Genomic DNA, 72,089 nt, shown 5'->3' with positions numbered 1-72,089 from the left:
ATGCCACACTGCGCTGTTTGGAAGTGTCACAACTCCTCGGATCTTCACGGGAAGAAAGATGGCAAATCTTTTCACACGTAATGTGTTTCATTATACCTAACATGATCTCGTCAGTACAATCTGATATATAATTAACATCATATCATATATATTCATAAGTCTTTGTATTTGGCATTAAGAATTGCACAAACGAATAAGAACTCACCATTAGGCTATACAATATTTACCCACCAAGCTATATAGCTCTTTATACATACCATGACATGCCTTGAAGCTTAATTTAATTATGCCATATTACTTATGCTACAAACCATACAAGGTGAAACTGGCTGCACAAACACTACGTTCTAGTGTAGCTGATGCATTGCTTTTTTGCAGGGATTCATTACATCTCCCACAGTTCAATGATTGTCAGGGTACAATTAATTTTTTGAAAACTTCTGATAAACTTTTCGATAATTCAGGAAACAAATCTGCAAGAGGGATGAAAGCAGCACTCAAGCCTCATACAGCAGCTGAGTCTATGGCCTTCTTGTCTGACGCTTATGAATATTTCAAGTCTATTAAGAACTCTGAGGAGAAACCAATTATCACAACCTCCAGAAAGACGCCCTTCATAGGATTCCTGGCTGCAATTAAGAGCACTATGGCACTTTATAAATAGTATGTTGGTCAAGACAAACCACTACAGTACTTACAAGACCACCTAGAACTGTTTTTCAGTGCCATTCGTGCATATGGAGGTTATGGCAACAACCCTACAAGCCTTACAGTTCATGTCAGCCTACAAGAGACTCCTTTTGCGACATGTCTCTGCGCAAGATATCACGAAAGTCCTCACATCAGCTACAACAGGCAGCATTTTGAAGAGGGCCGTAGAGGATAAAACAGAAGATATTATGGTTGCAAGGCGATATGAACTGATTCCTTGTAGTCCTGCACAAGATCATGATTATGCAGACTGCCCAAGTACTGTATTTCAGCTCTATCTTCTTACAAAGAGGCTGCAGTTGGCTATACTGCCAGGTACGTGGTGGGGATGGTAAAAAGAAACATTGCATGTCCAGAGTGTGTGTCTGCGTTAACAACCAATCTTGCAGAAACAAAGGACGTTGATGAAAGTTCTGCATTAAAAATGATTAAGAATGAAGGTAGTTTGATAAAGCCATCCAGAGATGTGAAAATCTGTAGAACAAGTGAGAAAATCATCCAGAAAATGCTGAAAACTAATGAGAAACTGTTGTATCACATACCAAGATTTCCATCTGCAGTTGCATACTCTGTTTTAAAAGAATTTGGTACCAATGCTTTCCAACACATGATTCACATCTGTTTGATTGCGAACCTGATAACAACCACATTATTTCTTTGATTAAAGCAGTGGTATTTACATATCGTAAAAGACGTATATCACATGGCTAAGAAAAAAGTTCTGAAATAAAAGGTCATTATGTTAGGAAAACACTGTCCAAGTTGGTATTCTTTAAGAACCAGTAAATCTTTTTCATACATGATTTATGAATACAATGCTAAGGTTTTTTAGTAATTGTATTGTGTGTGTGTGTGTGTGTGTGTGTGTGTGTGTGTGTGTGTGTGTGTGTGTGTGTGTGTGAGAGAGAGAGAGAGAGAGAGAGAGAGAGAGAGAGAGAGAGGGAGGTTAATTGGCTTATACTCTGGCTCAATAAACCTGTTTAAATGGAATAATTTTGTATCACTATCCAACCGTATTTCACAGGCTACAGTGGCAACCATATTCCACAGGCTACATTGCTAAACTACAAGAAACGCCGGTAAATGTGGATAGAAATCACCGTAAACGTATGTAACGGGAGTTCAAGGTGCGCACCAGTGGTCACACTAAGATGGCTGCCGGGCAAGGCTCGCTAGCGACATCCCTCATCCGCCTCACAACACAGGAACGAGCACTCAGTATGTATAACTCTGTGATGGCCATCTATGTCTGGAAGGTAGAGGAGGGACTAGTTTCAAATCCATCAGGAATAGTTCTATATCCAAGTGACCGTGCTGGACGGCAGTGTGCAAGAAGAGCACCACCCAGCCAGGCACCACACAAGATTAAAACCCTCTTAGGATACAGTTTCAACATAAATGGACTAAAAATCTTTAACTGCCTCCCCAAAGAACTGAGAGACAAATAGGGCTGCTCGGTAGAGGTCTTCAAGAGAGCTCTAGACAGATTCCTGGCAGAGATACCAGACGAACCTCCTGTCCCGGGCTACACCCAACTCTGCAGGGCAGCCTCAAACTCTATCTCGGACCAGCTGGACCTCAAACAATGGGACACAGGACTGGGGCGCAGCGGTGGACCACCACGACTGTGAGGCCTTGGCCTCTAGACTTCTTCAAGTAATTTAAGTAATATATATATACAGTACCGGTATATATATATATATATATAGAGAGAGAGAGAGAGATAGATAGATAGATAGATATAGATAGATATAGATATATATATATATAGATAGATAGATAGATATAGATAGATAGATAGATAGATATAGATATAGATAGATAGATATAGATATAGATAGATAGATAGAGATAGATATAGATATAGATATATATATAGTTTGATAGATACAGTAGATAGATAGATAGATATACTTATATATATATATACTTATATATATATATATATATATATATATATATATATATATATATATAATATATACATATATTTATATACAGTATAGCCCGTTTTCTCTACCCTGACAAAGATCTGTAGACCCTTTCAGATAAGTTAATGCCACTGGTAGTCAGTTTTGAGTGCAGATTTATGTAGTAACCAAGGAGACTCATTCTTACCTCATATCTACAGCTGATCGAATTTCATATATTCAAGATGCAGTATACAAGGTTTGGGAGCTGCCTAGTTTTGCCAGACAAATAAATAAATAAATAAATAAGTTGGTAGATGGAGGCGCTCCCCTTCCTCTTTCTTGATGTAGTACTGCATTGGGTGTCTGCCCTTTCCTCTCTTCCCTCCTTCCTCTTCTGTCTTTCTTTCCTTCATTCTTTGCTTTTCTTTCTGCCTACGGGTGACTTTACACTCCCTCTTCATTCTTTCTTTCCTTCCCTCTTTCCCCTTCCTTCTGCCTGTGAGTGACTCTACACTGAGTGACAAGCCAAATGGTTTCCTGTACACCAGGAAAACATTTACTAAGATGGGTGGTAACCATATAACCAAATAATGGCGCCTGGTGGTTTAGTGAGTAATTAAGGGGCACCAATTGGATTGAGCCGGTGTAGATTCATATCCAAGCAGTGGTTTGGGTTTATTGCTCACGTAATGCCACTCAGGGATAAGTGAGGCTGGTCAGCCTCATCTTAAATGTTAGGACCAACTTGCCTAGCCCAGGACTGCTACGCTCCTCCTCATGGGGCGGGATAAGATTGGATGATGGGTGGATGGATGAATAAATAAACGGAAGCTTGGCATAGACAGAAAAGTAATGTTTGCCCGGTCATAAAAAAAAAAAAAAAAAAAAAATGATAATAGAACTGCACGCATAACACGGGCACAATGCTAGTCACGTAGAAGTGCCGTGGAAAAGATCAAGAGTTACAATAATTATTCAGCCATTTAGTTACGGGAAATAGGATACGGAATTGTGATGTTCAAGTCGCTGAGACAGCATCACGAAATTTCAACAGCAAAATCGAATAGGACCCTAAAATTGAAGATCGGTGAGAAAGAAAAATCAATGAGTGAGCTAAATTAGATGACTTTTACTTTCACCTCAAAGTAACTGATCTGAGAGAGAGAGAGAGAGAGAGAGAGAGAGAAATCAGCTAATCCAGAGTTAATTATATAATGAGGGCATATAATAACCTGAAAAATAAATCGCACTTGCAAAATTATTCAGGTCTCTAAAATAGCCATATACGCGTTTAGTCATCTGATTATCTATCTACCTCCCTCTCCATCTATTTACCTATGTATGTAAATATCTATCTGTCCATCAATCTATTTATCTACTTATCTACCAACCTACCTAAACTTCTATCTACCCTCTGATTACAGACCAATAGCTGTCACATCTTCTCTTGGTAAGGTATTTGAAACTTTAATTAATAAGCACATTGCTAAAAATCTTGAATCCAACAACTTAATTAGTGATAGACAATATGGTTTTCGCCACGAAAGATTCACCACCGACATATTCAATCTCCTAACTCATACCATCCATCAGTCAATTGACCTACATGAAGAAACTCACGCAGTAGCCCATGATATTTCTAAAGCTTTCGACAGTATGGCACAGTTCCCTGCTGTCCAAGCTCCCTTGCTATGGTCTAACGTCTTTTGTTCCATTGATTTCCTCATATCTTAGTGACAGGAAAATAGGAGTAAAAGTAGATGATGTATATTCCAATTTCCACTCAATTAACGCCGGTGTGCCGCAGGGATAAGGTCTGGCGCCAACCCTATTCCTAGTTCATATTAATGATCTCTTATCTGTCACCCACAATCCCATCCACTCATACGCACATGACTCGACACTACATAGTTCATTCACCCTCAGACACCCATTTACAGTACAAAGTCTAGTATCTCTACCTCTCAACTCAGTACAGCCATCTCCATAAATCAAGACCTATCTACGATCATTGAATGGGGACAAAACAACTTTGTCTCATTTAATGCTAGTAAAACTAAATATATACAATTTACTAATAGACAGGTATTGCCAGATTCGTACATTACCTTCAATGCTACTAATATTCCCATCTCCAAAAGTATTGAAATTATCGGCATCTCACTTACCAACGTCCTCAGCTGGACCTCTCATGTTAGATCACTTGCTAAAGCCGCCTCAAAGAAACTTGGATTATTGCACAGAGTCCGTAACTTCTTCACTGACGAGTAGTTAGCTATAATTTATAAGAGTCATGTGCACTCTCAGCTTGAATATTGCTCACCCTTGTGGAATGGATGTGGAAAGGTTGCATTAAAACAACTAGACAAAATTTTGAACAAAGCTGTTAGAATTATTAACAACCCTGCCATTACAAATAAACTAACTCCCCTACAATGAAATGAAATTAAATTAAATGAAAAGGTAGCACCAGATAACAAAGACCATATGGCACTAAGTCGCATCACAGAGTGATAATATGGTAAAGGAGGAAATTAAGGGAAAAAAGGAAGATAAAATTAAATATACAAAATCCCTAAATGAGTTAAAAAGGACATTAAACGGATAATAGAAAAATACTGAGACTCACTTTAAACATTGCTTAAATCTGAAGGTCGGCAAAGTGAGAATAAAACGGGAATAGTAGAAGGCGAACTCCTGTATGTCAAGGCCAAGCAATGAATATGTGGTGTACTGGCAGGGGAACATTGCAAGCAGGGCGGAAAGGCGGCGAATCCCCACACATTATATACCCATGAGTAAGATGAGTATGGCCAATCCGTAAGCGAGCGAGGGCAGTCTCCCAACGGTGGTTACGATGACAAGGATTGGACCACGGAGAAACAGAAGATTTAACAGTCTAGAGTTTATTACCAGTCAACAAGGACCAGCATGACTGCCACCGCTGTTGGAAGAATGCTCGGAGGACAGGAAAAAAATCAGAAACTGGAACAGACTGAAAGGGCACACAAGGGGACTAGAGGGCTTCGCCAGCCAAGGCATCCATAGTTTCGTTACCAGGAATGCCAACATGACCTGGCACCCAGCAGAATGACACTGATTTTTTCTTGACAGACAGACGAAACAGCCACTCTTGAATCTCTAAGATGAGAAGATGGAAGCGCAAAGTTGACTGCAACAAAAGGAGTGCACTAAGGGAGTCAGAGAATAGAATGAAGGACGATGAAGGATGGCTGTAACATTTACGGGCCGCAAGTAATAAAGCATGATGTTCAGCCATCATAACTGAAGCTACAGAAGGAAGGCTATATTGATATGAATGATCAGGGAACTGAACTGCAAACCCAGTACCGTGTGCCATTTTTGATCCATCTGTATAGACATGGACTACAGAAGCATGTTCGACAAGATGTGCATGAAAGGAAGATCTAAGAACTATGGAAGAGGTAAACGACTTTGAGGAAGGCAATATGGAAGAACAAACAGAGAGACGTGGCAGCAGCCAAGGTGGAAACCACCCAGGGCGAAATAACAGAATATTGTCTGTGGAAACTGGGAAGGACAAGAGGAAGGACTGAACATGGAGTATGGAAGGGGGTCGACGACGGGGATGGGTTAAATAATAATCTGAAACAGAGGAATGTATTCTGAGCACTGAAGAAGATGGAAACTGATGTTGTCTCAGGAAATAGAGAAGAGATAGTAATGCACGACGTCTATAAAGTGAAAGATAACCTGACTCTGCATAAAGACTCTCTACTGGAGAGGAGCTGAAAGCACCAAGCACTAAACGAAGACCAAAATATTGTTCCGAACCAAATTTTTGTAACGTACGCGCGGGAGCAGAAGAGTAAAGTTGGCACCCATAGTCTACTTTTGATAAAATAAGGGCTACATGAAAGTTAAGTAGGGATGTATGGTCAGCACCCCAAGATACATGGGATAAAATTTGCAAGAGACGTAGTCATTGTAAGTCGACACCTTCAAAGATAAAATATGAGCATCCCATGTCAACTTAGAATAAAAAATCAGGCCCAAGAATCTACTGTAGTAGATGCCCATTGCTGTAGAGGATGATGATAAAGATAGAGAGGTGGGTGAAGTGACTGACGACTTCGAGTAAAGGTCATTGCACACGACTCAGAAGTGGAGAACCGAAAACCATGAGCAGTAGCCCAAGAAGAAGCATTCGTAATAGCAGACTGAAGAAGACTCTGTAAAACTACAGAATTAGAGCCTTCAGCATAGACAGCGAAGTCATCAACATAAAAAGAAGAATGTACACCTACTGGGAGAGACGCAACAATATCATTAATTGCAATAAGGAAAAGTGTTGTGCTAAGAACCCCGGCCTGAGGAACTCCTTCGTAATGTCGGTAGGAATCAGACAAACTATTGCAGACACGAACAGAAAATGACCTATTTGTCAAATAATTTTGAATAAAAACTCCCATATTGCCAACAATATTAAGTAATTGGACTGTATGGAGAATATACTTCCACGCTGTATCATATGCCTTCTCAAGATCAAAAAATATAGCAAGGACTAATTCACCTTTGGAAAATGCAGCCCTAACATACGTTTCTAACTTATTCAATGGGTCCAAAGTACTTTGCATCTTTCGGTAGCCAAACTGAGCTGGAGATAAAAGACGGTTAGATTCTAACAACCACATTAGCCTAGCATTAACCATACATTCCAGGACTTTGCAAACATAGCTTGTCAGAGTTATTGGACGATAATCTTGAGGAAGATGGCCATCTTCAAAAGGCTTGAGGAAAGGAGTAATAAGCGCAATGTGCCAACTTAGGGGAAAGTCGCCTGTGGTCCAAACACGATTATAAATTGCTAATAAAAACTGAAGCCCCACCGATGAGAGGTGTTTAAGCATACTGTAATGAACGCCATCTAAACCCTCACATGTATTTCTGCAAGAACGAATGGCATGACGCAATTCCGCTGACGTAAAAGGATCATTATAATGTTCTTCATCAGAGAGGTGGAAGTGGAATGGATGATGCTCTGCTGTCGAACAAAGTTTATGAAAGTCACTCGTCAGATGAGAGCCTTTACTAACCTCACTAAAATGTTTGCCTAGTTCACTGACAACTAAGTAGGGATCTGCAATGGAAGTACCATGCAGATGGAGGACCGGAGCTATTTCTTCTACTGATAAAGCAGATCTCTTCGCACAGACTTTCTCCTCCAATTCCACCTTAGACGATTCCGGTGCTGTTCCTCCATCACTTCCCCCCTCTGACTTCCTCATGGCTGACATTAAAATTTCTTCAGTTGATGTATTTTCTGCCATTACTGGCCTCAGTACTAACAAGGCATATGGGCCTGATGGGGTCCTTCCTGTTGTTCTCAAAAACTGTGCTTCTGTGCTTACACCCTGCCTAGGCAAACTATTTCGCCTTTGTCTGTCAACTTGTACCTTTCCTTCTTGCTGGAAGTTTGCTCTCATTCAGCCAGTCCCAAAGAAGGGTGACCACTCCCAACCCTCCAACTATCGTCCAATTGCTTTAACGTCCTGTATTTCAAAAGTTTTCGAGTCAATTCTTAATAAAAAAATTTTAAGGCATCTTTCCTATCACAACCTTCTTTCCGATCGTCAGTATGGGTTCCGTCAGGGACGCTCCACTGGCGATCTTCTCACCTACCTTTCAGACTCCTGGTCATCCTCCTTTCGGGACTTTGGCGAAAGCTTTGCCATTGCACTTGACATCTCAAAGGCTTTCGATCGAGTCTGGCATAAATCTTTAATTTCCAAACTGCCCTCCAACGGTTTCTATCCTTCTATCTGTACCTTCATCGCTAGCTTCCTTTCTGGTCGTTCTATAGCTGCTGTCGTAGACGGCCATCGTTCTTCTCCTAGATCTATCAACAGTGGTGTTCCTCAGGGCTCTGTCCTATCACCAACTCTCTTCCTTTTATTCATCAATGATCTTCTAAGCTGTACATCTAACCCTATCCACTCATACGCTGATGACTCCACCCTTCACCTTTCCATTCGGTTCCCCGCAACGCCCATCTCAACAGTTACTTCAAGAAACAAGGGATGAGGCTATGGCACACCTAATGTCTGACTTGGCTCATATCTCTGACTGGGGTAAAAATAATATGGTTGTCTTTAATGCTTCTAAGACTCAGTTCTTACACCTATCAACCCGACAAAATCTTCCACAGGTATACCCACTAATGTTTAATAATATTCAGATTAATCCTGCATCATCCTTGAACATGCTTGGGGTTTCATTTACTCGGGACTTATCTTGGAAAGATCATATTACATCTCTTGTAAAATCTGCTTCCAAGAGATTGGGTGTGCTAAGCCGACTCCGCTCTTTCTTTACCCCTGCACAATTGTTGACTCTATACAGGGGTTTTATCCGCCCCTGTGTGGAGTACAACTCTCATGTGTGGGGAGGCTCCCCACATACAGCTCTTCTCAATAGGGTGGAGTCAAAGGCTTTTCGTCTCATTAACTCTCCTCCTCTTACTGACTCCCTTCAACCTCTGTCTCTTCGCCGCACTGTTGCATCTTTATCTCTTTTCTATCGCTACTTTAATGGTCACTGCTCCTCTGAACTGTCTGCTTGCATTCCTCCACCTCTACGACGGGCGCGTAGCACCCGTCTGGCAGCAAACTCTCATCCCTTTTCTGTCCAACTCTCTAATGCAAGAGTTAACCGTTACTCCCAGTCTTTCATTCATGCAACAGGTCAGCTCTGGAACTGTCTCCCTCTGTCTGTATTTCCTCCTGCCTATGATCTCCAGTCTTTCAAACGCAGTGTGTCCAGGCATCTCAAAATGATCGGATCTTGAATTTGGCTCTCTATTGTATTTTGTTTTTCTCTTGGAGGGAACTGTTACTGCGGGCTCATGGCCTTTGGTTCCTTCTTCCTCGCATAAAAAAAAAAAAAAAAAATTTACCTGCTATCTTACGGATACAGGCCCAAACCGCTGAGGTGGGGGTGTTAGAATTAACTAGACAAACATATAACTTCCATTTGGATTTCTTAGCCTCTTTAACCCGCCCCATCCCGACATTTTCTGGGCAGTGGTATGCCCCAGTCCCGACATTTTTGGACCTTTTTTTTTTTTTTTGGCTCAAACATCCGCTTTTGGTGAGAAACATCGAAAATTCATAGAGAAATTGCTCACCTGAGGTTTAAAATACTCGATCTAGGTACGAGTACCTCCTTACCTGACTGGGTTTTCTAACAGGCTGGCACCAAAGAAAACGAGTTCTATGGGAGGGTAACTATTTTATCCACTCATAAATAGTATTTATTTATTTACGTGGTACGAATTTATATGTAGTACAAGAGTATATTGGTTTTCAAACAGTAATATAGGCATTATAAGCATTGTTTCACATACTAACTCATCACCATTCATGACCTTTTTTCCCAACATTACCTGATCATCATTTCTGACTGTTTCTTCCTCTAATGCTATGTAAACTTTGTCCTCCACATTGTCATCGATTGGGGAATCACTCTGGCCCTGAATGTCTTTATTGGCCAGGTCACTGGTAACAGGTGAATTGCCGGGACAATGGCGTGCAGGGGGGGGAAGAGGTTATGCGGTGTAAGGCATTGTCCCTGCTTGGCATCTTGTAGAGGAATAGAGGAAGGTGTCCCGTGTATACGTGCCAAAAATCACTCACGAAATCACTCGCGAAAATTGAAAATTGTGCAAATTAGGGACCTTGCAATGTTGCCCCGTTAATTCACGTCTCCGGGATATGAGTGCACATAATGTGAGGACGTGAATTCACGTCTCCGGCACTCGGCTGGTTAAATGTTCAACGAATGGCAGTGCTGGCACATTGGAAAAGTATAAGGTGATAAACTTTATCAGTGGTATGATGTATGCAGCAATAGCTCTTCCAAGTAGCCCATTTGACACGGAGGGCTCTTGAGCATTCCAGCATCCACCAAGGAACATACTTAGACGAAAAGGGACGAGTGGTCTTAGGAATTGCCTGATGAGCAGCATTTAGGACCACATCGAGGAATTTAGTGAGCATATCTTGTACACAAGAAGAAGGAACAGAAAGAGGAGTCGTATAGGAAGTAAAAGCTGTCCAATTTGCTCGAGCAAAACACCAACATGGAGGGCGTGGAGTAGGAGAATATGACTTGAGTTGAAGATGTATTGGAAAATGATCACTAAACGGACAATCTTGAAGGACAGACCAAGTGAAGTCAGGAGCAAGAGATGGAGAACACAAAGAAAGGTCAATGCAGGAAAAGGTATGCGTACATGCATTGAAGTGGGTGGGAACACCGGTATTGAGGACTAAAAGCTCATGATGGTAAATAAAAGTTTCCATCAGTCGACCATGAGGATTGAAAACAGAATCATCCCACAGGGGATTTAGACTATTAAAATTGCTGAGTAAAAGGCATGGAGAAGGGAGACTGGAGAGAAGGATGGCTAATGCCGAAAAATCACTGAGGGGGAGAAATAGAGGGAAACAATTGTTAACTAACGTCCAAGAAATATTTGGGCAATGATGCAGGGGAGCTCAGTAGAAATTTGTAATGGTTCAAATGGAACCGTATGGTGGATCAAAATGCAAACATCAGAAATGGAATAAGGAGAGCTAAAAAAGGTATAATTGGGGATAGGAGGCATGGTTTCCTGTAAGCAAAGCACCATAGGTTGGTGAGCAGAAAGCAAATAACGCAAGTCGTTACGTTGTGCGGTAAAACTGTGTAAATTCCACTGTAAAATAGACATCGTAACATAAAACAGAGAATCAGAACAATGATAAAACTGATGGTGCTAAAAAACTATGTTTGTGAAGAAGAGGTTACCTGTGAGTAAGGATAGTAGGTACTGAAGAACCACAGGAGAACTGAGTGGTGGAAGGGCATGACTCGGGCAAGGAAGAACGGCTGTGAGGGAAGGGGGTTTATTCCCCTGGAGGCAAAGGAAGGTTTAAAAGGGATTTGACAATAGGCTTACTTGAAGTTGAAGTGGGGGAATAAGAGAAAGGTGAAGGTAACGGAGAGATTATGGATGAAGTAATGGAAGTAAAGGCTGCAGCCTCAGGGGAAAAAGAAGTGGAAGGAAGAGTGAGAGGAGGGGAGTGAACATCGGCAGAAACAGAAACTGTAGAAGTGGAAATGGGGACGGTTGCAGCAGTGGATAGAACAAACGATGGTGAAGAAGTATCCTGAAGAAACCGTGTAACTTTCTGGATAGTTTCAGGAGAACTGTCACCTGAAGATGCACAACGAGGTGGATGGAAGTCAGATCTGGAGGAGAAAGGAGGCGTGCAGTGCTTTTGGGGAACAAGACGTGACCCACGATGGGCTTCGCGTTTCTTGACCAACTGAAGGGGAGAGGCAAGGTGGGAGGGGCGTGGCCAAGAACGGGAAGGATGTGACAAGGGCATGAAAGTATAAGATGATTTAGGTGGTGTACAGGAAAGAGAGGTGGAAGTAGAGGGACTGAGAAATGAAAAGGAATTTGATAGTGGAATAGGGGTGGACGAAGAAGGGCAAGAGGTGGTTGAGAGAGAAACAGACAAAGGTTGGGCCACAGAAAGAGAACAAGATGACCGTAAAGAAAACGAGGGAGAGGACGAAGAAGTGACAAAGATATCTGAGGTTGCAACAGAACAATAGAGACGATAGGCTGTGGCAGTAGTATCTGTATAGCCTTGACGCCGTGCTTCCCAGCGAGCTTCAGCCCAGCGGAGTCCAGTGGACAATTGGATTCGGAGAACCTCACATTCAAATTTGTATGAAGGGCAACGATGATCAGTGGCGGTATGCCCATCTCTACAATTAGGACAGCAGTTATGCCCACCTCTACAATTAGGACAGCAGTGATGATCCGAGGGGCATTCATCATCCTTATAATCTGAAGGTGAACAAAGGCGGCATGTAGGAGTGGATCTGCAATATTTAAGAGGATGCCCAAACTTCCAGCAAGCACGGCATTGACGAGGGACTGGGGAAGGTTCTTTAACGTTCAGCTTGAGACAACCAAGGATAACAGTGGTAGCTAAGGTACGCCTGTTGAAGCGGATTTTTGCAATATTTATAGAATAGCGGTGGCGATGCGTAGGAGGAAGTGAGTAACATTGTACAGTAACAACTTTATGACCCTGGAGTTCTAAAATCTCCTAGATAAGAGGAGAACACTCTGGCCACTGATGGTCGCCAAGACTGACATAAGTGGGAACCAAGACTGTTCCTACACAAGAATTGTGGGGATCATTTTTTGTTACAATAATCGGTGTACCGGCAGGACTAAGTAAACTGGTCATGGCAGTCGCCTGTTCTTCGAACTGAACTGTTACAACACGAGAGCCATCTGGATGAGATGTAAATTGGACATCTTTGCCCACCTGCTTCAATAGACAACACTGAAAAAGCAGGTCATCGCCTGCTAGAGGGGCAGTTGAGGGAATGTCAAAAAACTTGGTTCAGGTCTGGGGGCCAAACAAAGCTTGGAATTTGTCATGTTCTGTTTGCTTAGGAAATGGGAGCAGAGATGGACAAGGACGAGAGATACGCATGGAAAAGGTAGAAGAGGTAAGAGGAAGATAAGGTTCTAGAGTAATGATAGAGGAGGAGCTAGTAGAGGAGGACCGGGCAGAATTAGAGGAGAAGAAGAAGAAAGAGGTGAGGATGAGGAGGAAAGAGGCAGAAATATGGAGGTAGTTGGTGGGATGTCCCAAAGAGAAGCTGAGGTTGTTACCTGGGTCAGGTCGGCAACAGAACCGGGGAAGGGGGAACTAATATTCAAATCTATAATGGTATATGAAACAGGAAAGGCTCATCATGACGGTTGAAAAAGGAAGGAAATTACTGGTGAAACCCCGAGTCCAGAGGCCCGGCCAACGACCCAAGTGTGGGTCAAACTCCAGTGTGCACCCCTTACCCTACCCTGGAAGGGATAGTAACGCTGTGCCAGAGAACAAAGGTTCCCTACACAGCGAAGGGTCACCAGCCAATGACCGAGAGTCCCGCCACTGAGCCACGGCACCCCTGGAATCGACAGCAGCAGCCCAGCAGTGGTCCCGCCTCCACAGAGGGTCCCTCTGCAGAGGTCCACAAACTGGGGTGGTGCTGAACCACCATGACCCCCACCACTGGCCAAGACAATAGCCCAAGGGCACACCCAGTCCTTCCCGTTAAAACTTATGCATGGTCAATGATGAGAATTTTGATGAATGTGGAAATGTCCACGCCATTTAAAGCCAAATGATAGTATAGAGAGAGAGAGGAGAAAACGAAGGAAGTGATAGAAAAAGAAAAGTGCCTTGCAAAATTAGTTGAGGCAACGACTGGGGCCCAAGGAGGGGGAAGAGGAGAGAGCAGAATGGACTGGAAGGCCATCTTGCAACCAGGCCTCCACGTCTGTGGAGGGAATGAAGGTACCCTGCTAGAGCACCCCACACATCAAGCCCCAGTCGATGCCCCCGAAGCCCCCCACGACAGCAATGAGCAAGGGAACGGGGGGACCTCCCTTACAAGTAAGAAGGAATGTTGCCTCCCTTGCATTATTTTACAGATATTTTTATGGCAAATGCTCAGACGAAGTTGCGCCCATGTGCCACCTCCCCATGCCTTCCCTCGTGCTACACAGGCATCTGGTAGCGCTCATGACTGGAATGTCACTCAGCAATATTGCAGAACTTATGACTATCAGAATTTATTCATTCCCCGAATTGCATCTCTCTGGAACTCGCTTCCTCAGAGTTGTTTCCCTCCAAACTTCAACTCACAGCTGTTCAAGTCCAACTGTTACCGATATCTCTTGAAGAGAGGACACCAGTAATATGGTGTATGGATTATTTTTTTTTATTCATTTGTGTTCCCTTCCTCTGTTCTCTTATTAAAAAAAAAAGTATTTATGAATCTGTCTGTCCATCTATCTATCTATCAGTCTAAGTATCTATACACTTAGCTATCTATATATCTATGAATCGATCTATCAGTACATCTACCTATTTATTCTATTTATGTATCCATCTGTCTGTCTATTAATCTAAGTATCTATCTATCCATTTATCTATGTATCTATTTATGTATCTACAGTATTTATCCATCTGCCTGTCTATGTGTCCATCTATCTATCTATCTATCTATCTATCTATCCACCTATCTATCTGTCTACTTATCTACAAACTATCATTAAACTGAGAATTATTTCTATTACGTTTTTATTATTATCATTAACAGCAATAATCATGCATAAACAATTACTCTTTACAAATTACACGTTGATATATTTAATAGTTCTTTTGTTCTAGTGTTCTTGTCGACCCTGTAATATTGTTCATCCTGTTGTTCTTGCTTATTTTTGTTCCTCCGGTTTGTTCTTGCTTGTGTTGTTGTTCATCCTGTTATGTGTTCTTCCTTGTGTTGTTGTTCATCCTGTTGTTTTCTTGCCTGTGTTGTTGCTCATCCTGTAATTTGTTTTTTCTTGTGCTACTTTTCATCCTGTTATGTGTTCTTGCTTGTGTTGTTGTTCATCCTATTATGTGTTCTTCCTTGTGTTGTTGTTCATCCTGTTTTATGTTCTTGCTTGTGTTATTGTTCATCCTGTTATACGAGTATGTTTTTGTTTGCGTTGTTGTTCATCCTGTTATGTGTTCTTACTTATTGTTGTTGTTCACCGTGTTATTTGTTCTTGCTTGTGTTGTTGTTCATCCTGTTATGTTCTTGCTTGTTGTTGGTGTTCATCCTGTTGTGTTCTTGCTTGTGCTTTTGTTCACTGTGTTAAATTATGTGTGTTTGTTCACACTGTCACACTATTCGTTCATCCTGTTCTATGTTCCTGCTTGTGTAATTTTTCATCCTGTTATGTTGTTTGTACTTGCATGTGCTCTTGTTTATCTTTTGTTCTTGCTTGTGTTTTTCTTCTTGCTGTGTTCACGCTTGTGTTGTTCATCTTGTTTTGTGTTCTTGTTGATCCTGTTACACTATTGATTCATCCTGTTATATGTTCTTTTTTGTGTTATTGTTCACTGAGTTAAATTATGTGTTCTTATTCATCCTGTTATACTACTCGTTCACATTGTTATACGTTCTTGCTTGCGTTGTTCATCTTGTTATGTGTTCTTGTTCATCCTGTTACACTATTCGTTCATCCTGTTATACGTTCTTGCTTATTATTCATCCTGTTATTTGTTCACCATCTGTTCTTATGGCGGAGATGTGGCAGAGGTGATCTGGCCTTTCCATAGCACTCTAGCACCAACATAGCACCAGCAGCACCAGCACCCAGGCCCGGTGCTATAAAGGCGCCCTGTAGATGGTCTAGACTAAGCACCCCGGTACCTCGAGCCTGTAGGAGGAAAAACGAGGCACTGGAGACTCCTTAATATCTCTTCCTTACCGATTTATTCTTCAGATTTGACTGCAGTATCCCCTTGTTTGGCCGGCATATAATAAGCACATTATCACAGTAAATTAATAACTAATATTCGTAACCTCGAGCCTGTAGGAGGTAAAACGAGGCACTGAAGACTTCTTAACATCTCCTCCTTACCGATTTATTCTGCACATTTTATTTTAATATCCATCGATGAAGAGTGCAGAGTATGATATTAAAATGTGGACAGCATACCTGACGCACAATAACCTCCACCACTAAGGAGGACATGTAACATCTGTCTAGCAGCAAAACTCTCATCCATTTTCTGTCTAACTCTCTAATGCAAGAGTTAACCGTTATCCCCAGTCCTTCATGTATGAAACAGGTCAACTCTGGAACTGTCATACTCTGTATTTGCCACTCTCTATGACCTCCAGCCTTTTAAACGCAGTGTGTCCAGGCATCTCGAAATGAACGGACCTTGAATTTGGCTCTCTACAGTCTTGCTTTTGTTTTGTTTTTTCTCGGAAGGACCAATTTGCAGGCTTCTAGTCCTAGGTTCCTCCTCCTTTGCATAAAAAAAAAAATACCACAGTCAATTTTCAGTAAATGGTCATATGCTTCCTTAACTCGCAAAGTGGAATACAAACCAGTAATTACTGAAGGCCATTCTAAATAACGCCCATGGTTATTAGGTAGGGTTAGTCTGCATCCCATATTACAGGACGCTGTCACCAACCATATAGGAAGGCCAGAAACGCTCCATTATCATCACGCATAAAAAACAGGGGGGGGGGGGCTTCACCCTACTTCCCGATTTCAGGTTTAATCATTTGGCCCTAAAATTTATTTTTCCAGAACGAATAAGGACTTGAGGTCTAAGAAACTTTTTCTAGGTGTCGCATAAGATTAAATTTATGACAGTTTTTATCGTAATTTTTTTCATAATGAAAAAAGAAAAAATGAAAGAGTCTTCCCAGGTCTCTCTTCCCTTCTGCAGAAAGTTAATCTTAGTTATAAATTCCGGAATCCGAAGTAAAACAACTACAACACAGACAACACCACGAGAACCGAGGATATGGCCGTCTACGGAGAAATTATCGATAGGGTTCAGGGACGAGCAAAACGAGCCATCAGACAAGCCAAACGAGCCATCAGACAAGCCAAACGAGCCATTAGACAAGCAAAACGAGCCATCAGACAAGCCAAACAAGCCATCAGACAAGCCAAACGAGCCATCAGACAAGCCAAACAAGCCATCAGACAAGCCAAACGAGCCATCAGACAAGCCAAACGAGCTATCAGACCAGACGGCATTGCAGGAAAGTTATATAATGCCAAACTTGCAGTCACGTTAATAAAGGTATGCCTTGGAGAAAATCAACCACCTGTATATATATTCTATAAGTGGAAAGTTATAATTTTGAAGATTAAATCCTGCCAATTTAACTCCTTTATTATGCAGTTTCCAAAAACCTAAATATAATCAGTTGCAAAAAGAATGTGAAAAGGATGTATCGCAATGAATAAAGGCTGATATTACTGACAGCAGGTAGAGTTTGGCTCCATTCTTCTCATAATCCTTTTTTATTTTTTCCTAAATCTTCTCCTCCCCCCCCCTTTTTTAGGTTCGCTGACTACACAACTAACCTGTAATTTCACCAATCACGCAATATATCTTTTAGTACACCACTTGAGCCGTCCCAGGAGCACAAAACTTAGCCAGCACAATATACACACCACCCTACATAAGCGCAGTAAAAACCAACTTACCCTGGTGCTCCTAACGGTGATGATTTCCGAGTGAGTTTTGTATATCTTGCCCAAAATTCTGGTTTCGATGATTCGCTTGAAGCGGGCTGATATGAGACTAGAGTAGGGGGTGTTACGGGGCAGGAACCACGTCATGTAGCCCTTGTAGAGCTGTAGAGAGAGGAAAGTAGTAGGTAGGTAGACAAGTAGGTAGGTAGGTAGGTAGGTAGGTAGGTAAGCAGGTAGGTTGGTAGGTAGGCAGGTAGGTAGGTAAGTAAGTATGTATGTAGGTAGGTAGGAAGGTAGGCTCATGCACTGTTTCAGTAGGTGTGGGTTGGGTTGGATTAGGTTAGGTTAGATTAGGTAGGTAGGTAGGTAAGTAAGAAGGTATGTATGTAGGAAGGTAAGTAGGTAGGTAGGTAGGTATGTAGGAAGATAGGTAGGTAAGTATGCAGGAAGGTAGGTATGTAGGAAGGAAGGTAAGTATGTAAGAAGTAGATAGGTAGGCAGGTAGGTGGGTAGGTAGCTAGGCAGGTATGCAGGTAGGTAGGTTTGTAAGCAGGTAAATATGTAGGTAGGAAGGAAGGTATGTAGGTCGGCAGTTACGTACGTAGGAAGGTAGGTCGGTAGGTATGTGGGCAGGTATGCAGGAAGGTAGGAAGGTAGGTAGGTAGGAATATAAGCTTAGATGGATGGATGGATGGTTGGACGATCGGATGGATGGATGGACGGATAGATGGATGGATGGTTGGATGGATGGATGGTTAGATGGACGGATGGATGGATGGATTTCCTTCTATATTCATAGCTATATTGATTAATATTCATCCCCGCATTCCAACCTCCCGTATATAACAATACGGGTCTGTAAAACACCAACACAAGTCATAATCAAGCTTTATAGAGCTGTGAGAGAACGTAATAAAATTTGGGTCTGTTTACGTGTACAGAACAGTTAATAATGTAATATTCTTGTACATATTGTGAAACAATCTATTTTCAATTTTTTCGTCTTTTAATTTTTATAACAGGATGAAACTTCTAAAAATAATCTCCAGCAATTTCTTACTAAATGTTATGGGAATGTTTGAGGTTATCAAAACCGATCATACTGTTTAAAATCTATCTATATATCTATGTATCTATAGCCAGACGCCACAATCTCCTAAGGGGTGACCGTTTGCCTTTGAGTTAGCTTACAGGATACCATTACGCTTGTCACTCAACGTAAGGCCACCTGAAGAGGGAAAGGGGTAATAAAAAGTGACAGAAAAGATGGGAGAAAAAGGAAGAGAGGAAGGAAGGCAGAAAAAGAATGATAAAGGTGAAGGAAGAAGTAGGCAGCACTACATCAAGTGACTGGATGATGGTCGCCACCACCAACCAGTTTTAAACAACAGTCTTTAATATCACAACAAAATACTGTTAATTCAAATGTGTTTTTTGAATTACACTGTCTTGAGCTGATACACGATATACATCCTCGCTTGAGATGTACACGAGATATACTCAAAATTTTTAATATACGAAATACTCTCTATCCTCTAACCTAATCTATTATACAATCGATAAAGAAGAAAATATATATAGCGCTGGATAAGGCCTATAATATCCAAAATGATTACTATAACTCATGATGTTCCCAAATGATTAATCCGTAATCATCCATTATCATTTGAAAGTGTATTTGTTAACAGTACTTTCTTTCTCTTTTCTTACTAACAGAGCAGAGGAAGGAAAACCAAATTAATATTAAAACAAATAATCCATACACCAGATTATAACTATGTCAAAGAAGTCTTATATATAGTAAATTTAAGACTCGAATTTTATCAACGTGAGAGACAAACATTTGGAATTTTCAGTGGTCATCATCTGTGTTGTCTTTTTTCGTTCGAAGTTTGGAATGGAAATCTCTGATCAACTGCTCTACTTGTTCAATATAATCTTGTATCTCGCTGGTTTAGGTAGCTCCGTAACACCTTTTCCTAAGCTATTTAGTTTGCTTATTACACCTTACTGTCCTATTCGGTGTTATATAAACCCTTCTAACATCGCCATACTCTGCATAAATAAAGCACACAAAAATGCTAACCAGTCATCTAAAAATAAATCGCTATGGAAAAGGTGTTCAAGAGCTTCCCTACCTGACGAGGATACAGGATTTAGTGTTTATTTATCGTCTTATATACTTTTATACTGCACCGACTTCACATTATGTAACGGTTAAGGAAGATCCCGAACACTCTTTCCTTAGCGATACATTTGTGGATACTCGTATGTCTGGTTAAAATCCTTTTGTATGTTTGGTTAATATCCTTTTGTATGTTATTTGTGCAGAGTATGCTGACATCTGAATGATTTAAAATCCACAGAAGAGGATGGTAACTAATCAGCTAAATAAATCGCTTAGGAGTAGGTGTTAGGGAGCTTCATTCCTTTCATACATAATAATTTCTAAGCTGGAAAAGTAAATAAGCCTACCGATTCACCCATAGTGTATAGGTAAGTAGACTGCTTGAGACCTTTTCTGTGTTGCATATAGAAGAGGTAATCAATAGGGATGACGAGGCCGCTGGTGCCCTTCAACACCTTTCTCAAAAGGAAATCATAAGGGTCGCGGAGGTATCTAACAGGACCCAACTCCATCCTGTGGCCCAGAGTGGAATAGACTGGATTTTTGGAGGCTTTAACCCCCACACGCCGGGGATTCTCTGATGTCGCATGCTCTTCCCAGTGAGAGGTATCGTGATCCTGGAAAAAAATACCCTCACTTTAAACCTTAATATCAGCCAAACTGTAACAGCTAAAGAAAAAATTAAAAAATACATAAGACTCATCAACTCATCCTCTTGCAAATAAAAGTATCCCCAAGTCTCCAGGTGGTCCCTTTGATGAGTAAGGGTAAGTTAATGCTCAAAGGGTGGCGGGAAAATGCTTGCGGCTTTTGCACGTCATCTGATGTTGCTCCGCACCCAAAATCATGATGACTATACACGTCAGCCGGCGCTTGGGGGTTAAGGGCTGCTGGAACAAAAGAGACGTAATCCAACATACACGGTCTAACCAGGAAATGGAAAAAATAAATAAATAAATAAATAAACAGACGTAGATAAAAAATCTCTATCTATACAAAATTAGATATCAACAAAGGCTTTCTCTCTTTTTTTTTTTTTTTTTAATAAATCTGATAATATTTTGGCGTGTAATCAACTTTTGTAAAGTTAGATTTTAATATGTAGAAATACAGTAGACCTGAGAGAATGCTTCCTAAACTGGTAATATTTAGCCAAGTTATCCTATTCACTAAAATTTCACACACACACACACACACACACACACACACACACACACACACACACACACACACACACACACACACACACACACACACACACACACACACACACACACACACACACACACACACCTCTTTCCCTCACACATACACTTGCACCTCTCTCTCTCTCTTTCACACACAAACACATACACAAAGAAACACACACACACACACACACACACACACACACACACACACACACACACACCTCACAATCACAACACACACGCACTAACAAACAAACAGAATTAACACACACACACACACACACACACACACACACACACACACATCCTCCTTTCGGGACTTTTGCGAAAACTTTGCCATTGCACTCTACATCTCATAGGCTTTTGATGGAGTCTGGCATAATAAATCTTTAATCTCCAAACTGCCCTCCTACGGTTTCTGTCCTTCTATCTGTGCCTTCATCACTAGCTTCCTTTCTGGTCGTTCTATAGCCGCTGTTGTAGACGGCCATCGTGTTTCTCCTAGATCTATCAACAGTGGTGTTCCTCAGGGCTCTGTCCTATCACTAACTCTCTTCTTTTTTTTTCATCAATGACCTTCTAAGCTGTACATCTAACCCTATCCACTCGTACGCTGATGACTCCACCCTTCACCTTTCCATTCAGTTCCCGCAACATCCATTTCAGCTGTTACTTCAACACAGAGATGAGGCTATGGCACATCTAATGTCTGACTTGGCTCTATCTCTGACTGGGGTAAAAATAATCTTGTTGTTTTTAATGCATCAAAGACTCAGTTCTTACACCTATCAACCCGACAAAATCTTCCACAGATGTACCATCTAATGTTTAATAATACCCAGCTTAATCCTGCATCATCCTTGAGCATGCTTGGGGTTTCAATCTCTCGGGACTTATCTTGGAAAGATCATATTACATCTTTTGTAAAATCTGCTTCCAAGAGATTAGGTGCGCTAAACGACTCCGTTCCTTTTTTACCCCAGCACAATCGTTGAGTCTATTCACGGGTTTTATCCTCCCCCGTGTGGAGTACACCTCTTCTCAATAGGGTGGAGTCAAAGGCTTTTTCGTTCCATTAACTCCCCTTCTCTTACTGGCTGCCTTCAACCTCTGTCTCTTCGCCTCAGTCTTGCATCTTTATCTCTTTTCTATCGCTACTTCAATGGTCGCTGCTGCTCTGAACTGTCTGCATCCTTCCTCCACCTCTACGACGGGCACGTAGCACCCGTCAAGCAGAAAACTCTCATCCCTTTTCAGTCCAACTCTCTAATGCAAGAGTTAACCGTTACTCCCAGTCCTTCATTTATGCAACAGGTCAGCTCTGGAACTGTCTCCTTCTGTCTGTATTTCCTGCGTCCCATGATCTCCAGTCTTTCAAACGCAGTGTGTCCAGACATCTCAAAATGATCGGATCTTGTATTTGGCTCTCACTTGTATTTTGTTCTTCTCTTGAAATGAACATTTTTTGCGGGCTCGTGGACCTTTAATTCCTACTTCCTAGCATAATATATATATATATATATATATATATATATATATATATATATATATATATATATATATATATATATATATATATATATATAAAACACACACACACACACACACACACACACACATATCTTGTAACAATTAATACTCATCTGAAACAACAGACATGACGATGCATAACATGGTGACTGATATCAAGCACGCTCCTGGTGTCACAAGATGTCGGTTGTTGTTACAGGATATCCACTGGTGTCATAAGGTAGTGGTTGGTGTCAGAAGATGACGGCTGGTGTCACAAGACGGCTGCTGGTGTCACTGGGTGGTGGCTAGTGGCAAGTTTTGAAAATGCGGAAGCGAGAAGGTCAATGTCTAATTATGCAGAAGCGTGAATGTGCGTTTTCGTGCGTGCCTGTGTGTGTGTGTGTGTGTGTGTGTGTGTGTGTGTGTGTGTGTGTGTGTGTGTGTGTGTGTGTGTGTAAAATTGCCGATCAGTTTCTATATCGGAATAAAACAGGGATGTGTCATGATGCAGGGAACAAGCTTGCACATCATTATAGGGACCCATTATCACGAGTGAAGGGACTGGAGAACAGAGGATAGCATGTGGAGTTACCTGGAGACAGGCAAATGGGGAAGTGGAGGGGCATTGTGTAGGTGATGTGGATTTCCTGGAATGTGTTAGAAGTACCCTGACATGTTTGGATTATGTGGAGAGAATGGAGAGAGACTATGAGAGTACATGTGGAGGTAGGTGGAGACATGAATTTGGAAGTGGAGGAGCGTTGAGGAACTGATGTGGTTGTGCTGGAGGAATTACTCTGAAATGTTTGGGTTATGTGGAGAGAACTGAGAGAGAGTGACTGGGAGAGTGCATGTGAGTGAAGTGGAAGTGGTAAGAGAAAAAGAGAGGGGTGATGCTGAGGCTAGGGTGGAAGGATGGGACGCTGAGATTAAGTATGTGAATGAGTTTGGTGTTAGGTGGAGGATGGTCTTTTGTCTCCTTAAAGAATATCTTCTTCCGAAGATACAAGAATAATATAAAAAAATACATCAACCAACTGAAGGAGTTTCGGTAGGCATAATAAAGAGCCCAAAAAGTATAATAAAAAATAAACCTCTTTAGACAAATAGCATCCCAGAACAAAACATACTTTACACTATGTAATAGTGCTAAGGAAACCATATATAAGTGAAGATGATCCAATGCAGGCTTGCTGCTACCAAAAGATTGTATTCAGCTTTGGAACGGGAATGAAGACGCTATTAGGTCTCTTATAAACCACTATGGTGAGTTAACTCTATAGTTCAGCGGGTTTAAAATGTTTCGTTCATATACCGTGAAAGAAATAATAACTGACGTCACAGATATCAGTATGGAGTCCCTTTCCAGCACCAGCCGACAATTATCTCACATACACCTTAAGTAAACACGAATCACCTTTAACTATTGTAGATTACATCCTAGCACAAAACATACCATAAATAAGAGTAATACTGTAATAAAGGAAATAACGTAACATCAATATACACAGCAATTACCGCATCCCTGCTTTCCACCAGCGGGTCGTCCCTCTATCACGTCAGTCGAGCAAATAAGGGAATCGAGAGGGTTCAGGAGTTCAGAGGATTCGAGGCAGGAGGATGAACATTACAATGGAGGGTTCGAACATGTAATACTAACTCGTTCGCTGTGACTCTTCCTGTCAGTCTCTTTGTGCTACATTAAGATAGTTTAAATACACAAAGAGGGATATTTCAATCTCGAAGAGTTAGATATAGGGTTCATCAACATTTTAAGATTCTTCTGTACTTAAATAGCATAAAATCCTCTGAAGGTGAACGAGACGAATGAGAAACGTTCGGGGTTCGTGGGATTTGGATGTAGGAAGGAGTGGATTCGTACAGCTGATATTTCCTCCTTTTCCTTATGTTTGCTGTTTCCAGACGGTTTTTATACAAATTATGAGATATATTTCGAGCCAGAGGGAGTAGACATAGCCTGCATTAACCCTTACTGTACGAGAAGCCTTACCTAAAATGAACAGAGGCGTTTGGATTGTGAGGCAGAGTTCGTACAAATGATGCGTTCTTCATGGGCGTGGGTGAGGCAGTGGGGATAATAAATGCAATGATGCAAGACAGACACAACACACGATAAAGCACCTGGCGGAGTGTAATGGAAGCGTTATATATGTGAACCACCCTGTATGCCATTCTGACGGGATGTTTCTCTTGTGTTGTGGGGACGGCTCAGTGTTATCAGTGTCTACCCTGCATCATCCAGTCATTTCCTACTCCCACCTCCACAACCACGCCCACACTAGCCGACTGAGCCGTCCTCGCAACACATAGGATACTGCCAAGAGAGTTTCCAGTGGAGCTGTTTACGGCTTTCAGAAATCTTTAAGTCTTTTGGCAATCTTAATCCAACCTTAATTCAACCTTTTTTTTTTTTTTAGCGTCTTGAGCGTGAACAATTAATCTTCAACCGAATAAAATCGTTTGGCGTCCATAAAAATCCCTTTACGAGTTACATGTCTAAACGTTGTAGAGAGTGGTCTGTAAATAGCGCTCCACTACTCATGTAGCAGTATTTTGTGTTGCGGAGACGGCTAAGTCTGCTGGTGTGGTCGTTGGTGCGTCACTGGGAGTAGAAAATAAATGATGCAGGAGAGACATAACACTAATTGAATCTTTCACGCAACACAAGAAATTGTCCAGCTGAGTGTTAGAGGAGTGTTACTTATGGACCACTCTGTAGGCTGTATTCAAAATGACTATGGCGATTGTCTTAACACCATTTCCTTAGCGATTTATTCTGCACAATACACCTAAGTGTTCTATCGTATGGTACTGATTTACACAATGTCTATGTCAGGATGGTAAAGAGAAGATGCAGGAGGTGGACTGACGCCTCTCCATCTTATACAATGAATTATAGCAATTACCGGTAAACTATGATGCTGGTCACGAAGAAGTGCTATGAAAAGGATGCATAGCCATAGCATCGTCCTTTTCTGCCGTTTTACTACGAGTAATAAACTGTAAATGGGCGAAAATCTGGACCAATTTAAGGTGAAAAGAGTAAGACACTTCTCCACGCTGAATAACGAATTGTAGCAATGTATTGACACTGGAATATGATGCTGGTCACGAAGAAGTGCTATGGAAAAGATGTACAGCCATTACATCGTCTTTTTCTGTTGCTCTTACGTAAAATAAACCGCAAACGGAAGAAATTCTGAGCCAAGTTAAGGTGAAAAGAATATCGAACGCAACTCCCACGACCGTAAAGCTTTTCAATTCAATGGCATTTATTTTCTGCTGTAATACTGTTATCTCCAGACGATTTTATCAAGCCAAAGAAGGATGTCTGGCAATGGAGGTGTTAGTGAAGGCTGAATGTAACCCCTCCGGCTCGAAAAGTTTCACCTAAGCTGATAAAAATTGTCTGAAGGTTGCAAGAATAAAAAAGTAATACATCAGCGGAATGAAAGGGTTGGTTCTCTCCGTAACTGTAGTAGTAGTAGTAGTAATAGAAGAGCTATCTTTCCGCGATTGTTGTTGCAGTAGAAGTAGCATTAGCAACAACAGCAGCAGCAGCAGTGGTATTATCATTATTATTGTTGTTATGACTACTAGTAGTAGTAGTAGTAATAGTAGTAGTAGTGGTAGTGGTTGTAGTAGTAGTAGTAGTAGTAGTAGTAGTAGTAGTAGTAGCAGCAGCAGCAGCAGCAGTACATTAGTAATTGCAGTCCCAGGTTCATCTGTAACGTGAACCCGGTGGACTATAGGCTGAAGTTGTCTTTCACCGAAGTTCACCATCCTCCTTTCGGGGGTAGGGAGGGAGGGAGATGAGGGACGTTAGTGCAAGGGGCAGCGGATCCACCCAGTTATATTAGTGCCACCGCGGGAGGGCGACCCTCTCCAACTCCCTGCATATGGCGTGCTTGGGAAATTTAGTCAAACACACCAGCATTTTTTTTTTTTAGTTAGCAATATCGTATCAGTCACAGGCTTTAAAAAAAAAATGCAGAGTAAACCTGTCTGTGTTACCGAACATCTAGATATTTCCTTCAGGCTGACAAGACGATTTCTTTCAGTAATGAGAAATTCTGTTTGTCAAAGACTTAGAACTTAGAGTGAGGGTTTATATTACTAACATCAATCGATTTTCTTAAGGTTAGAGGAGACTTCGAGAACTGGAAGGTTTAAACCTTCAATAACCTTTCCATTACTATGCTTGACCTTGATGTGTCATCTTTCCAGCCTGAATTTTGATTTATAATGAAAGAAAAGCATTCGTGAACCGAATGCTAATCGCCCGCCAGAATATGCTGTTGGATAAGTTTTAAACGCGGCCTCCCCCCCCCGGGGGAATCGAGGGACGGCGACACAATGCCCCCCCCCCCGGGGGGGACCGGATGGCGGCGCTCCTTCGGGGGGTCTAGGGGAGATAGCTCAAGTCGTTCATGAGATATAATGGTGCTCATGCCGGGAGATAAAAACTAGCTGACCTTTGGCAGCCATTTTGCTAACCTTGACCTTAACCCCAAGTGTCCATTGTCGAACTCGTCCAAGAATATGGCGGTATCTAGATAACCTGAAGGTTTCATATTGATAGCTCAAGCCGTTCATGAGATATAATGGTAAAACACACACACACACACACACACACACACACACACGGGCAAAAACATTATCGTTCCGCCATGGTAAAGGCGGGTGATAACAAGAGATTAGTACTAGAATATGCTGCTAGTCACGAGTATGTGCTGTGTAATGGATGTTGAGCCGTAGGAATGTCTTTTTCTTCCACTGGGCTGTGAAAATAGCTGCAGAAGGACGAAAATCTGGGCATGCTAAGGTGAAGCGAGTTTAGCTAGAACAGTCGTTGTATTATTATTATTATTATTAGTAGTAGTAGTAGTAGTAGTAGTAGTAGTAGTAGTAGCAGCAGCAGCAATAGTAGTACTAGAAATAGTAGTAGTAGTAGTAGCCGTTGCTAGTACTAGTAGCAACAGCAGCAGCGGTACTACTACTACTACTACTACTAGTAGTAGTAGTAGTAGTAGTAGTAGTAGAAAAGTCTATAAAATCGCTCTGTGGCAGCAGGATTAAAATCAGTGATACGTTTTCGGACTGAAGGGCTTGAACCCATGATAAGTGTTAAGGTGTGACTGTTGCACCTCGCTGCTGAACGCACTCTATAACGTGGCATGCAGACTAACCACATCCAATGCTTAAGTGAAGGTAACAGCTTCTCTACCTCCCTGCTGAACGCAGTCTATAACGTGGCATGCAGGCTAACCCACCCCATCAAATACTCAGCAGGTGTTCCATATAAACCCTTCACAAAATTGGCTGTTTGCATATGAACGTCAGCCTTTGAGTTGATGCGGCTGTTGTATTGGCTCCTGTGTCCCAAAACAAGATCACATTTGCACCAGACAATCAAGAAAATGTCAGCAGTAATCGTTCAGCTATTTAATTCATTGTTTTCCACTCTACTGGCTCTGGTGTGGGAGGCCTTCGTGTGGTGGCACTGATATAACTAGGCGGCTCAACTATCTGGTTATATAGACATCCTCCTGATAAGAATGACAAACTGGGATACTGGGATTCGTGTTTATCATGGAATTTAAGTCTCTCAGGTGTGGAGAGAGACGCCGTCTCTTGGTGGCACTGACATGACTGGCGGAGATACGGGATATACAAACGTCCCTCAAACCCTGAAATACTGCTAGTACTGCTGCTGCTGGTACTACTACTACTACTACTGCTGCTGCTGTTGCTGCTGCTGCTGTTGCTGCTGCTGCTGTTGCTGCTGCTGCTGTTGCTGCTGCTGCTGTTGCTGCTACTGCTGTTGCTGCTGCTGCTGCTGCTGCTGCTGCTGTTGCTGCTGCTGCTGCTGCTACTACTACTACTACTACTACTACTACTACTGCTGCTGCTGCAGCTGCTGCTGCTTCTGCTACTACTACTACTAACTACTACTTATCAGTAACAATACCAACAATAAACTAATATTAATAAATCGCACAACAAGATATTAACCATATGTGTTCGTTCGTGAATTTGCCCTTCTCCCCACTTCCACATCCTCCCTCTCCTCCTCACACCCCTTACTCCTCTCCCTCTCCTCCTCACCCCCCCTTACTCCTCTCCCTCACCTCCTTCTCTCTCCCCCTTCCTCTTTCTCCCTGCACACGCCTGCGCCAAGCCCCCTGGTGCCGGCTATAAGGTGCTGGTGTTTGTAAAGGTGTGGTGGTGGTGTGGCGGGGCAGGTGTGGTCACTCGCCATGGCGCCTTCATACACACAACACTGCCTCTGCTTCTCTCTCTTCGCTTCCCTCGCCGCCCCTGCTGAAGCCCTGCGCAGCTTCCCAGTGTTATCCGGTGAGAGAGAGAGAGAGGGAGAGAGAGAGAGAGAACGCAAAGCCAACAATACAAGAAATTATTTTTTGAAACTAAATAGGATCGTTTGGCCGAAGTTTTGTAACACCTACTGTATTCCTTAGCGATTTATTCTGTTACACCTCATTATCCTCTTGTATGTTACAGGTGCAAACTACATGGAAATTCAAATGGCTTAAATAACATATAAATAGCGTAAGGTGTCATATGAAAAATAAATCGCTATGGAAGAGGTGCTACAAAACCTCCTATGTCACTTAGAATTCTACTCTACTGTAATAGTAGTAGTAGTAGTAGGAGTAGTAGTAGTTGTTGTTGTTGTAGTAGTAGTAGTAGTAGTTATGGTGGTGGTGGTGGTGGTGGTGGTGGTGGTGGTGGTGGTAGCAGTAACAGTAGTAGTAGTAGTTGTAGTAGTAGATGCAGTATTAGTAGTTGCAATTGCAGCAGCGCAGCAGCAGCAGTAGTGGTAGTGGTGGTGGTGGTGGTGGTGGTGGTGGTGATGGTACCACAAGTAGCAGCAGCAGCAAGAGCAGCAGCAGTAGTAGTAGTAGTAGTAGTAGTAGTAGTAGTTACATCGTCAGGTTCATCTGAAACGTGAACCCAGTGGAGTGCAGGGTGAAATAGCCTTCCTCCTGCATTCAACCATCCGCCTGTAGGGGAACATTGAAACAGTTGAGGGACATATGTATAACCTGGCAATTGAGCCGCCTGGTTATATCGGTGCCACCACGTGAAGGCGTCCCTCTCCAGCACCACGACATAGGAATATAAAGAGTAAAAATGACCCAATATGTTAACGATCTCGGAGAGATTTTCATTTAGAAGCTTTTTTCCCGTAGCCCATGGGTAGAAAAAGGCAGCACTGCGGCTTAACATTTCTTTTCAAGCACTTCTTTGTGACTAACACCATATTCTAGTGTTAATCTCTTGTTACTGCTCTGTACTGAGAATGGAGAGAGGGCAATTTTACGGTTATTCACTGTTCATTTCACCTAGGTGTAAAATGGAACAGCGTGGTGTACTGAAGAGGTGAAACAGGCTGTGACACAAAAGAAGAAAGCATACAATGAATGGATGAGAAATAGGGGCGTGGAAGAAGTTGAGAGGCGGAAGAGAGAGTTATATGTAGAAAGAAAGAGAGAGGTGAAAAGATTAATAAGAGAGAGTAAGAAGAGAGTGGATGAGGAATTTGGAAGGAATTTGAGTGTAAAGTGGAGGGACTGTAAGAAAATGTTCTGGAGAGAGGTGAAAAGAGTAAGACAGGGTGGAAGTGAAGTTAGCAAGGGAATGAAAAATAAAAATGGTAGATTACTAGTGGAGAAGGGAGAAAAAGTGAACAGATGGAGAGAACACTTTAAGGAATTGTTGAACGTAGAGGATGGAAGTAATGCGAGTATAAGTGGCTGGGGAATGGCTGGGAGAAGGAGGGAGGTGAGAAGACAGGAAGAAATCATTAGGATAGAAGTTGTGGAAGCAATGAAGAAAGTTAAATCGGGGAAAGCTCCAGGAATTGATGGAGTGTGTGGTGAAATGCTGAAGCATGGGGGAGAGATAATAGTAGAATGGAAGTGGAAGATGTGCAGATTGGCCTGGGAGGAAGGTAGAATCCCGGAGGATTGGAAGTCAGGTATAATTATTCCCTTGTACAAAGGAAAAGGGGAAAAAGAAGTGTGTGGTAATCATAGGGGCATTTGTCTTCTTAGTATAATAGGAAAAGTGTATGGTAGGATACTTATTGACAGAGTTAGAGGAAGAACAGAGAAATTAGTTGGAGAAGAACAGGGAAGCTTCAGGAAGGGAAGAGGTTGTGTAGATCAGATATTCATTCTTAGATCTTTAGTGGAAAAGTTTCTAGAGAAGGGAAAGAAGTTGTATGCGGCTTTCATGGATTTGGAGAAAGCATATGACAGGGTGGATAGACAAGGATTGTGGAAAGTGTTAAGAATATATGGAGTAGATGGGAAGTTGTAGAATGCTGTGAAGAATATGTACGATGGTGCGAAGGCTGCAGTGCGTGTGGGTGGTGAACTAAGTGATTTTTCTCTTTGAAAGTTGGTTTGAAACAGGGATGTGTCATGTTTCCATGGTTGTTCAATCTGTACATGGATGGGGTAATAAAAGAGGTACAAGGTAGGTTAGTGGATGTTGGAGTGGCCTTGGTGAGAGAGGATAGTGTTTGGAAACTCCCTGTACTGTTGTTTGCAGATGATACTGTGTTGTTGAGTGAAGACGAAGGGGAGCTGCAAGGCTTGGTGGATGAGTTTGAGAGAGTGTGTAAGAAAAAGAATCTAAAGGTGAATGTAGGGAAGAGTAAAGTGATGGTCTTTGAGAGAGGTGAAGTCAGTGAATGGACAGCGAGGTTGGATGGTGAGGAATTGGAAAATGTGAGTACGTTTAAGTACTTGGGTAGTGTGATGAGTAAGGATGGAGGTTTGGAGGGTGAAGTGCTTGAAAGGGTACAGCAGGGAAGAAAGGTTGCTGATTCTTTGAAAGCAGTGATAAGAAACAGGGAAGTGAGCATGGAAGTGAAAAAGTTACTACATGACAGTATTGTGATACCAACTCTAACGTACGGAAGTGAAGCTTGGACGTTGTTGGAAGGACACAAGTCAAGAGTGAGAGCAGTGGAAATGAGTTATTTAAGAGGAGCATGTGGAGTCACATGGAGAGACAGGCTGACGAATGAGGATATAAAGGAGCGTTGCGGTGTTGATGTGGATGTGATAGGAAGCGTTATGAGGAACACACTGAGATGGTTTGGCCATGTGGAGAGGATGGAGAGTGAAAGACTGACGAAGAGAGTGTATGTGAGTGAGGTGGAGGGGGGAAGAGGGAGGGGGAGGCCGAAGATGAGATGGAGGGATGGGGTGGAGAGGTATATGAGAGAGGGGTGTGTGAGTTGGGAGCAGGGCAGTGAAATGGCGGGGGACAGGGCGACTTGGAGGCGATTTGTTTGTGGCCACCCCAAACGGGATTGAGGCGTCCGGCAATAGATAGATAGATAGATAGTAAAATGGCCATCTCTCCATCTTGAATATTCAGCTGATACGAGAGACTGACCCTAGACTATGATGCTAATCACGAAGAAGTTCAATGGGAGGGATGTAGAGCCGTAGTCTTGCCTTAGTCTGTCAGTGAGTTACGGGAAATAAGTGCAGAAAGGACGAAATATCCGCCAAATTAAAATGAACGAAGTACAGGCTAAGATATTATAATTTCTCCTCCTCCTAACTTCAGTCTTCCCTCTTGAGCTTCAGATACTTCAGCCTCCTTCAGAAAGTCTTAGCTTCTTCCGGTGACAGTGAGACGTATTCTAAGTGGCGCAGGAGGCTTCTTAACACCTCTTCCTTAGCTATTTAGTTTGAATATTACACTTAACATTTTGTTTCGTGCCATTTTTTCTCACCGACACAGGTGCTGGAGAGGGGCGCCTTCCTGTGATGGCTCTGATATAACATGGCTGTGGAGCTGCCCGGTTATATAAACTTTCGTCATCTCCCTCCCTATCCCTCCAAAGGATGATGGTGGACTGCAGGAAGGCAACTTAAGGCTGCAATCCACTGGGCTCACATTTCAGATGAACCTAGGGCAACAACAACAACAACAACTACTACTACTACTACTACTACTACTCAGAGAAAGGCCAAATGCAGAGTGCAGGATCCAGTTTATTTTCAACGTTTCGCACACCAGGTGCTTCAGGAATAACACCAGTGGACGACACTCCACTTCTTAAATAGTCCTTAACCTGGCTGGTGACATAAACACAAGGAAACAATTATCTGGCTCACCTGGCTGTTCGATAGTTAAGAGGTATGCCAATGGCTTCGCTGACATAAAGAATCCATTGTTTTGGTTGATATTACTTACATTTGTAATAAAAGTGGACTCATAGCATCTACGTTTCATGGTGTTGTCTACATATTTAATAATTTTAGAATTTGTCCAATCAGCATTATGGCCTGTGTCAAACCTATGCTTCACAATGGCATTATTCATATTAAAACACTTCATGTCATATTTGTGTTCCATCATTCTTTTCTCTAGATCTCGAAATGTTTCACCAACATATACTTTCTTACATCCTGAACAAGGTACACTGTAAACTCCTGCCTGCCGTACGTCCTGTCTACTCATTTTCTTTTTCAGTAAATTGCCCACTGTTACAGAAGCTTCTCACAACACTGATACCAACTTTATTTAGCAGTGGGGAAACATTACAGCTACTGAAGTATTGGGTAATACGATTCTCTTTTCACATTTCTCTCTTTTTTTCATGTATGGATATTTTCAGCCTTCTTCTTAGCCTTCAAAATAAAGTAAGGAGGGAATTTTATTTCACTGAAAGCATTAAAAATATTCTTATATTCTTCCTCTAGATATTCTCTCGAACATGTTCTCAAAGCTCGAAGGTAAAATCCAATGACAATGCCAAGTTTAGTCCTATTGTCAGCAGCAGAATGAAAATGTATTTCATTCTTAGAAGCATTTTTCCTAAAACCTTTAACCTTCAGCCTGTGCTCGTCTCTTAGCAAAAGTACATCTATAGATGATAAGGCAACCTCTTGTCATTCTCATATTCTACCGTAAAGTTTATACTATTTTCTACCCTATTTACCTGATCTAAAAGCCTGCTCAAATCTAACCTACGAGGAGCTAACACAAGTACATCGTCTACGTACCTAAGCCAAACTACCTCTTTAGGAACTATGTCCCTAAAGCTAGTAGCTTCCAGGTGTTCTAAAAATAAATTAACTAAAACACCTGGAAGCTACTAGCTGTAAGGACATAGTTCCTAAAGAGGTAGTTTACCTTAGGTACGTAGACGATGTACTTGTGATAGCTCCTCGTAGGTTAGATTTGAGCAGGCTTTTAGATCAGGTAAATAGGGTAGAAAATAGTATAAACTTTACGGTAGAATATGAGAATGACAATAGGTTGCCTTATCATCTATAGATGTACTTTTGCTAAGAGACGAGCACAGGCTGAAGGTTAAAGGTTTTAGGAAAAATGCTTCTAAGAATGAAATACATTTTCATTCTGCTGCTGACAATAGGACTAAACTTGGCATTGTCATTGGATTTTACCTTCGAGCTTTGAGAACATGTTCGAGAGAATATCTAGAGGAAGAATATAAGAATATTTTTAATGCTTTCAGTGAAATAAAATTCCCTCCTTACTTTATTTTGAAGGCTAAGAAGAAGGCTGAAAATATCCATACATGAAAAAAAGAGAGAAATGTGAAAAGAGAATCGTATTACCCAATACTTCAGTAGCTGTAATGTTTCCCCACTGCTAAATAAAGTTGGTATCAGTGTTGTGAGAAGCTTCTGTAACAGTGGGCAATTTACTGAAAAAGAAAATGAGTAGACAGGACGTACGGCAGGCAGGAGTTTACAGTGTACCTTGTTCAGGATGTAAGAAAGTATATGTTGGTGAAACATTTCGAGATCTAGAGAAAAGAATGATGGAACACAAATATGACATGAAGTGTTTTAATATGAATAATGCCATTGTGAAGCATAGGTTTGACACAGGCCATAATGCTGATTGGACAAATTCTAAAATTATTAAATATGTAGACAACACCATGAAACGTAGATGCTATGAGTCCACTTTTATTACAAATGTAAGTAATATCAACCAAAACAATGGATTCTTTATGTCAGCGAAGCCATTGGCATACCTCTTAACTATCGAACAGCCAGGTTAGCCAGATAATTGTTTCCTTGTGTTTATGTCACCAGCCAGGTTAAGGACTATTTAAGAAGTGGAGTGTCGTCCACTGGTGTTATTCCTGAAGAAGCCCTGGTGGGCGAAACACTGAAAATAAACTGGATTCTGTACTCTGCATTTGGCCTTCCTCTGTGTATGCTGTTGTAGTCGTAACTGCGTTCTAAAAAACTACTACTTACTACTGCTGCTGCTCCTACTACTAGTAGTACTACCACCAAGCAGATACTGAGGTACTATGTGCAAAACAAATCGCTAATAAAAAGGTGTTATGGAATTCCAAAAGCCATTTAGAATACAGTCCTGGGGTGGGATTAAAGGTATTTCATGATGGATTCCCTGTCGTATCTCGGATTAGTTTTTGCAGGATGGTTAACGACATTAGAATCTTTCCCAGGCTGGCATTCTTTCGACAAAAACAATTCCTGGTTACTTGAGGGAAACTGTTATATCTGTTGTCCGTTATGTGTTGTCTGTTATGTTGTCTGGTGTCTGTTTTCTGTTGTCTATTTTGGGTGGAAGAACAGGGAAAGAAAAGTTTCCGTCTCCAGTTCCTCCTGTCAAAGACCATTACAATTACGACAGGGTTTGGATCGTAAATATGTTTGAGTATCCCACCCCGGTGTTGTATTTTCTTTTGCAACTTCCTTGGTGCTGGCAAGAGACGCCTTCATGTGGTGGCACCGATATAACCGAGTGGCTTAACTACCTTGTCATTCAGACCTTCCTCAGGTATCGAATATATTACCAATATGCAGCAATCGAACCCGGGACTCTCAGGTGAGAGCCAGGCAGCATACCGGGTTCGCTTCCTGGCATATTGGTAATATATTGGATGATTTTTTCTACGTAAAGTACAGGTTTCTCTCTTCACTCCCTCAACTACTTCCCTATCCACCGAAAGAAGGATTGTGGACTGCAGGAGAACGACAGTTTAAGCCTGCAGTCCACCAGGGCCACATTTCATAAGGGACGCCTTCATGTGGTGGGACTAATATACTCAAGCCGCTCAATTGCCAGGTTAAACAAACGTCCTTCAACTACTTCCCTGTTCATCGAAAGGGGGAAGGTGGATTGGGGAAGACGAGCAAATTAAGCTTCAGTCCACCAGGACCAAGTTTCAGATGAACCTCAGGCCACAAAAACAACCCCTTCCGCATAGTGAGATCAACATATATATTCATATTTAAATATCCTCTTACCAGATAATTTTATTGAGTTTAAGAGAGTTCCTCCTACTAAAGAAGAAAATATACTCTTTCACCATAACCTGGGCTAGGTTATCATTCACTGGTAGCTTATTTCATGTAGCTCAGTGGCAGAAGGCGGCAATACTTTGGCTCTACATTCTTTTCATATCACTTCATGACTAGCATCATATTTTAGTGTTAATTTATCGCTACGGCTCAGCATTCAAGCTGGAGAGTTGTTAATTTTCGGCCAAGTTAGAGTAAAATGAGTATAGTTCTTTTAACTTGGCCTAGATTTTCGTCCATTTTTTGCTTAAGTGCAGTGTTTCTTAACATGTGGTCCACAGGACGTTCACTATATTTGTTAATAAACTGGAGATTGGTGCATATATTTTTTAATTTATTGAAAATTCAGTACGAAAAATATTAACAAAATAAAAAATTGGCCATTCATTTTATTGTATTAATCCTATTCATTATTCCAGTATGACTGATACTTACCCGGATCTGTCAACACATGCAGTCAGATGTCTTCTGCCATTTGCATCAACTTCCATGTGTGAGAGCAAATTTTCATGTTTGTTGCAAATTAAGTCCAAACAGAGGAATCGGCTTGCAGTGAAAAGCGATATTCCTTGTGCATTACCAAGTACCACTCCTAATATTAAAAAGCTTGTCAGTGAGAAGAGAATCCTAAAGTCTAGTTGCAAAGAATAATGTTGGTTGTATACTTCTACATACTGTAACTTCAAAATTCTGTTTGCTAGAAATAAATTTCACAGCAAATTGTTAGAGAAGTATTCATGTATTTCCTGGAAATTATGTTTGGAAGAAATATATTTCAGACCAAAATGTCAGCTGTCTACTATTTTATATCATTTCTCGAAATTCTGTTAATTAGAAATATATTTCTAACCAAAAATGTTTGTTGTCTATGCTTTATTTATCATTATTCAAAAACGAAATGACCCACGATATTTTTTTGTAATTGGGGTGGTGGTCCATGGCCTGAAACGAGTTGAGAACCACTGTGGTAGAATAAGACAGTATACTGCCTTTATGTTCTTTTCACTGAATTTCTTCATGACTAGCATTGAACTCTAGTGCTAATCTACTGTCACAAATCAACAATCAAGATGGGGAGATGACAGGTTTAGGCGAACACTACCTACAATAGGTCCTCAAAGTTCATGCAGCCACAACTTAGTATTCAAGCAACAGCAGAGACCCAGTTCCCTCATATAAAAACCAACCAACTATAATTCATTCTTTTTTTCTCCCCCAGACAGCCACGCCCTTCCAACCAACACTCTGTCATTGCTGGCTGTGGGTCTTTTGCGTGGGCAGGACCTCCTGGTGGTGAGTGAGGACCACAGCCATCACCTACTAGATCTGAGCCAGGTGGTGTCAACAGCGGGACTCTCCCTCACTCCCGTCTACCTCGCTAGCCAACACTCACTCCTCCATACTCCACGTCCCCAGCACCACATCAGGGGATCAAGACTCACTGCTGTCATCATCTTCTACAGTGATCCTACGTCATTTCTCCTCCTCCTGGCAGACAACAAAGACTGGAATCCTTGCTACCTGGTCCTCTTCTGTCTGGACCCATATCTCAGCACGACCTCTATCTTGAGTCAACCTGTCGTCCAGCGCTCAGAATTCATCCTACTTCTGCAGTCGGTCGTTCAAGCAGGAAAAACACACATATATTTCTATACTAGCCTACCCACACAGCGCAACAGACAAGGACACCCGCTTACAAAAGCTCCATTGGAAGTTTGGAACCCTAGTAAACTTTACACGCTCAAGTCTCTTTTCCCACCTCGCTTCATGGATTTCGGGGGCAAGATTTTGCAGGTTTCGGCCCTGTGCTACGATGTTCCTTTCGTTTATTACGGCAAAAAGGGTGGCTGCATCGGGGGGAATGTAGACGCCTTGAACATCATCGGAGACAAGTATGGGTTTGGGGTGAACGTGATTCCCCTCCCGAATGTTGGGTTCGCTCGTAAAATAAACGGCACCTACACAGGCATGCTTGGCCAAGTCATGTACCACGGGAAGGACATGACCGTCAATGTTCTTCAGCCGAACAGGGATCGACTTCACGACTTCGATCTCACCTATCCTCACTGGGGCACGAGTTTCGCCTTCCTTTTACGCGTCCCGCAGGCACTGCCACGATGGAGGAATGTTCTGTACCCTTTTTCAGTGCTTATGTGGGGACTGTTGGCTGCTACGACCATTGTGGTGGCTTCGTCTCTCGCCTTGCTTCTGTATCAACAACGTGTTATCAATGATCCTGTCAACGTTGCTCTCAAGGTGATTATATTGGTGTTGATTTGAAAGATGGATTGATGGATATAGACAGACATATAGATAAGCAGATAGAAAGACAAATTGATTGTGTGTGTCTATGTGTGTCTGTGTGTGTGACATGTCACACACACACACACACACACACACACACACACACACACACACACACACAGTCCTTGACTTGATTTGTATCTATCTATCTATCTATCTATCTATATATATATATATATATATATATATATATATATATATATATATATATATATATATATATATATATTGTTACGGAACAGAGAGAGATAATGAACACTTCAAGTGAGAATACTAAAATCACTACTCTCCCGCAACGTTCCAGGTTCAAAACAAAAGACTTAGGTAAAATTACAAGTTAAAGTTTAATGCTCAAACTAACAACTAAACATTCAGGACTCATAAGGATAATGTAATGGCAAAACAGGTTACATATATGGTTAACTGCAATAGTCTCTATTAACACGAAATTAGCAGGAGCAAATTTATCTAAGTCAGCCCTGATAATGTGAGAAAACCGGATAATGCTCAGTTAAAGCAAGATATAATATTATTACATATACAAAATATTACTAATACTGGCTGGCAGTATGGAACCAATATGAATCATAAAAACTTTACCAGGCTTACGAATTAACGCCTTAGGGTATACAGTACAAGAAAAATGGTAATAACACTTATACTCAAATTATACATCAGCTAGATGGCTGGAGACTTCCTGAGCACTCACAAAAATAATAATATATTGTACAGGGGAGGACAGAGATGTGAACAGAATGAGGAGTAGATCTAAGTGGCCACTAATGCAGAGACTGAGCTCATTATATAGGGGGCTGGCAGAGCTTGATTCAACTTGTAAGAAGGACGCGCAAATGAAGGCATATGGGACGAAGAGTTGACAATCCTGCTCTGAACAACCGAAAGAACGACTTACTCTAAGGGGGGAAGGGGGGAGTGAGGTAGAACAGGCAAGCCTGGTCACTATAGAAGCCACGTGGCCAATCGTGAACAAACATGCAGCATACTGTACATTAGGATCATACAAAGGATGATGCAATCATGAACAAAATTGTATCATAAGTTAGAATTATACAAGGGATGATGAAATCATAGGCTATGTAACACCTCCCCACAAAGAAGAAGAAATTTACAATGGAAATTTCTCATTACTCTAAAACAATCTGTCTAAAGTCTAGATAAGCAATCTGCAATAACATTTTCTTTCCCCTTGACATGTTGTATGTCTAATGAATACTCCTGAAGAAGTAGACTCCATCTTGTCAATCTCTGATTTTTATCTTTAAACTTACTAAGGAATTTCAGTGGGTTATGATCGGTATAAATGACTATGGGGTCAAAACCAGAACACATATAAAATGAAAAATGCTGTAAACCCAAAATCAAGGCCAAAACCTCTTTCTCAATAGTTGAGTAGTTCTTTTGAGGTGGAGTGAACTTCTTACTGTAATAAGATACAGGGTGTTCAATACCCTGATCATCCTCTTGCAGCAAAACAGCCCCAGGTTCTGTATCACTTGCATCAACAGCCATCTTAAAAGGCTTAGCAAAATTTGGAGTAGCGAGCACTGGCTGACTTAATAGGATAGCTTTAAGTTTACTGAAAGAGGATTCACAGTTATCGGTCCAAACAAATTAAACTCCCTTTTTCAGTAGGTCTGTAAGTGGTGATACAAGAAATGAAAAGTTAAGAACAAATCTCCTGTAATAACCTACCATTCCCAAAAATCTTTGTAGCTCTTTCCTACTTTTAGGTCTGGGAAGATCACTTATAACCTGAACCTTAGCTCCTGGTGGTGCAACGTGTCCATCACCAATTACGTACCCAAGGTACTGAACTTTAGCTTGACCAGACTCACACTTTGATAAATTAGCTACAAGATTAGCCTGAACCAAACGCTCAAGAAATTTACTGACATGGCATAGGTGATCTTTCCAGTTGTCACTGAAAATAATACATCATCAATATAAACAACACACCCCGTCAAACCCTCTCTGTTACAACATTCATGAGCTTCTGAATAGTGGCTGGTGCATTCTTCATACCATATGGCATTACAGAACATAAAAAAGTCTTTCCTAGTGTTACAAAACATTAGATCTCCCTAGCACGTTCAGTCATAGGTACTTGCCAGTATCCCTTTAACAAATCAAACTTACTTATGTAAATAGCCTTTCCGATCTTGTCTATGCAATCTTCCACGCGAGGGAGAGGGTAAGTGTCTGTTTTGGTTATCTGATTAACACGTCTGTAGTCGATGCAGAGCCGCTGTGACCCACCTGGCTTAGGGACTAGAGTGACAGGAGAACTCCACTCGCTCTGACAGGGCTCAATCATCTTGTGGTCCAACAGGTAGCCAAACTTCTTCTGGATGAGAGGAACTTTCACTGGGTTCACACGGTAAGGAGGCAGTTTAATTGGCTTTGCGTCTTCAACATCGACATCATGCATCAACACAGTGGTTCTTCCTGGAGTGTCACGGAACATTTGCGGGCACTCCTGCAGAAATGCCAAAAACTCCTGCCTTTCCTCGGGAGCTAGATGAGAAAGCTTAGTCTGGAGATCATTCATGATATCAGGATTCTTCCCCAAACTATCACTCAGGCTCATACTGCATGGGAGAGCTTCACTTGCAGACTCGGGTGGAACAGCTACAGTGCAGACTGGGTTATTTTCGTCCTGCCTGTGATATAACTTTAGCAGGTTGAGGTGACAAAGTTGCTTGTTCTTTCTAAGATCTGGTGTGGCGATGACATAGTTGACATCACTGAGTTTCTTCTCCATGAAATAAGGACCACTAAACTTGGCTTGAAGAGGTTGCCCATGCACCGGTAGCAGAATCAAAACCTGATCTCCTGGCTGAAAGTGGTGTAACCTGGACATCTTATCATACCAAGTCTTCATCTTCTCCTGAGCAGCTCCTAAATTCTCTCTCGCCAGCTGTAAAGCAGTGGACAGCCGTTCTTTGAACTTCATCACATACTCCAGCAGGTTGACGTCATCTTCCTCCGACAGCCAGCATTCCTTGAGTAACTTAAGGGGTCCTCTTACTTCATGGCCAAACAGTAGTTCAAAGGGTGAGAAGCCCAGTGATTCATTTGGGGATTCTCTTGCGGCAAATACAACGAATGGAAAACCTTTATCCCAATCTTTCTGATGTTCCAAACAGTATTTCCTGAGCATCGATTTGAGTGTTTGATGATATCTCTCCAACGTCCCTTGGGTCTGGGGATGGTAAGCTGAAGACGTGATGTGGGTCATGCCCAACTCTTTCAGAGACTGCTTGAAAACATTTGGCATGAAATTACTTCCCCGGTCTGACTGTACCTCCTTGGGCAGACCAAACTTGGTGAAGAACCCTAGCATTTCCTTAACCACGTTCTTTGCTGAGATATTTCTAAGTGGAATGGCTTCAGGATAACGAGTAGCCATATCAATCAGGGTCAATACATAAGAAAATCCTGAAGAAGTCTTAGGAAGAGGGCCCACAATATCCACCAACACACGGGTGAATGGCGCCTCAAAAGGAGGAATGGGAACTAGAGGTACAACCTTTTCGGTCTGATTACACTTCCCCACAACTTGACAGGTGTGACAAGACTTACAATACCAGGAAACATCTCTGAAGATACCTGGCCAGTAGAAGTGTTTCAAAATGCGTGCCACAGTCTTCCTCACTCCAAGGTGTCCTGCCAAACTGGAATCATGAGCCACTCTAATGATATCTTGCCTACAAACACGAGGGATGACAACTTGATATACAACCTTCCATTCACAGTCGACTGATGCTGTTGGGGTCTCCACTTTCTCGTAAGTACTCCTGACTTTAAATAATAACAAGTAGAAGCACCAGCTGACTCTTCCTCACTGCAAGCAGACTTAGCTAGACCTTTCAACTCAGGGTCAGCAACCTGCAACTCAACCAACTCTTGACGAGACAAATTATCAACACTACGGGGTGAGTGGTCCAAATTAGCAAGAAAAGTGTTAGCTAGGATAGCATCATCATCATCATTATCCTCTAAGTCACCAGTAACTTTAGACTTAGCCCTAGTGACAGCACATGCAGAGAACACATCAGGGACATCACAATCCTGGGTCGCAGTCACTGGTTCACTAGACAACTGAGGAGCTGGACACACTTGACTTCCACCAATATCATTTCCAAGTAAGAAAGTTACACCTGACATTGGGAGTGTCTCAACCAACCCAACCATAACGGAACCATTAACAAAACCAGACTCTAAATTCACTCTGCACAGAGGGACAGAGAAGTAATTATTCCCTACACCTTGTAAGATCACAGTTTCATCAGAGGAATTAACGTTAGAGCCTAGAACACTGGTCAGAATAAGGGATTGGCAAGCACCTGTATCACGATATATTTTAACTGATTTCCTGTCATTACTGTCCAGAGGACTGACAAAACCATAAGACAGGAAATTAGCACATGAACTCTTGAGAGTGTCACCCATGGTACTGCTCAAAAGAGGAGCTTCATCATGAGAATTTAATTTACCCCTCAAAGCAGGTTCAGTTAATTCGGTTAAAGAATTCTGGGAACTCTCAAGGGTGGACACTAGACCAATTGACTGAATATTTAAAGGCTCCTTTTTGTTCACATCACGCTGTCTCCTGAAACATTTCTCTGTAGTATGACCAAGCTTACTACAATAAGTACATTTACTTTTCTGAAGTCTAGAGGTGGAGCTGGTATTTACTTCCTGAGAAACATCATTTTTATTCTCCTTCCTGTTACCTGTACTCTGAGTAGAGGCAACGTACTTACTTTCAGCTTTCCTTTTTTCTTTAGAATATCTCTTGTGAGTGAGAACATATTCATCAGCTAAAACTGCAGCATCAGACAAATTATCTATTCTTTTCTCATCAAGATATAGGCTTACATCTTTATTAATACACCTTTTGAAGTCCTCCAGCAAAATCATCTGCTTAAATTTATCAAAATCAGAATTTACATTCTTAGAATTTAACCACTGCTCTAACAGATCTTCTTTGGTTTTTGCATACTCAACATGGGATTGCTTATCTTGCTTATAAGTTGTCCTAAATTTTACTCTATAGGCTTCAGGAACAAGCTCATAGGCCTTAAGAATCAAGCTCTTAACTACATCATAATTATCAGATTGATCCTGAGGCAAAGATGCATAAGTTACTTGAGCTTTACCGGTGAGAACACTCTGAAGGAGTACTGGCCAATACTTTTTGGGCCAATTAAAACCTGTAGCTGCCCTCTCAAACAACTGAAAATACTTTGTTAAATCAGCTTCATTAAAAGGAGGGACAAGTTTAACATTTTTAGCCACATCAAAATCATCAGAGCTAGATGATCCAGTTCCACCATGTTTCATGCGATACTCATGGTCTGTCTGAATCCTGGGAAGTTCAATTTGTGCCTGAGCCTGTGCCTGTGCCTCTTGAATACAAGCCTGAGACTCAGCCTCGTTAGCATATGCCTGAAACTCAGCCTTTTTAGCACAAGCCTGAAACTCAGCCTCCTTAGCACGTGCCTGAAACTCAGCCTCCTTAGCACGAGCCTCCTGCAGGACTAGCTGTAACTTAGCTATTTCAATCTGCGTTTGCTCATTTGGAGGAGTTACATTAAACAAGCTTTTATTAATCATGCAAACAATTTGATCTTTAGAATGATGAGAGCGAACAGCAATTTCCAATTGTTGAGCAACAAGCTGAAGTTCATTTTATGTTCTGTTTTCTACATCACACACTGTTTGCACATTTGACAAAAAATCTTTGGCTTCATCAAGAGTAGTAATAGTAGACATCATGAATAAATCACAGTCACAAAATATCAAGCAATATCCTTATGATAATATCCTGAATATCCTGATAAGAGGTCAGCAAATTAATGTTACGGAACAGAGAGAGAGATAATGAACACTTCAAGTGAGAATACTAAAATCACTACTCTCCCGCAACGTTCCAGGTTCAAAACAAAAGACTTAGGTAAAATTACAAGTTAAAGTTTGGTGCTCAAACTAACAACTAAACATTCAGGACTCATAAGGATAATGTAATGGCAAAACAGGTTACATATATGGTTAACTGCAATAGCCTCTATTAACACGATTTTAGCAAGAGCAAATTTATCTAAGTCAGCCCTGATAATGTGAGAAAACCGGATAATGCTCAGTTAAAGCAAGATATATTATTACAGATACAATACTGGCTGGCAGTATGGAACCAATATGAATCATAAAAACTTTACCAGGCTTACGAATTAACGCCTTAGGCTATACAGTACAAGAAAAATGGTAATAACACTTATACTCAAACTATACAGCAGCTAGATGGCTGGAGACTTCCTGAGCACTCAAAAAAATAATAATATACTGTATAAGGGAGGACAGAGATGTGAACAGAATGAGGAGTAGATCTCAGTGGCCACTAATGCAGAGACCGAGCTCATTATATAGGGGGCCGGCAGAGCTTGATTCAACTTGTAAGAAGGACGCACAAATGAAGGCATATGGGACGTAGAGTTGACAATCCTGCTCTGAACAACCGAAAGAACGACTTACTCTAAGGGGGGAAGGGGGGAGTGAGGTAGAACAGGCAAGCCTGGTCACTATAGAAGCCACGTGGCGAATCGTGAATAAACATGCAGCATACTGTACATTAGGATCATACAAAGGATGATGCAATCATGAACAAAATTGTATCATAAGTTAGAATTATACAAGGGATGATGAAATCATAGGCTATGTAACAATATATATATATATATATATATATATATATATATATATGTGTATATATATATATATATATATATATATATATATATATATATGTGTATGTATATATGGACCTAAACTACAACAGACTAATGGGGGGAAATCCAATAAAGCGGATACTCTGTTCTATTCGATGGTCCCCCGCTGAAGTAGGATTTCAAGTACATGTTAGAATATAAATTAGTAAAATAGTATATTCTGATACTAAAAATGAAAGCTATACTCCTTTTAAACTAACCGGGCTCATAATTTCACATCCTTGACATAGCACCCTTTCATGAGTAGTACAATAGTACTAGTCTGTTTTCACAACTCAGGAGTTATGATGGGAAGATGGTAATTTCAGGCCAGGCTGGGATGAAAAGGGTAGGAAACTCATGTATTGTGCCTTTCATCTGTATAGATGGATGCAGAGTGTTCACACTTCCATTCTTCTTGTGTGAGCTTCAGACTGAATTGTGTTATTCATCGTCACTGTTGGCAAAGATGATTTCTGGTGGCTCTGGTGTCACATCTGATACAGAGAGTCTGCGGTATTGTGGGTTGAGGTCCTGAAGCCTGTACTGCTGGATCCTGAGGCTATGTGGAGGATGTTGTTGCCACGGGCACGTTGGACGTCTCTGTCTGTGCAGAGCCTCTTGGCAACAAAAACTGAAAGATCTTATCCAGAATTTTCCTGGGATGCTGCAGCTGTATTAACTACAACCTTGTTAGCCGCATGACCTCATAATGTTGAGCCAGATTCCTTCCGACTTTGTCTTCATGGCCAGGATGGTGTTTGCAACATCAATGGCTGGGTCTAGAGACGGTTCAGATGTCTTCTTCTTCTTCTCTTTGTCTTCCTCCTTTCCCAGTGTCCAGTCTTGTAGTTCATTCACAGTCTCATCTTCTGTCTGATGATGGTAGCTAGGCACACCAGCCTCCTCATCCAGCCACTCTTGCAGCCTCTCCTCAGCAAGATCTCGCTACCCTGCGGCTACCAAAATTTCTGCCATCATCAGTGGCTCAAACCCCTAAAAATCATGCAGTGGTGCTGGAGTCTTGGAGACTTTGAGGAGTTTGCACCACGTATTCTTGATTCCGGCAAGAGACACTTTTTCCCATTGCTTTCCCAGGTTGAATATGGAGTCTTTGACGTTGTATATGTTGAAATTGTACTATGTTTTCTTGTTTCTGGTGTCTTCATAGTCTTCCTGGTCCATCCCATCCACAGTCACAATGATGCACTGGTGCAAGTAGAGCATTCTGAAGTGCCTCTGCACTCTCTATACTCCATGGTCCATGGTCTGGGTAAGATCAGTGATGTTACTGGGAGGATCAAGGCTTGATTCGTCCATCCTTGCTGCAGAGTTTAGCAGAGGAAGGATGGACTGGTGCGTTGTCCAGCAGCAGGAGTGCCGTCATATTGTCATGACTGATGCTACAACTTTTTTGGTGCTGCTGCATGGAAGGGTCGTAGCTGTGGTGGAACCAGCCATGAATGATATCTTGGTTAAACCAGGGTAACTTGTTACCATGGCACTACACAGGAAGCTTGGCCATGATGTCCTTCAGTGACCTGGGTCACTTCCTCTTACCTACTATGACTGGCTATAGGCGATGAGAGTCATCAGTGCTGGCACAGGCCAAAATGGAGAGACTCTCCTTCGCTGATTTGTGCCCTGGAGTCCTTCCAATATTATTATTATTATTATCATTATGGTGAGTGTAGCCTATACACTGTATATACACTGTATATGGCTAGTGAGGGAGTGATCGCCCTCTACCTACACAGATCAAAAGCCCTCGGGAGCAGGGGGGTGGTTACTTTCTCAGGCAGAGGAACTCCTTGAGAGTGAAATGGCTGGGAAGCATGCCGGCACGTGACTGGCTACAGCATAGCTGGGTCTTTCGGGTGTGGGCAATCAGGCAAGTTAGCTGCCTACTGCGACTGCAACACAATGGCGAGGTGTTCAGGAAGTTAGCCAAAGAAACCTTGATGGACTCTGAAAGAACAATAATGGCCCCCAGTCCCGTGCAGCCCTTAAATGGGCAGGGGGTGCTAAGAATCTCACGGTTGCCTCAATGACAATCTAATTCCTTTGTTAATGCAAAAAATACAATTAAAATTGGTAACTGGAATGTGAGAACGCTAAATCATGACAGTAAAATCGATGAGTTAGTGAAGGTTTTTCAAAATTACGGACTTGATATTTGTGCTCTGACAGAAACTAGATTAACTGGAGTCGATAAGTTGGATTTGGAGGATGGTATACGTTTATTGATATCTGGCCGACAGGACGGAATGCATTATCAGGGAGTAGGATTGTTGCTGGGTTGCAAGGCAAATAAGGCTTTATGTGAGTGGGATCCTAAAGATGAGCGATTGTTATACGCACGGTTTAAATCAAATCATGGCAACATCAGTCTGTTTGTGTGTTATGCACCTACTAATGATGCACTCGATGAAAGGAAAGACATTTTATGAAAAGTTGCAAGAAGGAGTAGGAAGGGTACCTAGACATGATGTTTTGATCTGCGTTGGAGACTTTAATGCAGTAATGAGCTGTTCAAATGAGGAATTTGAGGCATGTATGGGTAAGATCGGAGTTGGTAGTAGCATGAGTGAAAATGGAGTGAGGTTTGGAAGCTTCTGTCTAGCAAATGATTTAGTCATTGGGGGCACACTCTTTCAGCATTGCAATATACACAAGACAACTTGGGTGTCGCCGTGTGGAAAATATAAAAATCAGATTGATCACATCGCTATCAGTAGGAGGCATAGAAGTTCTCTGCTAGATGTTCATGTTAAACGGGGAGCGGATATTGGCAGTGACCATCAACTCAGCATTGCAAAAATAAGGTTTAAACTTAAAAATCAGAAGAAGGAAAAATCTGGTGTTGGTAGACACGATATTGTTAAGCTTAGAAGGGAAGGAGAAGAAAAGGAGGAATTCAGATTAGAATGCAGAAATAGGTTTTTGGTGTTGGAAACATTGGAAGAGGGGGAGAGAAGTGTAGATGAGATGTGGGAGGATGTGAACAAAGTTTTGCATGAGACTGCTGAATGTACGATTGGAAGGAGACATAGATTCAGGAGAAAGAAATGGATATCAGAGGAAACGTGGGATATGATAAAAAAGAGAGGTGAGGCTAAATTGAGGAGTGAGATGCAATGCGTTGATGAACGAGAGATTGAATTAGCAAGAGCTGCGTACTGGAGTTTGAATTCAGAAGTAAGAAGGTTAGCTAGGAGAGATAAAAGAAGATGTGTGGATGAAAAGGTTGCAGAGACTGAAATCTTAATAAACAAAAATGATGGACAGAGTCAAAGAATAGCATATGAATCGATTAGAGAATTGAGTGGTAATGCAGGTAAACACAAGAAAAAACCAGTTAGAGACAGGGAAGGAAATTTATTGACCAAAGATGGAGATATTAAAAATAGATGGAAAGAGCATTTTGAGACAGTTCTTAATAGACCAATACCACCAGAAGAGGATATACCGTCTGCTCAGGATGATTTAAATATAGAAACAGGAGAGTTGAGGCTTGCAGAAGTGGAGAAAGCAGTAAAACAGTTAAAGAATAATAAGGCACCAGGGGAGGATGGTTTATTTCCGGAAATGTTTAAAGTGGAGGGGGATAAATTAATAATGATCTTGACCAAGCTATTCAATAAGATATGGGTGACGGGGTTACTACCATCAGTTTGGAAGAATGGTGTAATTGTTAAAGTTCCGAAGAAGGGAGACCTGAGTGAATGTGGTAATTGGAGGGGAATCTCTTTGTCACCGATAGCTTTGAAAGTTTTCAGTAGAGTGTTGTTAAATAGGTTGGAGCCGGTGGTTCAGGGTGTTCTGAGGGATGAACAGGCTGGTTTTAGAAAGGGACGTGGTTGCAATGATCATATCTTTATAGTTAGGCATTTGATGCAGCAAGTTAATGAAATGAGAGTACCGTTAAGTCTTTGTTTTGTTGATTTTGAAAAGGCTTTTGATAGTGTTTCGAGAGAGACTATGGGGAAGATCATGAGACATTATGGAATACCAGAGGAGTTTGTGAGGGTCATTATGAACATGCATGAGGACACATTTTGTAAAGTGATGGTTGATGGTTGTGTGAGTGATTCGTTTGAAGTCAAGTCCGGAGTAATTCAAGGTGGTGTTCTATCGCCTTTACTATTTATATTGGTCATTGATTACATTATGAAACGTGTTGGAACAGAAACCGGTGCAGGTATACTTTGGGGAGAGAACAGGAAACTTTTGGATTTAGATTATGCAGATGATATAGTTTTGATTTGTGATGGGCCAGAAGAGATGCAGAGAGTGTTGGACTGTTTGGTGAGTGAAAGTCGCAAGGTGGGTTTGGTTTTTGATTGTGGAAAAACTGAAATAATCAATATGAATATGGAAAATGCGCAGGAATGTGTAACTGGAGGTATGGTTGTGAAGCAAGTTGATAGGTTTAAATATTTAGGTACTTATTTAGCCAAGGATGGTTCTTTGAACTTTGAATTCGAGGAAAGGTTAAAGAAGGCTAATCAGGCAATGGGAATGCTTAAAAATATTTGGAATAATAACAATTTTTCTGTGCATACAAAAATCAAACTTTATAAGGTAATGGTTAGGAGTATCTTAATTTATGGACACGAGTCTTGGTACAGCACAGTGACTATGGAAAATAAATTCTTGGTGTTTGAAAGAAAAGCACTTAGAAGAATATTAGGAGTTAAGTGGTGGGAAACGATACCAAATAGTAGAATTAGAGAAATAACGGGAGTGCAGCCGGTCGATGAATATGTTAGGTTCTCACGATGGAAGTGGCTAGGACATGTGTATAGGAGACAGGGAATAGTACGAGGTACACCAGGGTGGGTGGCACTTGGTAGGAGAGGTAGAGGAAGGCCAAAAGAGACGTGGGTGAGGACAATGAGACGGGAAGCTGGAGATGAGTGTTGGGGAGATCTTGAGGAGTTAGCACAAGATAGGATGTGGTGGTGTGAGTTCATCGAGGCCCTATGCATCCCCGAGGGTGCCACAGGAAATGACTGATTGATTGATTGATTATCATTATTATTATGAGAGTATTTTAAGATGATGCTCACTTTCATCTAAAACGTCGGGACCAACTTGCCTAGGCCCGGGTTCCTGGATGATGAATGGATGGATGGATGGATGGATGGATTATTATTATTATCATTATCATTATTATTATTATTATTATTATTATTATTATTACTATCGTCATGATCATCTCATTATTAACATTATTATTATTATTATTGTTATTATTATATTATTACTATCGTCATGTTCATCTCATTATTATTATTATTATTATTATTATTATTATTATTATTATCATTATCACCATCGCTATTTTCTTCTCCCTCTTCTTGCAGGTAGGGTCTGGGTTGGTAGGACAGTCCATGCCGGATAAGGAGATAACAGTGTGGTGGGCGAGGGTGTGGTTGGTGGTGTGGTGGATTGCGGTAGACATCTTAGCGGCTGGATATACAAGCAACCTCGTAGTCATTCTGACAGTGCCCGTCTACCCTGCCAAACTTGAGACCGTGAAAGATCTGGCGGAATCCCATCTTACGTGAGTTGATTTTTAAGCCTCTGCCTGTCAGTCGCTGTGTCTGTCTGTCTGTCCGTCTTTCTCTCTCTCTTACGTAAGGCATTTTATAAGCTATGTATACTCGCATATGTATAAGTTTCATGCAATGTTAATCACGAAGAATTGCTATGGAAAGGATGCATTACCAAGGTTCTGTCATACCCGATCATTGAGCTACGTTAAATAAAGTTGAAAAGAACGAAAATATTTGGCAAAACTGAACACGCACACTTTAGAGAATTAGACATTTGCCGCATCACTGTCTGCTTACGTCATTTTAACGGAAAGCAAATGGGTTAAAAAAAATCAAGGCAAAAGGTGCAACTACAAAGAAAATGGTGAATTCGAATAAAATTTGTGTTTAATATGCTCCAATTTTATTTGATCTCAAGAGGTACTTGACTTCATCATGTCCCATACCTTACTGTGGACACCTGTTACCTATATTTATGTCACCTTAACCTGGCCCAGATTTGTGTTCTTTCGCAGCATGTATGACGTAACTCAGTGGCAGAAAAAGACAGTGCCACGGCTCTACATTGCACTTTTTCGTGAATAGTATCAGTTTCTAAGGTGAATTTATTGCTACAACTTAGCATTCAAAATAACGAGATGACAATTTTAGGCCAAGTGAGAATAAAATGAGTCGGTTCCTTTTCTTTGTTGTAGGTGGGGGCGCTCACCATCCAGTCACTCGATGTAGTGCTGCTCTCGGGTGTCTGCCCTTTCCTCTCCATCCTTCTTTCCTTCCATTCTCTTCTGTCTTTCGTTCCTTCATTCTTTCCTAGTCCTTCTGCCTACGGGTGACTTTACACTCCCTCTTCTGTCTTTCTTTCCTTCATTCTTTCCACTTCCTTCAGCCTGTGGGTGACTCTACACTGAGTGACAAGCCAAATGGTTTCCTGTGCACCAGGAAACCATTTACTACGCTGGGTGGTAACCATATAACCAAATTTTGGTGCCTGGTGGTTTAGTGGGTAATTATTGCGCTCCAATCGGATTGATCCGGTGAAGGTTTATATCCAAGGGGTGGTTGGGATTGAATGCTCATGTAATGCCACTCGGGGATGAGTGAGGCTGGTCATTCATATTAAATGCCAGGACCAACTGCCTAGCCCCGGGCTCCTACGCTTCTCATGGGGAAATGTAGGATTGGATGATGGATGGATGGATGGTTCCTTTTCTTTTGCTCGTATTACAGAGTGAGGAAGAAGTCTAGAGTGGTGATGGTGATGACGATGGCAATGACAATGATAATTCATGATGATTCTCTCTCTCTCTCTCTCTCTCTCTCTCTCTCTCTCTCTCTCTCTCTCTCCAGGCCCGTGATGTACGAATATGGAGGCTTTGTACCAGACGCCTTAAGGAGCTCAGAGAACCCCATCCTAGCCGAACTGGGGAGGAGGCTATACATCGACCCCAACATTACCCTCCACGATCCGTATGGGGCCACGCTGAAGTTGGTGATGCAGAGGACGCATACTTTGGTTTGCGCTATTGATTATCTGATTTACAAGCAACATAGCAAGAATTTGACTCGGGATACTTATATTATGAGAGAGAAGGTGGGTGGTGTAGAGATGAATAGACAGCCGAACATACAGACAGAAGGATAAAGGGATGGACAGATGGACAGATTTTACTCACACACACACACACACACACACACACACACACACACACACACACACACACACACTGTACACACACACACACACACACACACACACACACACACACACACAATAAGAAAGACATTTAGATTGATAGATAAAGAGGTTGACATGGACACAGACGGACAGAGAAATTTGTACAGGCATTGATAAACATAGACCGATAGATGGATAGGTTAACAGACACAAGGGACGGTAGATGGATAAACAAACAAGCTGAAACAAAGGTTAACAACCAAACACACAGCTGGTGCTATAGTGTACTTGCTTCCATAGATACACAGCAACTTTAAGATCAGGATAATACGTTGCAACACCCCCTACAACCATAGACAGATAGATAAATAGATGCACACAAGTTCTCCTGGGCCCTTCGGGCCCCTCACACTTGCTCCTGCTAAAGGCTTTCGCATTTATGTGCTGTTCTAGTGTAACGTTGTCACTTGGATGTTTTGCAGCTAACCAACTGATCGTGTTATTTGCAGCTTCGGGAATGGAACCCAAGTTGTCCGATCGCAAGTCCGAAGTACACACACAGACACACTGCTACTGCTACAGTTTATTTTAGTTCTACCTCTGGGCAAAAAATTCTATGGAGATCCTATGCCGGGCTCCGGGAGCAGCGTTTTTTGGTCAAACTATGATCGCTAATTAAATATAGTAAAAGTTTTTCAATCGTGATGGAACCAAGTTTTTTTCACATCAGCGATTTTTTTGCGATTTTTGTGCCAAGTTTGGTGCGATTTGAATTTGTAGTTTCAGCTGCCCAAAACACACACACACACACACACACACACACAAACACACACACACACACAGCTAGTGCTATAGTATATTAGATACACAGACACACAGCTGGTGGTATAGTGTACCTACTTCCACAGATATACAACAACTTTATGATCTGGTTACTGCGTCGCAACACCCCCTACACCCGCCTCATCTCAGACAACCTCATCCGCCTTCTGGAGACCGGTATCCTTTCCAAGATCTATCAACTACACACTGGAAGCCTCCTGGGAAAAAGTTCGCAAGTAAGTGAGGCATAGCACCTCTTCCTTAGAGATTTATTTTCAAGATTTCTTTGCTGCACACCGGAATCTTCCTGGGGAAAAGTTCGCCCGTAATTGACTCGTAGCACCTCTTCCTTAGTGATTTAATTGCAAGATTTAAATCATAATAAGCATCCATTCTGAAAGCGTGGAGCATGTTCGAGCGAGTGAGTGAACAAGTAAGGCAGTGTTGAACATTGTCAAATGTGGCTCATCATCTTCCTCTGATTTCCTGACCTGAAAATACTAAAAAGAATTTATTAGATTACACCTAAAATATTCCCTCACACTTCCTAAAACCAACTCACTCAGCAATTGTTGGAAAATACTGCTGCGCTACACACTCAACCAGAGGCCGTTACTTCTTGCGCGGCAGGCTATTATGCTAATCTGCCTTAAAAAAAATCATTTCACACCAAAAATATTGCCTCACACTTCCTAAACCAACTCTCTCAGCAATGGTCGGAAAATACTGCCGCGCTACCTACTCAACCATAGACCATTACTTCTTGCACAATGGACTGTTACACTAATCTGCCTTATAAAAAATTGTTTCCTCGATTTACGGAAAAACTATTGGGAATTGCATGTTGTCTATGAAATGAAAATAACTAAGGATTGTTATGCGATTTCCAAATTGGTGTCTATCTTGTACCTTCAGAATTGGCTGAGATATTCAAAAAAAGTTCGCTACTGTAGAACAGAGATCTCCTTCTGACCCCTGCCCCCATTTCTTGCTGATGCGATAAATCTTTCACTCGGGTACATGTGTCAGGAGTCCAAACCGTTACTAAATTTGGTGTTCGAGCGATTGAATCAGTTGCATACAGGAAGTCTCACTGACAAAAGTTCGCCCATGATGTGGGAATCGGTAGACATATTTTTGTTCTATAGGAGGCTTCGTAACACATTTTCTTAGTGAATTATTTTACTTTTTTACGTATTTTAGATGGCAAAGGAATCATCATAGTAACTCTTCCTTAGCGATTTATTTTCCAAGATTTGTTAGTTGTTCACTCAAAAGCACCAATTTCTCCCCCCCTCCTAGCCTGAGTCACAGCCAGTCAGCAACCAGGTGATCGAACACCCCACACCCACCTCCCCTCCTCCAACCCCAGTGTAAACGTTGCTGGATAGATATGGAACGGCCAGGGCTGTTAATGTTACAAAGAGTCAAGTTTGTTTTTATAGCCAATCAGAACCAGCAGGGGTAAGTACCGGTATATAAATGTATTTCATGTATGTTTCTGTGCTGTTACCCACAACATATGAGAAAGGCACAAAAATGAAGGAAGACCAACAATGTATCATGTGTTATTGTCAATATATTTATGTCCTATGTAATGTTACAAATAAGTATAGTAAAGTGAACAGGATCCGGTGAAAGATATGATGTCTTTTCTCATACATTCTTGCTCCCACCTCGACCACCCTTCTCTCTGGGTTCGTATCAACCAAACGCCTCTCTTATCCTCTCGTCCCCAGCTCCCACTCTTTGTTAACCTACGTAAACAAAGACTGTGATGAAATGATCCGTCGGGTATTTATCTCATTAATATTATCATACACCTCTGTATTAAGCACCAGCAAATCAATAACATAATACTTCGGTATTTCGTCCTGTTGTAAGCTGTTACGTGATGTAAGCACTGCTAGTTGGACCTTGTGTTACAGAGACATTCGGCTGTTTATCGTTAACAAAGGTTACTTGTGATTTTGGACGTCCATCAGTTCATATTAACGTGGCAATTTACGCCTTACATTATAAGATTTTTGTTCTTGTCAATACTGCAATAACCAAACGAATCAGGAACCAGTTCTGACGACTCTCTGCTCTAACGAAAATATTCCGACATCTTGTCGCAACAGTGACACAATGTCATTATGTATACGACTGAATGTGAGTCAATCATATATGTAAAGACACTGGGTCTCTGTTGTGACAAGAGGTCAGAATATTTTCGTTAAATCAGTGAGTTTGTGGTTCGTCAGAGCTGATCCCTGATTTCTTTCGTTCATCCAGTATTGACAGGAATATAAACCTTATGTGTTTATAATGTAAGGCTTAAATTGACAAGTTAGTATGAATTAATAGACGTCCATAACCACACACAACCTGTGTTAACGAAAAAAAACAATGTAAGTCCTTATAACACAAGGTCCAACTTGCAGTGCCTATTTCACATTACAGCTAACAACAAGATGAAGTAGCTGGCAGGTATACCGAAACACTGTATTTCATTGATTTGTTGGTGCTTAATACAGAGGTGTATGATAATATTAATATGATCAATACCTGACAGATCATTTCATCACTATCTTTGTGTAAGTTGGTTAACAATGGGTGTGAATGGTGGACAAGAGGATAAGAGAGGTGTTTCGTGGAGACAGGAACCCAGAGAGAAGGGTGGTGGTGGTGGGTGTGAGAATGTATGAGAAAAGACATATCTTTCAACAGATGCTGTTCACTTTACTATACATATTTGTTGCATTATAATATCGGATGTAAGTATACAGACAATAACAAAATACATTGTAGGTCTTTCATTTCCATGCCTTTCTCATATGTTGTAGATAACAACACAGTATTACACATTAACCCATTCACTGTGTCAGTGTTTGTTTACATGTACATCCCGTGTGCGGCAGTTTTCAGATATTTAGAAAATAATATTAGAAAAAAAATAATATTGTCAAAAGGTAGGGGAAAGAATCCCAGGTTCAATGGTAACACAACATAGCAAACAAAAAAATAATCTCCGATACAGGTCCATGAAATAAATATTTCCTGTGAGGCGGTGCCAGGTGAACGATGTGTTATGGTTGCACTGTGTCGTCAGTGTCAAATTTGCGATCAGATAAGGTGTAAAACAGCATCTGAACCATTCTTGTCATCATCTAACAACAAATCACTGTCATTACTACACTCATCCAGAGATTTCATCTAATATTTGCTTGGGCTACTGCTATCAGCGGCATGGAGAAGATTTTGTACCATTACCTTCAGCATTTTCATCATAACTGAGCTAAGCACTGCACCTCGTAAAAATGCATAATCTATGTATGGCAATATTCTATAGGGTGCCATGAGTTGCTAGCTGATTTATTTCGTGCCATTTCTGATGGTCGATTTTTTGAAAGCAGGAAATCATATATGATACAGCCGCAGTGAGAGCCATTTGGACTCAGATATCATATTTGATACAGCCGCAGTCAGTGGGTTAAGTGCCTTTATATACCTACCCCTACTGGTTCTGATTGTCTATTAACCCTCCCAGGCACGTTGACGCGAATCGTGTTCCTTGCAGTTTGGCATATAAATGCACGTAGATGCGAACCGTGTTTTTAAGCAGAAAAAAACACCATCAAAAGGAAAGGTTATGGCCGATTTGCATCAGATTTTGGTGTGTTCTAGTGGGTGCATCTCTCTTCCAAGGCAAACACTTCGCAACACTGTGACTACTCTGATGAGACAATGCACAGCAGAAAAACCTCAGTATCTCATGACCAGCTGGGCTGAAGGGTCGTGTTGCTGTCAGTCATCCCTTTAAATCCGCCATTTTCCCCCTTCCTACCTGAGGCAGAAGCCATTATTAAAATATTGAGATTATACATAAGTTTTTGACTATAATGTGAAATGATTGTGTCTACGGAACATAGATATATTGTTTGTTAAGCATGAGGCCTGTTATCAGTCTTTAGGCCCACAGGCAGGAGTCTGGTTTGTTATAGTGGGGTTTCCTCCAGTCTGCTTCATCCTGTCCATAAAAGATGTATTTTACCTTTATAACAAAGCCAGTACTTATATTTTGTGAAACATATAGTGTCTGGATTAGTGAAATAACTGACCTACCGTAACAGGCATTATGTGCGCCATAAAGGTATGCCATAGTAGCTAAGGAAACAAGTGGTCATGTATGGCATAGTCAGGAAGGGAATAATAGAGGAGGTTGGGATGGAGTCATGTGGTTGTGTATTATATTGCATATGGTTTAGTGGCTGAATCAGTAGAGAGGCAGACAGCAGTCCTGATGGACCCACGTTCGAATCCCGGCTGGGACAGGGAACAGTTTAAGGATTTGAATTCCATAAAAGCAGACTTTCCTGATCTACCAGATGACCCGCCGACATGTCATAAAAGTACCCCCACAAATAACAATACACCAGTCCTGTATAAGACAGCCTTAGCATGTATTTAGTATGGACGGTGGATGTTAGCGCCGAAGTGGTGACATGTGGAGGTGTAGGAGGACTACTGGGCCTTGAGATAGGCTACTGCCCCCGAGATATAGGCCCTGAAGCCTTTGCCCAGAGTCGGACACATAAAAAAAAATAATAATAAAATAAAAGAGTGCAGCAAGTGTTCATCGAGAAATATGGCGTGCATTGACTGACTTAGCTCAAACCTAGTGCAAGTTTCAGAGACAACAAATACGCCACACAATCACAGACTTCAGGGAAAAGGTGTAATACGAATCTCAGACAGTGCTATACTGCATATGGTTTAGTGTGAAACATACATATAAAATAGTGCACCGAGTGTTCACCAAGAAATATTGCATGCATTGACTGACTTGGCGAAAACCTAGCGCAAGGATTAGAGACAAGAAATATGCCACAGCCACATTTATATACATATGTCATGCAGTGAATGTTCATAGAGAAATCCCATGTGTGCATCGCATGTGTTAGGCAAACGTAGCGCAAGGAGGAGAGAACAAAATATGCCACAGCCTCACACACATACACATGCAAATACAAACTCACTCACTCACACACACACTCACTCACCCACACACACACACACATGCTCACACACTACATGACTTCTCATCTTCAAACCCTTCAAGATCCTGCCAGCATCTCAACACCACTGGAGGATGTGAGTTATCTGTATTTTGTTGATTGGTATATTGAGCTATTTCTATATTTCTATATTTTTTACACAAATAAGTATTGTTCTTTACATATACACATATGAGCTGGAAGAAAGTTCAGCTTTAGTATCATTACCTAGCAAAAAAAAACTAGTGGTCATGCCGAGGTTCTGAGAGCACTGTTTTAAGCTAATGATATTTTACGTGCATACTTTGAGTAAGAAAAGAATATAATAAAAACCTTACGAACGAATATATGTAGGTGTACGTGGGACAAGAAAAGAGTGTTTTTATCTCACCTGCAGGCGAGCAGGGGTATTCTAAGTTTGTCATCCATTTTCTCGAGAACTACTGGCCGTACTGATTTGCTGTAAGAACCATGATAAAGATCAGTGAATTCTACGTACGTACAGGACATAACAATGTAATATCTCTCATAAAAAGTCGCTGTTACGTAGGCGGGAATATAACGGTTATTGTGCATGCATGACGAAAGTGCAGCACGGCCGTGAGTACCCAGTAGTTTGTTGCGATTTACTCGGAAAATATGAGGCGTATCAAATATCTGTGGGGACCATGAGAAAGCTCATGAAATTCTATACAATATTATGAAATAAAAACATAAGGTGTGAGAGAAAATTTTTTGCGGTAGAGCTTCCTGAACAAAAATCAATTTTATTTAACCCCTAAACCGCGGCCGTCGACAGCCGACCCCCCCCCCCCGGGTGGCGGGGTTTGATTGCGGTCTGAGTACCTGTAGGAAAATATTAGCCAAAAATCAGAGATTAACCCTAGAACATTATACTTGGTATGGCAGATAGTACTTACATTCAGCTTTCTCCAGAGACAGGTGTTGAGCCTTCGTGGACTACCCAAGGACTTGTGGAGACTTGCAAAGTTGGGTAACAAAATTTTCACTTTCGCACCTCCAGCAACCCGGTTTCCCCTCTACCACGGCCTCATTCTGTCACAGTAAACTTTATACTACAACGTACAGGTAGTTTGGAATCCGTATTTGTACAATAAGCACTAAAAATAAGGCTAAAAACAACGAAGCTTACGGCCGACATGCAGCGCGGCGGCGGTCTTCCCGTCACTCAACAAACATTTCCATTTTCACAGCTAAAAACACGTATACTACATTATTTTCAACCATATTACTTCCCAAAAGATGACCGCGGTGCTCTTTTTATTCTGCCTTACGCCCGTCACTTTATTCTCGTTCCTGTTGGCTGCTCGCACTGACTCGGAAGAGCTAGAACTCACCATAATGTCACTTTGAAAGCCTGCGGTAAACTGACGCTAAACAGGGGCAAACTGCGCGAAAAAAAGCTAGTGTGACAACTTGGGAAACAAGCGTTTCCTATTAGCATAAACTGCTTGTGAGAGGAGAGCACAGATTTACAGTTCTGAGCAGTCAGAGCGCTGCCATATATCACAGCCAGGCTGCCCGGGCTGTGGTGGGGGGGGAGGGGGGAAAAACGCGATACTTGGCAACAACGGAGGTCAGTAGTACAAAGGTAAAGTATGGTAATTGTAGCTAAAGGGTAGTGGTACTGATAGGCAATACCAGCTGGAACATCCTTGCCTGTGTTTATTCAAAATTAACTTGAATCACAAATGCGACGATCCGCCGTTATGTCCTTTTTGGCGAGTGTTGCAAACGCGATGCCCCGAGCTTCAGGGGTTAATGGCTTTCAGTTTCTGGCTATTTTCTCAAAAGCTACAAATCATATCACAACCAGACTTCCTCAATACAAAGCTGATGAAATTCTCTATCAAAACTTCTTATAACATTTCTCTGTATGATGGAAAACATTCGAATTAGGATGTTGGGAAGTGAGACTGATGTTCTGAAATGTTTATTCACATCGGCCTAATGTACTTTTATTTATTTTTTTTTTCTCCCTGCTAGAACAAATATCAGCGAATAAGATGATGTAGGTTAATGGCAATATATAGAGGTTCAGGTGAAGAAAATAAAGCGAGAATACGTGTTTTCAGCAGCACACAGGCAGGCTGGCGGGGAGGAGGGAGGAATAAAATCGTGTCCCGGAAAACTTTCTAAAACTTATACGTTTACCAGAGAGTAAAACAATCATAACACACTGTAACTGAAATACTCGCCATAGCAGCAGAACACCTCTGAGACGTCGCAACTCTCACCCTAGGAGGAGACCACGGAGGGGCTTTGAGAGTGCATGCACTATCCCAGCAGTATAGACATATGTCCCCTACTACCTTTCGCCCTTATTCCCCGCAACAGACTCAGCGGGAATGTAGCAGTCCGAGTACTTTACCCTCCAACCGGACCAGGCCTCAACAGGTTCGGGGTGGGGCTGAATATTTAGTTCCTAGTAGCACCCCTCTGATGGTCTGTAGCTGCACATACAACGTGATGGCCTGTAGCTGCATGGAACAAGTGACGGTCCCCAGCCGCACGTATAACGTGACGGTCTGTACCTGCATGAGCCAAGTGATGGCCTGTAGCCACACAATAACAGAGATGGCCTCTTGCTGCTCAGTTGCTGCCAAGCACCCCTTTCCTGCAGAAACCACACTTGGGGAGAGATGGGTATGCCCCCTCTCCTTCTGCAGCTGCCTCTGGGAGTAAAACACCGGTGACAGTCTCCAGCTGCATCAGCAGGCAGGTGACAGCCTCCAGCTGCACCAGCAGGCAGGTGACAGCCTCCACCCGCACCTTGACTGCACGTCACTCCCTGTGCAGGACACCAGTGATGGCCTCTAGCCACACCTATGGTCAGGTGACAGCCTCCAGCCGCACCTTGCCCACAGTCCTGTCAGGAAGTCAGACCCCGCTGATGGCCTCCAGCCTCACTGACAGGGAAGGTACGGCCTCTAGACGCCCTCCCCCTGTTGCCCACGGGACCTCGTGACAGCCTCTAGCCATGCCAGGGAGAGATACCACCACCAAAGTCTCTCACCTCCTGAGACTTCTCTTGCAGAATACAACTCTAACTTGTTTCACCCCTCCTTTAGCCGAGCGGGACGTTCCTCCGTTTCTGTCCACAGAGGCAGCCCCCAGGAGGAGCCTTCCTGCCTGGAAGAAGTGTGACAAGGCCACGTGTTGTCCCAGGGAGTGTGTGCAGTCCATCTAGCTCCCGTGGGAGACGACCAGCTGAGGGACTCCCGCCGGAGGTGATGCCTCAGCCTGACCCTGACGGCGGACCAATGGGAGGGAGACTGCAGAAGCTAGACTCCCCGTGGCATGACCTTACATCCTTAGATGACGGCGACCTCCTCCCCAGGGTGGGCACAGAAAAGCGTGCCTACTCACATTGTTTGGCCTGAACCCTGAGGATCAGGCTACCCAGCCAGGCCCCATGAGTAGAGGGCCTCTCATCACACCCAGCTGCAGCCCACAGAAGATGACGTCACTTTTGAGGGTCGTCCTGTGGACCTTAAGAGAAGTGACACCAGACAGGACACCTCCAACACTTGGCTGACAGGGAGCCACCCAGCTCCTGCAGCCTAGTTGGAGCCCTCCGGCCTGCCCAGTGTAACAGTGACTGCCCATTGTATACTTTGATATTGGTGCTCGTGTTGTATACAATGGCGAACCAGTGCTATGGTGACTGCATAGTGTACTGTGTCTTTATATTCATATTGTGTACTGTGTCTAACTAGTGCCCCTACCACTGCATAGTATACGACGTGACACTTATATTCAGATTGTGTACTCGAGCCCAAGTAACAGGTTGTGTGAGACCTACCCTCCCCTTGTGTACAGTGTCCATTCGGTGCCTTACGACAGAATAGTATCCTACGTGATAGCAACACCTCACAAACCAGTTGGAGCCCTCTAGTCTGTCTAGTTCTTTTGATACTGAATAGTGTATTGAGTATAACTCACAATCATATTGTATACTGGGAGTTGTAGCTGAGGAAATACACGTGTTAGGTTGTAGTCCTGAGTTTTTATGTCCTGCTCTTCTTGTTGTGTGTTCTAACTCCAGTCTCGAAAGAGGACCCTGGCTCTATAGCTGGTGTTTCGAGGACGAGGAGTCGGCCTAAAAACACCTAGCATAACACTGGTGACCAGCGGTGGTTCTTGACCCAGGCAGAATACAAGGAGGAGCAAAGCAAGGACAACAGCAAAAATGGTAACAAAACCTCACGTGCAATTACCTAAATTCGACCTGGAACAATATGACATACACACATACCTATCCATGATCAAACTGCTCCTAGATATAGGGTTCAAGGATGACAAACAGAAAATAGTAGACACCATGGCTCTCCTGGGCAAAGCAATAGCCAGTATCGCACCCAAGATCATCCCGGAGCTGACATAGGCGAAATTTACTCAAATAGTGATTAAGGCCATCATGCCTTCATTGGGGAGAGTTGTGGCACTATCACAACTAGACAACTTAACTTATGATGGAAACCTAGATGACACAATATCCAGGTCAGGCAACTCATCACTGCCACATACCTGGAGACTGATGCAACAACCCAGAAACAGCTTATATTTAACATATTCCTAAGGATCCTTCCCAGTGTCATCAAAGAACATTTCATAATACATGTTCCAACGGGAGACCTGAATAAAGACATCCAACTGATGAGATGCCTCCTAGCCGCTCACTCCACCCCACAACAAATCAGCACAATCAATAAATTCCCCTCACAGAGGACGACGCCCCACGCCGATGCAAACCTTTCAGCAACACCCACTCCCAAGGAAATTACTAATATCACCTCCATTGACCCGTGGGAATTTTCTGCCTGCAGCCACAGATGCCCTATCCACGACATCCATGAACAGCTAAAAGCTGCCCAGCACAGGACAACCACCCAAGAGTGCCTACAAGTCTCCTCTCCACATGACTAAAGCACCAAGAACTACACCTCATATGCCAATTATTCCGAGCCTGGGGGAAGCAGAGCTCGACAAAGAAGGTGCACAGGAGGCAGAGCTCGACGGAAAAGACACCCCACACTGCCCCCGCACCTCCCCATATTGGCAGGGGCCACGTCACAAAAATATCACCCCCAGTCTATGACAGGATGAAACTGAATGCCTCATCTTACTCTCCTCCTGTTATATAGTATCTTCTACCCTGCCATCTCCTATCCCTAACCTTCCTGCTCCTCCGCACACCACTTTCCCTGCTAGCATCACCTCCTCCCATCCTGTTCTTCCTCAGCACGAAGCCTGCCTCCACCTTAACAGTCTCACCGGAACCCATATCTTATGCTCCCCTAACCTACTTCCTGAAACCATCTCCTCCTGTCTACCATCTCCCAACTATCACCCCTCACCACCCACCTCACATGCTGCCTCCTGGCCACACCACACCCACTCTCCCACCCAGTACACTGCATCACCACTCACCTCCCCTGCCACCATGACTAACTCATACGTCTGCTGTATCACACCCTCCCCCTCATCCTCACCCACCTCCCTTTCCACGGTCACCTCCCCCACCGCACCCTCAACCTGCACCTCACCATCCCTATGGACCCCCAACACATCCCCAACGACCTCACCTGATGCCTCACCTCCCGCTACCACATCACCATCTCAGGCCCAGCCACACAATCAAGAGATTCCCCACCCACCCACAGCCACCTCACCACACCTCCAATGCTGCACTCCACCTGCTGCCACCCCTACACCCCCACAGTCCTCTTCACCACATTCCCCTCACTCCACAAGTACGACCGATGCCAAACCACACACCCATTCCTTGTTCCCCACCACTATTGCCACCACCACAACCAGATCCAGCCCATCTCCCACCCGCCAGCCAGGTACACCACCAGCCACAGCCTCACCCACACTCCCGACATCACCCACATCCCCAAAACCTCCCATCCGCACCCCCCCACACACCCAGCACATCCTCTATAGCACTGAGAATACATAGTGTTCAACCACTCGCTGCTCCAGACTCCCCATCGGACTCATATACCCGTTACATCACACCTTCCTCCTCCTTGCCATCCTCCCCCACTCCCTCCTCTCCGGTCAACTTCTCTGCCACATCCCACACCTCAGCTCCTGCCACCCAACCAATGCTGCGAATACAGGCCTCAAATCCTCCCCCAACCACTCCACCATGTTTCCAGCACTGTACACCACCTGCCGCCACCCCCACACCCCACCCCTTACACCTCGCTCCTCACCCACCACCCACCCCACACCACGAGCACAGCCCCCTACCACCACCCACGCCACCCCATCACCAAACACCCCGACAGCATGCCCAACCACATCACAAGGCCGCACTTCCCTCTTACCATCCACACCCACTGTTAAAACCATCACCACCCGCTCCGGCCGTCTTCCACGCCCACCGGGCAGATACTCTACCACACCATCACTAAGCCCCCCAACCTTTCCTACACCACCAGAACAAATCTCCCCTATCTCACAAACACCTATCACGGCCCCCAGTACACCAGACCCAGTGGAGACTTCTATCAGCCCCTATCCCCAGGGAAAAGAGCTACACCTACCCCCGGCAACCACATAAAACCCCCAACACCTCACCGGTGGCCAAGATGCACCTAGAACACACAGAACACCAACCACCACCAGCCATGAAGGTACGGCGTGTCACCTGGGCCCCAACTTACAGAAGAAAACAATGCGTACGTGGAACACATGACCTCCTATGACTCCTCCAGGAAACACCACAGGCCTCCACCCTATATGTCACCTATGCCCATCACCAGGACCCGGATCTAGCCACCCAACACTGGACTACCCTCCTACACCACCTGACACCAACCCACAGCACCACCACCACAGAGACCTACTACCTCCAGCCATGAGGACGTGACTTTTCCCCCCAAGAAGGTGGTGCAATTACCGCTGAAGCAGCAGAGCACCCCCAAGACACCGCGATCACCACCCCAGGAGGAGACCACGGATGGGATTTGAGGGCACGCACATTATCCCAGCAGTAAGGGCATATGTCCCCTAATACCTTGTGCCCTTATTCCTTGCAACAGACTCAGCGGGAATGTTGCAGTCCGAGTACATTACCCTCTAACCGGACCAGCTTTCGACAGGTTCGGGGTGGGGCTGAATATTCAGTCCATAGCCGCACCCCTCTGATGGCCTGTAGCTGCACGTACAACATGACGACCTCCCACCACACATACAACGTGACGGCCAGTAGCCACATGAGCCAAGTGACAGCCTGTGGCCACACAATAACAGAGACAGCCACTAGCCACTCAGTTGCTGCCTAACACCCCTCTCCTGCAGAAACCGGTGACTGCCTCCAGCTGCACTTGAGGAGAGAAGGGTATGCCCCCCTCCTTCTGCAGCTGCCTCCGGGAGTAAGACACTGGTGACAGTCTCCAGCCACACCCGTGGTCAGGTGATGACCTCAAGCCACACCTCGCCCGCTGTCCTGTCAGGAAGTTGGGCCCCAGTGATGGCCTTCAGCCACACTGACAGGGAAGGGACAGCCTCTAGCTGTCCTCCCTCTGTTGCCCACTGGACCTCAGTGACGGCCTCCAACCACGCCACGAAGAGACACCACCACCAAAGTCTCTCACCCCCTGAGTCTTCCCCTGTGGAGGATGACCCTTGCTTGGCTCACCCCTCCTCTAGCCGAGCAGGGCGTTCCTCGACATCTCTCCACAGAGGCAGCCCCCAGGAGGAGCCTTCCTGCCTAGAAGAAGTGTGGAGAGGCCTCGTGTTGTCCCCGGGAGTGTGTGCAGTCCAGCCGGCGCCTGTGGGAGATGACCAGCTGACGGACTCCCGCTGGAGGCAACGCCGCAGCCCGACCCTAACGGTGGCCCAACTGGAGGGAGACCACAGATGCTAGACTCCCCACGGCACCGCTGTAACCCCGGGGAGTGACCTCCACAGCCCTAGATGATGACGATCTCCTCCCCAGGGTGGGCGCAGACAAGCGTGCCCACTCACATTGTTTTGGTCGAGCCCTGAGGACCAGACTACCCAGTCAGGTCCCGTGAGTAGAGGGCCTCTCACCACGCCCAGCTGCAGCCCGTAGAAGATGACATCACCTTTGAGGGTCGTCCCTCAAGGGACACCAGACGGGACCCCTTCATCACCTCGCCGACACCTGGGGGCCACCCGGCTCCTGCAGCCTAGTCAGAGCCCTCCAGCCTGCCCAGTGTAACAGTGACTGCCCAGTGTATACTTTGATGTTGGTGTTCGTGTTGTATACAGTGCCAAACCAGTGCTCTGGTGACTGCATAGTGTACTGTGTGTCTCTATATTCATACTGTGTACTGTATCTAACTAGTGCCCCTACCACTGCATCGTATATGGCATGACACTTACAGTATACTCAGACGGTGCATATACTCCAGCCCAAGTAACAGACTATGTGAGACCTCCCCTCCCCTTGTGTACAGTGTCTGTTCAGTGCCCTTAAGACTGGATAGTACCCTGCATGATACCAACACCACACAAACCAACCGGGGCCCTCTAGTCTGTCTAGTGCATTTGATGTTGAATAGTGTATTGTGTATATCTCAAATTCATATTGTATACTGGGAGTTCTAACTGAGATTATACACGTGTAAGGTTGCTGTCTAGATTTTTTATGTCCGGCTTTTCTTGTTGTTTTTTCTAGCTCCGGTCTCGAAAGAGAACCCCGGCTATATAGCTGGTGTTTCAAAGGACAAGGATCGGCCTAAAAACACCTAGCATAACAGTAACATCACTAGCTTTGTCCGTTCCACATCAGTCCAACAATGTTTACCTTGGGGTTGGGAGAGAGGCGGTGGGTGTGGGATGTTTGAACACCTGGTCGCTCACTGGCAGTGACTCCATCTACAAAGGGGAAGAAATCAGTGCTTTCCGGTGTACACAGGATGTCTCACTGGCTGAAGTTCGGCCTTGAGTTAAGAGTGGGTCTGATATCTTAAATACGGCATTGATATTTGTCCTGATTCTCAGTGGCATAGGATACTTTAAAAGACTTTTTCCCTAAGTGTTTATATTGCACAGTTTTTCTTAATTTTACCTTGCAGTTAACATACAGATTTTCTATGTCGGCATGATTTGCATTTAAGATGTAATAGGGAAATAAATCGCTTATGAAGAAGAGTTACGGGGCTTGGAACATCACTGAGAAAAATATGTAATTTACCCATATAACACAAAGGACTTTGGAGAGGGACGCCTTCACGTGGTTGCACCGATATGACTGAGTGGCTCCGCTGTCTAGTTAGATGAACGTCCCTCAATTACCTCCCTATCCCCCATAAAGAGGCTGGTGAACTGCAGATGGGTAACCAGGCTGCAGTCCACTGGGTTCAGGTTCAGATGAGCCTGGGGCCACAAATACTATACTCTTTTTACCTTAACCTGGCCGAGAGTTTCATCTTTTTGCATTTTATTTCACATGGCTCAGAGGCGGAAAAAGACAATACATTAGCTGTTCATAGTTTCCATGGTACTTCTTTGTGACCATCATCATATTTTAGTTTTATTGTTACAACTGAGGACTGAAGATGGAGAGATGGCAACTTTAGGTCAAGGTAAAATAAAAGCAATATAGTACCATACTCCTTTTACTATAACCTGACCTATGAATATCATCTCTCCATCTGTTATGGTGTTATGGCAATAGATAAAGACTAGAGTATGATGCTAGTCACGAAGAAGTGCTATGGAAAGGATGTAGAACCGTAGTATTGTCTCATTCTACTACTGAACGACGAGAAATAAGTTGCAAAAGGACGAAAATAAGGACCAAGTTAAAGTGAAGAGAGTATAACAAGCTCATACTCTTATGACTCACTCTCAGTTGAATAAAATAATCTGGGGTTACATTAAATAAAAAACTATAGTTGTCCCGACCATGATTGTGTTAATGGAGACAGGATAAAAACATAGTTATAGAAGCATTCGATTTAAAATATGAGAGATACAGCCTAAAAAATCTGAACAACTCAGACCTCTTCTCCAGTATCTGCAAAACTCTACGGATATGTGGTGCCCCATTCCACTTAAACATTTGACATGTTAATAATCGTGGTAGCAATTATTATACACATACCCCCTGGGGGTAGGGGGGTTTTCAAGAATACTCCCCCAGTATCCCTGCTTTCCGTAAAAGGCGACTAAAAGGGTTGGCGGAGGGTTAGTGCCCCTCCCCGGAAAACAACTAACTAAAAAAACAAACAAGAAGCCTCGGACAAGGACTGACCAAACGATGACGACCCAGGACCGGACAAAGGACTTGGTAATGAGTACATGGAATGTAAGAGGAGTGAATGATGAGGTGAAAGAGAGAGAGATTGTCCAGGTGCTTGAGGGTGCGAAAGTGGATGTATGTGGAATAACTGAAACAAAATGGAGAGGAGAAAGTGTGAGAGAATGGGAGTATGGATGGGGTATATGTGCAGGAGTAGATGAGAATGAGAGGGCAAAGGAAGGAGTGTGTATAGTTGTGAGTAAAAGATGGAAGAAGAGCATAAGACAGTATGGATCAGTTGGGTCAAGGATTGTGTGGGTAAAGTTGAAAGTTGGAATACAAATGTGGGCGATTGTGTGTGTGTATGCGCCAACGCAAGATCGTGCTAGAAGAGTGAGAGAAGAGTTCTGGACAAATGTGGAAGTGTGCATGGAAAAGTTTGGAAGGAATGAGAGAGTGTTTTTGATTGGTGATATGAATGGTAAAGTTGGTAATGTGAAGGTGGATGGAATAGTTGGTGAGTGGGGTGTGCCTGCTGAGATAGATGAGAATGGGAGTGCGTTAGTGGACATTTGTGCTGGGAGGGGGTTGATGATAGCCAATACCCTCTTCAGGCATAAAATGATGCACAGATATACATGGCGAGTGATGAGAAGGGTGGGTGGTGAACTGAATGAAAGGAAGGCAATGATTGATTATGTGTGTGTGGATGAAAGGATGCGAAGATGTGTAATGGATGCAAGAGTGTATAGAGGTTGGGGGAGTGGACTTTCTGACCACTACTTGGTGGTGGCCAGAATTAGGATGCAAGTAAGATGGAGGAATAGAAGGGAAAGACGAGAGGAAGGAGTAGTTGCAAGGAGAGTGGAAAGGTTACAAGAGGATGAGAAAAAGGCAGAGTATAAGAGAGAAGCGGAGGAACGATTGGGCAAATATGAATTGGAGCAGATGAGAGACGTGGAAGGTGTGTGTAAGATATTTACAGAAGAAATATGTGCAGCATGTGATGTGGTGTGTGGAAGGAAGAGAAGACGGAGAGGGGTGCAAGGAACAGCGTGGTGGACTGAAGAGGTGAAACAGGCTGTGGCACAAAATAAGAAAGCATACAATGAATGGATGAGAAATAGGGGCGTGGAAGAAGTTGAGAGGCGGAAGAGACAGTTATATGTGGAAAGGAAGAGAGAGGTGAAAAGATTAGTAAGAGAGAGTAAGAAGAGAGTGGATGAGAAATTTGGAAGGAATTTGAGTGTAAAGTGGAGGGACTTTAAGAAAATGTTCTGGAGAGAAGTGAAAAGAGTAAGACAGGGTGGAAGTGAAGTTAGCAGGGGAGTGAAAGATAAAAATGGTAGATTACTAGTGGAGAAGGGAGAAAATGTGAGCAGATGGAGAGAACACTTTAAGGAATTGTTGAACGTAGAGGATGGAAGTAATGCGAGTATAAGTGGCTGGGGAATGGCTGGGAGAAGGAGGGAGGTTAGAAGACAGGAAGAAATCAGTAGGATAGAAGTTGTGGACGCAATGAAGAAAGTTAAATCGGGGAAAGCCCCAGGAATTGATGGAGTGTGTGGTGAAATGCTGAACCATGGGGGAGAGATAGTAGTAGAATGGATGTGGAAGATGTGCAGATTGGCCTGGGAGGAAGGTAGAGTCCCGGAGGATTGGAAGTCAGGTATAATTATTCCCTTGTACAAAGGAAAAGGGGGAAAAGAAGTGTGTGGTAATCATAGAGGCATTTGTCTTCTTAGTATAATAGGAAAAGTGTATGGTAGGATACTTATAGACAGAGTTAGAGAAAGAACAGAGAAATTAGTTGGAGAAGAACAGGGAGGCTTTAGGAAGGGAAGAGGTTGTGTAGATCAGATATTCATTCTTAGATCTTTAGTGGAAAAGTTTCTAGAGAAGGGAAAGAAGTTGTATGCGGCTTTCATGGATTTGGAGAAAGCATATGACAGGGTGGATAGTCAAGGATTGTGGAAAGTGTTAAGAATATATGGAGTAGATGGGAAGTTGTTGAATGCTGTGAAGTGTATGTATGATGGTGCAAAGGCTGCAGTGCGTGTGGATGGTGAACTAAGTGAATTTTTCTCTTTGAAAGTTGGTTTGAAACAGGGATATGTCATGTCTCCATGGTTGTTCAATCTGTACATGGATGGGGTAATAAAAGAGGTACAAGGTAGGGTAGTGGATGTTGGAGTGGCCCTGGTGAGAGAGGATAGTGTTTGGAAACTCCCTGTACTGTTGTTTGCAGATGATACTGTGTTGTTGAGTGAAGACGAAGGGGAGCTGCAAGGCTTGGTGGATGAGTTTGAGAGAGTGTGTAAGAAACGGAACCTAAAGGTGAATGTAGGGAAGAGTAAAGTGATGGTCTTTGAGAGAGGTGAAGTTAGTGAATGTACAGCGAGGTTGGATGGTGAGGAATTGGAAAATGTGAGTACGTTTAAGTATTTGGGTAGTGTGATGAGTAAGGATGGAGGTTTGGAGGGTGAGGTGCTTGAAAGGGTACAGCAGGGAAGAAAGGTTGCTGGTTCCTTGAAAGCAGTGATAAGAAACAGGGAAGTGAGCATGGAAGTGAAAAAGTTACTACATGACAGTATTGTGATACCAACTCTAACGTACGGAAGTGAAGCTTGGACATTGTTGGAAGGACACAAGTCAAGAGTGAGAGCAGTGGAAATGAGTTATTTAAGATGAGCCTGTGGAGTCACGTGGAGAGACAGGCTGACGAATGAGGATGTGAAGGATCGTCGTGGTGTTGATGTGGATGTGATAGGGGGCGTTATGAGGAACACACTGAGGTGGTTTGGCCATGTGGAGAGGATGGAGGGTAAGAGACTGACGAAGAGAGTGTATGTGAGTGAGGTGGAGGGGGGAAGAGGGAGGGGGAGGCCGAGGATGAGATGGAGGGATGGGGTGGAGAGGTATATGAGAGGGGGGGGTGTGAGTTGGGAGCAGGGCAGTGAAATGGCGGGGGACAGGGCGACTTGGAGGCGATTTGTTTGTGGCCACCCCAAACGGGATGGAGGCGTCTGGCAATAGATAGATAGATAGATAAGAGTTGTTTTGTTGTGTAGCTAATGTGTAATTGGTTGCTAACTTTCATTAAAAAATGTCATAAACTAGAAAATGAAAATGCTAAAATTATTGTTAAGATGTAGGGATGGAGTGAAGAAACAAGAGATAAAGCGCACACACCCACACCCACACACCCACACACACACCCACCCACCCACTCACCCACCCACACACACACACACACGCACACACAGATGCTGTCTTGTTTCTGTGCTTTTTTCATCTTTTGTTTCTCCACTTTTTCGTTCCGTATATCTTAACACTATAAACAATATCTGTAAACAATATCTATGTGTCTGTCTATCTGTTTGTCTATCAGTCCATTAATCTATCTGTTTGTTTTCTCATCTCCACAGGCTCGAGGTAAAGGAGTATTGAACCTAGAACATCTACAAGGCGCCTTCATAGTGTTGGGCCTCGGGGTGGTCGTCTCTGCCATCACCCTCCTCATGGAACTCTCTTACTCAGTCACTAAAAACAAACAAACAAACAAAAAGCAGGAATTCATTGATACAAGAGCCGTCGAAGGCAAAAAACGAAGGTGCTTGAGCTGCTATGATTTGAAGCCGTCACAGGAGCACAAAAGTGGACAATGAAACATCCTCAGAGGACAACAGTCTGA

Source organism: Coenobita brevimanus, chromosome 44 (genome assembly GCF_032717465.1).
Source record: "Coenobita brevimanus isolate Jiangsu-jjx chromosome 44, ASM3271746v2, whole genome shotgun sequence".
NCBI lineage: Eukaryota > Metazoa > Arthropoda > Malacostraca > Decapoda > Coenobitidae > Coenobita > Coenobita brevimanus.
The sequence above is the reverse complement of the archived record's forward strand: the minus strand, read 5'-3'. Positions refer to the sequence as shown.